Source organism: Hesperophylax consimilis, chromosome 10, assembly GCF_061612785.1.
Source record: "Hesperophylax consimilis isolate HC1 chromosome 10, BYU_Hcon_1.0, whole genome shotgun sequence".
In the NCBI taxonomy this organism is placed as follows: Eukaryota; Metazoa; Arthropoda; class Insecta; order Trichoptera; family Limnephilidae; genus Hesperophylax; species Hesperophylax consimilis.
In genome coordinates, this window is record NC_142845.1 from 13,484,568 (window position 1) to 13,556,656 (window position 72,089).

General features: G+C 34.6%; 1 protein-coding gene across 1 annotated transcript; it reads left to right on the forward strand.

The window, feature by feature from the left end:
• Window positions 1–8,020: 8,020 nt before the first annotated feature.
• LOC149420328 (protein hairy-like) lies at window positions 8,021–40,148 on the forward strand. The gene is made up of 3 exons (XM_089636087.1): window positions 8,021–8,340; window positions 29,489–29,584; window positions 37,623–40,148. Exons 1-3 carry the CDS (start codon window positions 8,269–8,271, stop codon window positions 38,187–38,189), a joined length of 735 nt encoding a protein of 244 aa, XP_089492213.1. The 5' UTR covers window positions 8,021–8,268; the 3' UTR covers window positions 38,190–40,148.
• Window positions 40,149–72,089: the final 31,941 nt, after the last annotated feature.

Consider the following 72,089-nt stretch of genomic DNA (forward strand, 5'->3'; position numbering starts at 1 on the left):
GATGGGTAAACATCTTTGCACACGCGCCGCACAGTGGGCTGAAAATCGCCTTTCATAGACATAGAGACTTGAATTTTCAAGGGTATTTTTTTTGGCTAGAAATGGATTCTGCTGATCATTAATATGCTATAAAATTTCGTATGAAGCAATTGCGTGTACAAATTAAGGAGTCATCATTTTTTTAAGAAAAATTTGTATGGCACTGACATTAAAAATGAGGCTATCTCTAGAATCATAAGGTTGGATATTATATCCTTACACACAGATATACTACTATTTATTTTTTTATTTTTTGACATACTTCGTATTGTGGCACAACTTTTATGTAAAGCACTTAAGAATTAAAATGAATCATCAACATTAAAAAGTGTTTTTTTCAACTTTGAGGATTTAAAAAAAAAATCGCAAGTTGCGCCACAATACGAAGTATGTTAAAAAAATACAAATAAATAGTAGTATATCTGTGTGTAAGGATATAATGGTCAACCCTATGATTCCAGAGATAGCCTCATTATTAATGTCAGTGCCATACAAATTTTTCTTAAAAAAATGAAACCTCCTTCATTTGTACACGCAATTGCTTCATACGAAATTTTATAGGATAGTAATAATCAGCAGAATCCATTTCTAGCCAAAAAAATACCCTTGAAAATTCAAGTCTCTATGTCTATGAAAGGCGATTTTCAGCCCACTGTGCGCCGCTCCTCTCAAAAAATTTGTGCTAGAATGAATATGCAACGGAAATTTAACTTTATATTATATTGCAAGGTGTCAATTATCTAACAATTAAACCTGCTAATTTCGGTAGTCGTAGCATCGGTGCGTGAGTGATTTGAAATTGTATTCCTGCGTGGGTAATGCGTAAAATTATTCAATTTCAAAGAACTTTTATCTTTCATTGGAAAGTTTAAAAGGACATTACATTTACATGATTTATACTTGGTTGCTATTTTATCATACATAACTATTGATAGTATTGCGCTCATGAGATATCATTGTAATTTGTCAAAAGGTAATTATGTTTAAAATAAAATTTACAATACAACTAAAATAGCAACTACATATAAATCATGTAATGTTCAGTGTTATATATGTGGTGTCCAGTGTTATATCTGTTTTTGTAAGGTGATGAGATTCACAAATCCTAAAATTATAATATCCCATGATTTTTCACGCGTCTGCTTTAGTAAATATGATAAAATAAATTAACAAAATAACTTATGTATGTACTAAGAAAATTATTTAATTTAAATTAATCTTTTCAGCTGTGATTAATATATTTTTACCAGAAATGCACATCCATGTGACTTAATCTTCTATTCCAATTTAACCCTAAATGCATGACTTATTAGATTAAAAAAAATCATCTATGGCCCGGTATATCAATTAGTCCGTATCCTTTTTGACTTTTTGATAGAGCTCCGGGCCAAAAAGGCCCCTTTCTCTTTCATCATGGTTTTAAAATAATGGTTGTTGAAAATTTTGTTTATTTGGTTGTTTGTGAAAATTTATTTATAGGGACATGGCTGCAATATGGGGAGGTTAAACTTTACGAAGGATTTGTTTAGATTTTTAATACGTGGTACCTACGTACGTTTTATTTGTACCGGGCGAGGCAATTTATGGTCGCGTTTTCATGGGTGGGAATACCCACATAAAATGTTTCCGCGAGACTTAAGGAGAAGCTTAATGCTAAATCACTATTTTGATTAATCTTTATAACGAATTGGTGTATATTATGAATCCTAAAAAAATATGCTTTAGATAAATTGAAGGTTGAACTATCGCTTCGCGTGAGTAGAATACAAATAGTAAAATAAATTACTCAATAAAAAATATAAATGTAAACTACTAAAAAAACATTTTTTCAATAGAAATGTATGAACGCGTAGAGGAAACAATTTAAAAAAATACAGTATTATAGCTAAGATCATTTTTGACAGTTTCATTTGATTAACTTTTTTGCATTCTTATAAAATTATTTACAAAATAAATGAAAACCAATTTTTGGCTCGAAATCGTTTCTAGACTGCGCTTGTCAAGTGATTGTAATGCCTATTACCTATAATATAAGGTATACCAAGAATTTACACATTTTTGGCTTGTAGCTTCCTCTTAAGGCGATGCACTACGTTGTATAATATTTTGAATCGAGCCGCTATCAATAATACACCTTACGTAGATGGCGATAAGGCTTAAATTTCCGCTTAACACAATCCACCTTTTCTGATTTATGCAAGAAAATAGCATGGCCAAAAAGTGCCTTTTATTTTATTTTATGGATGTTCAGGCACAAATATTTAAATGTTTTTCGATTATTTTCTAAATAAATTTATTTGTTTTATTATACAATAAAACCATAACCGAAAATGGGTTCGTATGTAGGAGATTTTGAACATTAAACAGTTTTTTTTTGTTGTTTGTACGTCTTACATTAAACAGTTTTTATAAGCCTTATACATTATTTTTTTCTGGGCTTATAAAAAGACTTATCTAAAAATTACTCGATTATTTTATAGGCCAGGATGTATTCTACTCGCAGTATTTAATTAAAGCATCTGAAACATTTCTAGGCGACCAAATTTTCAAAACAAAAACACATGATTTTGCATTATTACGTATTGCATCGCCTTAAGATGTGATTAAGGGTTAATAAGGGGATTTCAGAGTCTTTGTGGAGTTGGGATACCTTTAACCATTTGGGGGCAGCCGCCAGCCAGGGCTATGCGTATGGCTTTATTCTGAAATGTATGAAGTTTCGTCAGTCCCTATCGATTGTCAGATTGAAAAGAATAAAATAAATCCGTTATGTTCGACATTCTTTCGCTTAAGTTGTACAAATTTAAGCGAGCTAAATCGCCCGCTTAAGCCTTGGTAAGCCAAATAATAGTTCGCATTTTAGACACTGAGGCATTAGCAGTAACTCATGTCAAATATGACGTTTACATAGTAATTACGTACTCCAATCTCACCGAAACAGTATAGAAAATCAAGTACATTCCTCTAATAAAATCATAGACAAAACTTGTAATGCGCTAGGCTCCACATTCCAACCAAGCCTAGCTTTAAATTAACCGATATACCGGGCCTATATGTGGGCCCAGGTGACAGGAGAAATTATTTGAAATATCTCAAAAACGTTCATCTTCCATTTTTCATAAAAATCGTTATAAAATGTATGCATTCATCTATTATTTATATTGTTTTGTTTTCAAAATCAGAGAGAATTTGAACGGTAGTTGGCACACAAAAAATAAAACCAAAAAAGTTTCGAAAATTGTGTCATGTGTGATTTTCGGCTAATTGCGGAAAAAGTTATAAAATTATTTACGAAATACAGGGTTTTCCAATGAGAAGTGTTATTTCGGTAGATGTTACTTTTGAACTTTATTTTTTTTGACATTTGACAAGTAGAAACCACGCCATTAATAAAAATGAAACGATACACGCTTCAACAACGCATTAAAATTCACTTGAGTGAATCAAATGCAAATCATCTTGAGTGATGAGGCCCATTTCCACCTCGGTGGCTTCGTCAACAAGCAAAATTGTCGCATCGGGGCTCGGAAAACCCAAGAGTAATTGTTGAAAAGCCTCTCTATCCTTAACGTGTGACTGTTTGGTGAGGTTTATGGTCCGGCGGAGTCATTGGACCTTACTTTTTCTGTGAAAATGTAAAATGAGGCTGGAGCAACAGTTACGGTGAATGTATTACGCCATCGAGAGATGATTAATGATTTTTTATGGCCGAAATTGGATAATATTGATCTGGACAATGTTTACATTCAACAAGACGGCGCTACGTGCCACACAAGCAACGAAACCATTGATCTTTTACGATTGAATATCAAAATAACACCTCTTATTGGACAACCCATTAAAACAACATTTAAAAAAAAGTATTTTCGTAATCGTGGTGTTTTTTAATTAGTAAAAATGACTAATTAGTTTTTAAATGAAATGAAATTTGTAATTTTGTTTTTACCACTAATTTAATTTCATTTTTATAGTAAACCGGTTTCGCTTAACCCAAGCTTTTTAAGGCTAAAAGTAAAATTCACAAATATACATCGAGTGACCATATATGTATAAATATGGTAGAGTGATGTCAAACCACAAAAGAAGAAAAAAAACTTCCTTCTTATAACCTTATTAGGAACGTTTATTACATTTCCTTGGATGGTGCGGACTAACCCAATTATATCAAATTATCCCCATTCGTTTAATATAAAGGCAATTAAAAATGTCATCATATTATTAAACCACAAAATAAAAACATTATTTTCAACAAGTTATTTTAAATTTATGATATCCTTGAATTTAAAATAACATTATTTATTTTTCTTTACACCAAAGACACTTACGCGAGTAATTTATTTTAATGTTAAAAATATATTGTTAAAAGGAACCTATTTGTTACGATTCGAGTAATTAGATTTGTTTAATGATATGCCTAGACCTACAAGTTCATACGCCGCCGAATGAGAAGCACTCATTGGGCGGTTCGTGAGATAGAAAAAGACAGATTATTTTTAAACCATACTACCTGTTACTGGGGTTTAGGGGTGAAATTTATTCCCAAAACAACAAATTTAAAAACATCGATGTCGGCTTTAAAAGTATAAGCCGATTTGATGTGCTTTAGTTTTTGTTTTTATTGAATATCCTGGAATATTTTTGTAAGATTTTTTATTTTATTTTATATTATAGAAAAATGATATGATCATGACATGATTTACAGAGATGAAACAATATACAGGAATAAGATACTTCATGTTGAGTACCTATGATATGTTTGCTAAGTGGTATGTTTATTCCTTAATTACAAGATGACGTGTGTAGTATACAGGCGTGTGTGTAATGTATGTGTGAGTGTTTGTGTGTGTGTGTGTGTGTGTGTGTGTGTGTGAGAGGGTGTGTGTGTGTGTGTGAGGGTGAGGGTGTGTGTGTGTGTGTGTGTGTCTGTATACAGTTTAAATTATTGACATGATGCCACGTTTGAATTTGGACAGTGAATCCGAAAAAATGTCAATGTTAGAGTTTAGACGAATATTATTTAGAGTATGAAGAGCTCGGTTAATTGGTGAATTAGATGCTGCATTTGTTTTGTAATTAAGCGTGTGGAATAGCACTGTATGTCGTGTACGTCTCAAAGGTAAGTTAAAGGTATGTTAGAGATATCAAAACGGAAGATGGGATGGTCCGATGCTCTGTAGGGAACCCACTTGCAAAGCCCGCCTGTAAACTGTACACCCTAAAGTTTATGTTTAGACTTACGGAATGCAATACGTCGTTGGTGTGAAAGCACTATTAAACAAAACATGATTATTACTTCAATGGTAAAAAACAGAGATGAAACAGTAAAAACTCTTCAAGTATTTATCAAAAAACTCTGCTACGTGCCACACAAGCAACGAAACCATTGATCTTTTACGATTGAATATCAGAATAACAACTCTTATTGGAAAACCCTGTATTAAAAAAAACGTTTGGTTATATTATTTAACATGTTATAACGTGTTAAATAACAGAACGAAATATGTTTTCATACCTAAAGGTATGAAGAAACCTATGCATATGCAAAAAATCATAGCGTTTCTTTAAATGCTACTTTTTGTTCTATTTTAAATAAGCCATGATTTATTAAATATTTTTGCTTAGGTCTATTGATTATAATCGTATTTTTAATATTGGCGCGCTCCCTCTAACAATCGTATTTACATATAACCTTTTCAAACCATCTTCTTCTTCCCTTTGAACTTACTATGGAGTCTTAAGAACTTAACGATAAAACGTTTGATTTAGTTTGACATCAGAAAATTTACTTTTTGTTCAAAGTTTACTGCCCATTTAATTTGAAATGTTAATACTTTTTTTTAAATGCTTCACATCGATTTTACGTGAAAAAAAACTCTTCGGTGTTTTGTAACACCCTAAAATAAAATCCGTATCATTATTATATACTACCTGTATCGTCCTTCGTGCAACAGGTTGGTGAGAGAGGGAAGATACTAATTTACATTGGTTGGAGTGAAAGGACACCAAAACGTGGCCGATATATTCTGACACGCTTCATTGGAACTGATCGCCGAATATCAACATGTTTTATTTAACAACAAACTTTTTTTTAAAATAATTCTTTAAAAATATCAGAAAATTGATGAACAAAAAAACATACCCAAACGTGTTTCGTTTTGGTCGTTGTTCGGTTTTATTCGTAAAACCGAATTGACGAAAACCGATGGAAAGATCATGCGCAGAAAAGTTATGAAGTCGCAGCACAGCCATCGTGGGACTTTTCTGCGCAAGATCTTACGGTTTGTGTCGATTCCTTACCTTTCCCTTACCCTTACCGACCCATGGAACGATGGGATAAGTAGCTGTTACACTCGTGCGCATGGCGGTTGTGTTTAGTTCATTTGTTATTGAGATACCTTCTGACTACTAGTCATTTTGTCGAGTTCAATAGTTTTTGTGGTTTTAATAGTTTTGTCCAACTTGCACCAAAAATATATGTAATTCAACTGTCATCAGGTATTTATTCAGTTTTGTATTATACTAGCGCAGACCCGCGAACAATCTTAATTGTGCGTTGTAGGATTTATGAAGCTCAAAATAATTTATTTATGAAAGTATTTATTTGCCTCAGGATCATTGCTTTTCAAAGAAATTTCTTTTCGAATGTCAGTAAACTTGAAAAGTTACGACATCTTTTAATCATCAAAAATTTAAACAAAAGAAATACACTTTCAAATGAAGAAATTATTAATTAAAAAAAATAATTTTGCTATTTTAACTGTCGCTTGTCTGATATGATTTATGGGCACTTATCGGTTCCAATTTTTAAAATTAAAAATTCATTGAACTTGAATAATTTAACGCATTACGCAGGAATAAATCACGCATGCACCCATGCACCGACAACCGACATTAGTGTATTTAATTATGTACCTATTGTCGAATTGGATACCGTAATATTTTTGCTATATTTTCGTCCTTGCCAAAGCCGACTGACCGTTAGGAAGAAGCATACAAAAAACAAGGCTATGTTTAATAATACGTAGTATGTAAATAACTGTTACCGTTTTTTAAGGGCACCATAGAGTAATAGTCCCATAAAACAACTTCATTACAATAAGGAACAAGGAACTGCTCTGGATCGGTAAAATACACATCGTAAAATGGAACAAAAAGTACGGCCCAGCCTTTGGTAAAAAATGTTATAATTTGGTCTACCGTTATTACAGTATTGTGAATTTGGAGCAAAATCTAGAATTATTATTACCGTACCTACGTATGTACGAGATACGAAACAAGCAGTTTGTGTCAGGACAGAGTTGTATGGCGTTTCATCATGATATACTTACACCTGCGAGCCGAGCCTCGAATTATTTCGGCTCGCAAATCTATACGCAGCATTAGACCACAGAAGAGCACCAATATAGATAAACAAACGTGATTACTGATTACTATCGTTTCGCCGAAAACGATTCAAATATATGTTTATTTCTACAGAGGAACACTGGTAAACTTAGGTTAGGACACAGTAAATTTAGGTTTACAAATAATCTTTTAAAAATGAATAATAGGTTTTGGTAAGAAAATATTTATTTTAAAATATCTATAATCAGTTGAGCAGCCAATTGTGGTCAGCAATTAGAACAAGATTAATCAGCAAATAATGTCGACCTAACATAACCTAACCATGTATTGAGCCTGTTATTTATATATGTGATGTCCAAATGATTTGTAGATCATTAATTCTCGAATTTTATCACGATTTGACTACACGGAAAACAATGATTAACCACCGTCCCACGTTTTCAATTTCGCTGACAGTCTATAGAATGAAGGGAGCACGCACGGTGACGTAGATCTACCAACAGGTTGCCGCGAGATAGACTTATGTCCGGAAGCGTGAGAAAGAGCGGGACAGCGATGACGACGTGCCTCCATCCCCTCCACGCGTACGCCACGCGCGCTTTGACGGGGAAACTGAAAATCAGTCGTCTGTCACGCGTCGAAGCGAGTGGATGTGTTATACTACGTTCTCCGTAAATGACTAAATTAGATCGCGAATTCAAATTTAAAACTACGTGAATTGTTTTTATCGCATTATTGATTTTTAAAAGATATTGTCGTTATTATTGTGGACTATAATAATAATTTAAAACTATTGGAAGGATTTAAGTAGTGACATTTTGGATTGATCGTGTGGTTGGATTTTGGTGCTTTTTGTTTTGGATTGAAGTGATTTTGAAAAATAAAATGGTGACAGGAGTGGGAGCTGCAGGTCAGACCATGGATGCACAGAGGTCAGCAGCTAACGATGCTAGAAGAGTAAGTTCAGTTTTAAATAATAAATAAAAAATCACAACGTAGGTAGGTACCTAATTAATTTTATATTAATAATATATATATTAATTTTGTGTCCAATCCACTCGGATGGGTTGTGTTTTTTTAAAACATCGCGTTTAGTCCCTGTTAAGAAAAACAACCACCATAGTATAATAAATCAATACAAAATATATATTTCCTGTTCAATAACAATAATATGATTACCGTTTTAGAGTCATCGAATTTTTTGTGAAGATTCCAATTCTTATATTTTTTATTTACGTATCTACCGGCTTTTAATGTTCGATAAAAAAGCCCTTTTCTAAAAAATTGTACTTTCTGATTTATTCATATATTTATTCAGTTAATTATTCTATTAATTAAACGGTAAACAATTTACAAAAAATGTATAGCTTATTTTTTTTTACCAACGTCTTGTGATTCTTTCTCAAAGACTCAAACAAAAAAATAACAATAATTTTCAGATTTACTGATATTTCATCCCTAGCTTCTCTAGATTTTTTAAAACCTCATTTTACAAAGTGCCTTTCTTATTTTTAAAGCGTGTGCAAAATGCAACAATCAAATTCACATGTCAAATTCAACACATTCATTAAAAACTAGCTAAAATTTCAACATTCGAAGAATAAATTTTTTTGGTGCTATTTGGAATGTTGGAAAACTAAACGAATTATTATTTTCGACTTTGACTTCGATTTTGATAAGGTGAATCAGTTAATTGGCGGAAATTTCCAAAATGCATTTTGTAATCTCTGTCTACTTTCCATTGAAGAATATCGTCAGTAATAACTCTAGAAGGAAAATTTCAGGCACTCCCATCTGATTCTCATTAGAAATCCGTTAACGAATCGCTAATGGACGGCTAGTGGCAGCTACCACAGTAAGAATGGATAATGCTAATTGTTTAACGAATGCCATATCAATAGAAACTGACGAGGTATTTAGTATTGCTTGCGGAGTTTCCAGAAATATGATGTGATTTATTGTAATTGAGCTGTGTGTGAAACGTTCATGTTACACGTTCCATGAAACGCAAACTGAAACGATTTTTCTAAACTTATTATAACTATTTAGACGGTTCTTCTAAGGTTGGCGCACACTAAAGACTCTAAATACGACAGTTGCATCAAAATTCATACCGGTATAATGTAGGTGCGCACACGAGCGACGCGACACTAATGAGATTTTTAAAAAAATTATTTGAATTTTGGAATTTTTCCAACTGTCACCGCAACTAAATGTAGGCTCATTTGTATATCAACTTATAAGTAGGTACTTTGGTAGAACATCAATTTATTTCAAATCATATTTTGAAACTTGTATTTTATTAAGCGTGGCGCCACACTCCAAAATACTACTTTAAGGTTTTGTCAAGTAATAGTTTATTAGTGCGTTGGTACTGTTGGTAGTATATCACCGCACTAACATAAATGAAGTGTACATACTTTTATATTTTCTATGGTATTGTCTCGTTTTACGTATTTGCATGCTGAATCTTATTTTTGGTATTGTGCATTTATGACATAATTTGTTTTTGAATTCCCAAATGTTTGATTTATGGATTTAACTATGTTTTTGCCTTTAGATGTTTAAAAGCTCTATAGGTACCTACTCTAAACGGTAACGGTGTTTTTGCGTTCTAATTAGAAATATAGTAGATTTTCGTAAAAATAAGAACCAACCAATAAGAATACCAACATAATTTTGGAATTTGAATTCGAACCTAAAAAATGATCTCTAAATTATTCAGTACCTACCTAAGTACTAATCAATCTAAGAAAAGCTGCATGTTTTGTTCTGGGTGTCGAACAAGTTCGTAATAATTAGGTACCTATTTGTATAAATAAATAGTGCCGGGTGGCTCTGCAGTTGCGGCATCAGTGCGGTGTGTCGCGTGCCGCCCGCGCGCCGGAAGGGCAGCGCGGCAAAAAACCGCACGCGCCAACTTTCCGCGCGCTGGGCGGCTGCCACGGATAGATTTGCTCCCAACTCTATTCTCTACACTGGCCACACTGGACGGATAATGCCTAGAATATCTCCCTCGGGCGTCCGTCCTAGACTTCTTATATCTTTCAAATTTGCGTACTTTTTTCGTTCATTCGCTTTACATGTCCAAACCATCTGAACGTCCCTTAATTAATCTCACTCTTTTCAATCCCAATTATGCTTATATCAGTCTCACATTCTTTGGATTACCACATCTCCCACGAACATACATGGTTTCATTAATTTCATTAATTTAACATATATATCCAGCTAACAATAAAACCACCCTAATATAATAGAACTTCCTTCTTCTTCTGGCGTTAGTAAGATTAAATTATTAATATTAATTTTAGTTGTAAGCTGCCAAATATTTAAATACTCGTATATATGTCGTTAAGATAGTAGTTATAGGCCTTAGTCGTAAGTCACTAGATATAAGTCTTAGAGATAAGTCAGTAGTTCTAGTATTAACTATTTCAAAAATATACATGGTGTCCGGAAACTCGTAGTACAAGCCGGAAACTGGAGAGTGTATACCACACGGGGAACCCAAATAAACATAAAGTTTTTGATTTAAGCATTTTTATAAAAAAAAAAAAAAACTAAAAAATATATTTTTCGGCTATTTCAGGGTTCAAATTTTTTCGTCACTATTTGTTTTACTTTTAAATTTTTAAATAGTTTTAATTAGTTGGGTACTTTGATCTTCAGTAATAATTTATAAGAATTTGATAAAAAAAAAATCAACTTCTGACTCGATTTACTCGAAAACGAAAGCTCAAATCAAAAAAAATTATTCTACAAAATCGACTCCAAATGTGATGTAGATTCACCAGTTTCCCGCTTGTATTACGAGTTTCCGGACACCATGTATTTGTACAGCGCCCTTGAGGTGATTTCTCACGAAAACGGCGCTATTTAAATTAGCCAAATATTATTATTATACGCCTCAGGTATTACATTTCTTCAGCATTCCTCTGCCTGTTCCATGCGTCACTGCCGCACATCAGGGTAGGTACCAGTACTCCCTTGTGAACTGCTAGCTTCGCTTATTTGTAAAGTTTTTTGTTAGCATCAACCGCATACAATCCTCCATCAATGGAGTTACTTGCATTTATGCCCAAAGCCATACATGAAATTGACTATCTCAAGAATGCTTTTTATATATGAACATTTTTAAACTAAGGGAAAATTGTGCTTACTTCGGACACGCGGACACTCTCACAACTGTTTCTATCGGTTTATCTGTACAGTGTGGCCACTTCACTGGGCGGCAGTCATCGGTAAGTTGGCACGCGCCCGCCCACGCTTTGCGATACAATTTCCAATAATTCACCTTCGCCGTTTACATCTTCATGCTAGGCATTGTGTGGGACGTTCTACTGCAACAAACAACATTGCTGTATATATTGATCCGTTTCAGAGATTTTTTTCTATTATAACATTAATTCCATTATTTTTAGGTTTTTTAAGAATTTTTCCGAATTGTTCTTTCATCACAATAAGTTTTGCGGAATCTTCATTAGAAATATATCGATAGTTTTCTCTTTTAATAGATTATTTTTAATTAATCTCTAAATATTGGGGTTTTCCAATAAGAGGTGTTATTTTGATATTCAATCGTAAAAGATCAATGGTTTCGTTGCTTGTGTGGCACGTAGCGCCGTTTTGTTGAAAGTAAACGTTGTCCATATCAATACCATCCAATTCCGGCCATAAAAAATCATTAATCATCTCTCGATAGCCCAATCCATTCACCGTAACTGTTGCTCCAGCCTCATTTTCGAAAAAGTAAGGTCCAATGCCTCCGCCGGACCATAAACCGCACCTAACAGTCCCATAGAGAGGCTTTCCAACAATAATTTTTGGAAAATATGATTTAAGATTTTCACGGCCAAAAGTATTTTTGTTATTTGTTTTTGGGGTATTATGCCGTGTTGCGCTAACTCCTTCTTTAGCCAACGTTTCGGACAGCATTGCAGTGTCCATCATCAGGGCAGATGTCTTATTTGAGGTTGTGTTAAAATGTGAGCTTAAGTAAGAGGTTGTGATACCGTGTTGCCAGCTCCAACCCTCTGAGCTAACATTAACGTATCATTTTTTTTTTATTTAAAGTGGTTTTCTTCGTTTAGCTCTGGTGTATCCGTCAATTACCGGATACCAAGAACTATTAAGCTTAGCTCCATCGTCTCTATTAATGTTTACGGGATTTTTATGAATTTCAATGGCCTCCGTAATCAGCCGTGCTCTATAAGTTTTCGGTCTCCCCAGGATTTCAGGAACAAATCCAAAGTAATGCCCGGTGTCAATCAAATGCTCGGCAATTGCCGATTTGTCAGGGTGGCCGAGTTTACAAGCTCTGAAGTGTTCCGAAATTCTTTTGGAGATAGTCCGCTCTGTCTGGCCTACATAGACCTTGTCACATCCGGAACAGCTGAGTTTATACACTCCATCTGTTTCCAGAGGAAACTTAGTCTTTGCAGACCTCAGTAAGTCCTGTATCTTTGTTGTTGTTCCGAAGACAGTCTTGATATTTTCCTTTCTCAAAAGCTTGGCAATTTTGTCTGTCACATTGTGCACATAAGGCAGGAAGGCACAGCCTTTCGACTCTTGTTCAACTCTGTCTTCGTTTGGTGCAGATTTGGCTCTTATGATTTGCCTTGTCTGACTTGCTGGGTAGCCGTTACGCTCCAGTGCATCGGTCAGCTTCGTAAGTTCCGCTCCGATTTTATGTTCTTCGCATATTCTGGTCGCTCGGGTCACCAATGTATGGATAAGTCCTCTCTTCTGCGCTGGGTGGTGGTGCGAATCAGCGTGTAAGTACCGATTCGTATGGGTTGGTTTCCTATATACAGTATGCCCTAGGCTACCATCGTGTTTCCGCATCACCTCCACATCTAGAAAGGGCAGGATTTTATCTTCGTTTTCCAGTTCCATTGTGAATTTAATTTTGCTGTGGAGAGAATTAAGATGGTCCAGGAATTCGTTTAGTTTCTCCGTTCCATGAGGCCAAATGGCGAAGACATCGTCGACGTAGCGCCACCATACTTTAGGGACAGCCGAAGCTGTGTCGAGTGCCACTTCTTCAAACTTCTCCATAAAAAAGTTGGCTAGTACTGGCGATAACGGACTGCCCATCGCAACTCCCTCCAATTGCTCAAATAGTTCACCCTGAAATGCAAAGTATCCCGTTTTGAGGCAGTGTTCAAAAAGTTTGCAAATGTCTTCCTCATATATCTCCCTGAGCATTGTCATGGAGTCTTCTAGAGGCACATTTGTGAAAAGTGACACGACGTCAAAGCTGACCAGAATATCTCCTTCCTCAGTCTTAACTTTCTTGAGCTTACTTATCAGATCTGTTGAATCCTTAATCCACGATTCAGTTTTACCAGTTTGCATCTGCAGTAATCTTGAGAGGTATTGGGAAAGTTTGTATGTAGGAGCGCCAATAGCGCTGACAATCAGTCTCATTGGGATTTCCTTTTTATGTATTTTTGGGAGACCATACAGGGCAGGAGTTCTAGAGGCTTTTACAAAAAGCTTAGACCAATCCTCTTTCCTGATGCTAGAAGCTTTCACTAGTTCCCTTGTCTTTATGTCAATCTTGTTGGTGGGGTTGTTTTTAATCTTCTTATAGGTGCCTGAATCGCACAAGAGGTCTTCCATCTTCTTTGTGTAGTCTGCCGTATTAATCACGACAGTGGCATTTCCTTTATCGGCTGGCAGAACCAAGATTTCCTCATTGGCGCGTAATTCTTTTAGGGCCATAAACTCTCCTTTCGTGATATTGGGGCGGGGTATTTCAGCCCTTTTCAAAATATGGCAAGTCTCTTGCCGGATGTCCTCTGCTTGCACCTCTGACATTTTGTGTACTTTCATCATTGTATGTAGTGCAGTCTCTACACCACATACGATAGATTCCACAGGTATCTTTTTGGGGGCCACTGCAAAATTCCGAAAAAAGACCGAAAACTTATAGAGCACGGCTGATTACGGAGGCCATTGAAATTCATAAAAATCCCGTAAACATTAATAGAGACGATGGAGCTAAGCTTAATAGTTCTTGGTATCCGGTAATTGACGGATACACCAGAGCTAAACGAAGAAAACCACTTTAAATAAAAAAAAAATGATACGTTAATGTTAGCTCAGAGGGTTGGAGCTGGCAACACGGTATCACAACCTCTTACTTAAGCTCACATTTTAACACAACCTCAAATAAGACATCTGCCCTGATGATGGACACTGCAATGCTGTCCGAAACGTTGGCTAAAGAAGGAGTTAGCGCAACACGGCATAATACCCCAAAAACAAATAACAAAAATAATTTTTGGATTTTCCGAGCCCCAGATGCGACAATTTTGCTTGTTGACGAAGCCATCGAGGTGGAAATGGGCCTCATCACTCAAGATGATTTGCATTTGATTCACTCAAGTGAATTTTAATAATTTCAATGCGTTGTTGAAGCGTGTATCGTTCCATTTTTATTAATGGCGTAGTTTCTACTTGTCAAATGTCAAAAAATGACAGCTTCAAAAATAACATCTACCGAAATAGCGGGCTATTCAAAATAACACCTCTTATTGGAAAACCCTATAGTATAAAATAAAGCCGCTATTCTGTCTGTTTGTGCGCTTAGTTTTCACTATCATTTAGAGAATTTCTTCCAGAAGGTTTAACCATATAATACATATAAAATTCAAAACCTCAAAACTTTACTTCATCACAACCCCGAGTAACGCCGGGTATGCATTAGCTAGTATAATAAATAATTCTGATAATTTTCAAGCCAATCGCAAATTGTTTAGGTAAATCATTAAATGTAGACCCTACCCTTCTATAATTTTCGAAGCACACTTTGCGATTTTTTAAATCGACGGAATTTCAAATAATTACTCTTTCAACACGGAAAATTACGGAGATGTTAAAAAATAACGTAAATAGCCTAAAAAGTGTACAAGGGAAATATGTTACAAATTGATAGAAATTCGGAATGCGTGGTCTTAAAAACGTGTTTTATGTCTTCCTCTAGTAAATCCAATGCCCTTAGGAACACTGGTTGATGACAACGATAACTAGTTATAACTAATAACAACCATAATATACGTTATTACCTACCGCTTCATTGTAGTGGGAAGTCATGCTCCGAGTTCATTAAATAAAAATACATAAAAACATCATGCTCGTCGACACGAGTTCCTTGGTAATAAATATGTAATAAATCACTCTTGAGATAGTGTTTAATTGCTCGATTATTGATTCGCCTCTGACCGTGCCGTGGTACGTGATACCTTATCTGTTCTGTGTGATCTAATCGGACTAGCCGTGATCAGCCAGTTCTGTTCTGTCGATTATAGATTCAAGGGTCGATAGGGAAATACCAACGAATTATTATGTGTACAAAGTGTTTATAACTTATAAAGTTGCGTAATAATTAGACACAACCGTACACACGTAGTTAACTTTGCAGGCTGAATTTCGAAGGACTATACTATACTATAACCGGCTCATAACCGGGGTTTCAAAATATTCTCACATTTCAGAACACCTTCATAACCTTCACTGGCTCAAGTGCCCTGAAAGAATCCAGTACAAATTGTGCTGGATGGTGTTTAAATCCATCAATGAAATGGCCCCAACCTACATCTCTGACCTATGCGTCCCGGAAAACACTGGTCTGAGGCAGTCAACTCTGAGATCAGCAACATCATCAGCTGTAGGCAGACTGATGAAACCAAAGCGTAAGCCAAATACTAAGTTTGGTGATCGCGCTTTCGGAGTATTTGGGCCGAAGGCTTGGAATAAACTCCCTCCAGAACTAAGATCCATAACAAGTCCAACAGAATTTAGGTCTAAACTAAAAACTTACCTTTTTAAGCTGTCATACCCTTAAAATAAATATACCATTCCTGAGAGAAGTCCAGTTATATCCAATTATGTCATAAATCCTGTATCTAAATTTCGCTAATAAACAATTAGTTAATGTTAATTAAGTGTTAATCTCAAGTGACCTACCAGGTAAGTATTGTACTGTATATTATCTCCATATATAGTTAGTAATAACATAGTAGAAGTGTATAATATACTTGTACAGCGCCCTTGAGGTGATTTTGCACAAAAACGGCGCTTTAAAAATAATCCAAATATTATTATTTTTTATTCTTATTATTATACGCCATTTGACAAGCCCGTCAAAAGTATTATCGTGATTAATTTTTGGGTTATTATGTCACGTTGCGCTTCCTTCTTTAGATAACATTTCGGACAGCGTTGTAGTGTCCATTATCATGATATTAATATTAATTGGGACGACGAGACTAAGCTTAGTAGTTATTGGTATTCTGTACTGGACAGTTACACCAAAACTAAATGGCGAAAACCACATTAATTTAACTCATTAATATACCTTCTGAAATACCGGCCCTTGCACACTTCACCACAATCTACACTCTACACGTCTGCCCTGTTAATTGATACTGCGATGTTTTTAGTAATTTATTATTAGGCTAGGAATCAAAATATTTTAAATTGTTTTTTTTTCTTTTTTTATCATAAAGCGAATGAAATTCCATGAAAATTTTCATTTTCAGAAAGTTTATTATTTTGATTGGTTGCTGTATTTCAATTCAATATTAAGTCCGAATTAATATTAACCAAGCATGCTAACAGTTTTATTGAAATACAAATCAATTACAAAACAAAAATCAATTATATTTCGAGAATATAATGTGTATTTAATTGGCTCATGGATTCATTTTATGCACACCAATATCTACCCCACCGGCCACCATGTTATTATTGTTATCTAATCGATCTGTTATTATTGAAAATCAGTGCTTATAGAAGTTAATTACAGAATCAACAGGTTTGCAGGTACAGAAATAAGGTCTCATTAAAATAACAAGCGTTAAGTCACGCCTAGATAAGTTCGGGATACTGTTAATAATTAGGGATTAGCTCAAAGTTTACCTGATCTAATCGGCATAGTAATTATTTTGACAGCGCTAGAGTTTGGTTGAAATGGGACGATAAAATCAAACGTTCCTTCACACGTTTGTTTTGTATGGGTACGTGTCGCACTAATTCTGCGCAAGTGTTCGATCAGTAGTTTTGATAATGATCTTGTCTGGTTCTGATATTAGGATGAGTAACGAATGTTGATAAAATTTGATGTAATCATAATATTTCTTTAATTAATCATTTGCAGAACACCATTCACGATTCCCGGAAATTTATTTTAGTTTTTAGTGGCTAGATCAGTTTGTGTTTGTGCGCTTTGTTCGCACTTACGCAACGGATTTTTATAGGGTTTTCACTAACATTTAGAGGGTTTTTTCAGAAAGGTTTAATATATGAATAATACACACATATTGTATTTATAGAAATAAGAGAAAAGTCAAGCAACAACGGGTACACGTCAGCCAGTAACGATGAAAGCAAGATAAAATCAAATATTGTCGGGGTTTTGACTGGAAATACCTAGGCATTTTTTTTGGGAACTGTATTGCCAGGTACTCCCGACCTTCGTCCTCCCACTTACCGTCCTTCCTAACTTCCCCCAGCCTCACGAGATTTAAAACGGATATGATAAACTTGGCTAGAAATGGCTTTAGCCATGTTTAATAGGTTCTGTCCAAATTTCATCTTACACATTTTCTTCCATTAGCTTCACAACATTCCCAGCAATGTCGGTGTCCCATGATCTTACTGGTTTCGGGCAATAGAGGCTCTTGCGCTGTACTCATATAAAAAAAAGTTACTATGAACTTCCCTTTGTCAACCACTACTGTTATCCAAGCAATCAATCGATGTTATTTTCAATATTCCGTTCCTAATTGGTGTTCTGACGTGCTTTGCGCAGGTCGCATGTTCGCAAATGTGACCACCATTATTTACAAGCATTGTTTTCCGCCGCGCGGACGTCATGCCATGATGCCTCCGCGCGCATCATCACCCGTGTAATAATGTAATGTAAAAATTATAAAGCCATTCTCAAGGCTCTCCGCGCGCCCGGTGTAAACACTCCGCGCCACGTGCGGGCCACGCATGTGACAGCGCGACAGAAGCCCAAGGTAAGCAATCAGATAAGTGCCTGCCTTGTGCCAGACGTGAGGTAATTCACGTGCATTGTTTTATACCACGACGGGAGAGAGAGCACACCTCTTATTATGGATTCTAAAGATCAATTTTATCTTTAATAATAATAATAATAATTAGATGATTTGTATTGCGCCGTTTTTGTACAAAATCACCTCAAGGGCACTGTACAAATTTAAAACACATTTCTACAATGATCTATTATTACTAACTATATATGGAGATAATATACAGTACAATACTTACCTGGTAGGTCACTTGAGATTAACACTTTATTAACATTAACTAATTGTTTATTAGCGAAATTTAGATACAGGATTTAGGACATAATTGAAAAATTGGATATAACTGGACATTCTCTCAGGAATGGTATATTTAACAAGGGTATGGCAGCTTAAAAAAGTTAGTTTTTAGTTTAGACCTGAATTCTGTTGGACTTGTTATGGATCTTAGTTTCGGAGGGAGTTTATTCCAAGCCTTCGGCCCAGATACTCCAAAACCGCGATCACCAAACTTAGTATTTGGCTTGCGCTTAGGTTCCATCAGTCTGCCTACAGCTGCTTTGTTGTAAATCAACACTCCAAAAATGTACTTGCTGAGAATACTTGTGATTATGATCTGATAAGAAACTAATAAGAGTAAAATATCCTTTTTTTAAATAATATTAACCCTCACCAAATGTCGGATTGTTTTTTTTGTGAAAAAAACCTGATTTGAAACTTCAAGTGAGATTAGAGGCTCAAACAATTTTGAATCAGATGACGTCACAAAAGTTGTTTATTTTTCCAATTGCTTCGCAATAGCACTGCGAACGGGGTAGAATGATGTCAGGGGCGTTTTGAGCTTAACCAGAGCGTTCAGGTGTTGTTTGCTGTTTTCTAATCATTTAAAAAAATTAATTTACTAGTTGGTATAACTTATATTTGTTTGTGTATCTCAGAATGGACGTCTGTCATCTCTATATCTCTATGTCATATTTTTGGCACCAGGAGAGTTGACTGTGACATCAGTCGTCGTACATTAACCACCGAAGAGCGCACGTTGAAATAACCGTTGAACCGTTGAAATGACCATGCGCAGAAAGGTAAAGTTAACTAAATCACGCGACGTTAAAATTGAGTGAGGTGGTAAATGATCGTGAAGTGTCTAAACAGTGTAGTAAAATGTCATATTTTCGAAATAAGCTCGAACTTTTGTTTACCCTATTTTGGATTTTTTTACGCAGCCAGCAATTTGCGAGCCATTGTAAAAAGGACTAGTAGTTCGTGTGTATGGTGATTACAATTCGAGTTACATGTATGGTGTCGAATTCGTTTACTGACAAATCACTGAAAGTGTGACGATCACGCCACGTTCCGCTTTCGCGCATTTGGTTTGTTCCCCTTTGCCTGATTGGCTCGTGTATTGATTTGAATGCATATCAATATACGAGCATATAATAATATACATAATGTATACAAAGGAAGAAGAAGATCATAAATTAACGATACCAGTACTATTATAAAATGCGTGTAGCAAACGCTTATTCTTATGGTAATTAATTAAATGTACAATTTGTTAATTCTGTTTGATTTATCACCTTTTAATTGGAATAGGTTCAATTGTCGCACTCAGTTACACGAGGTGGAACAAAAAGCAATGCTTTTGACACCTGCCTGACATTAATTATCTTTGTTCAACTTTCCTGCGCATATTCAGTGAAGTCATAATTATTTATCGTTATTTGCATTCTCGTAAATAGACCGACACGTTTAAATAGTAATAATTTACTTAGATATTATTATTAACAATTCACGGAGAATGACTTAATAACAGCCTTCTTACGTCAAATTTTTGCCGATTCTTGGCGGCTTTCATACACCCAATGTGTTATTGCTTTACATTAACTCCACACTGGGAGGCCTGAGAAAGGAAGGAGAGAAAGTTATATGAGGGGTGAATAAGAATCAGGGGATCAGTGTTTCCAGGAATGGCGATAGTATGTATCCAGCCTCTCCCCGATCCAGCCTGCCACGCAATTGGTGGGCAGACCTGGATAAACCTCACCACATCCTTGCTAAATCACCAAACCACTGGCGAATCAATTGGGATGACCTATGGATGAGGTGTTGGTTATCCAATTAATGGTTCTCGGAGCGGCGATACCCATACTGACCCCTAAAATTGATCTTTCGATTCTGAGGTCATCTCTTTTCCTTCGTTTTTCCGACCAATGAGTATTAGGTATTCAACATTGGGGTGTTTTAGGGAGTTACACGTTCGTCATTCACCGATGTTTTCAACATAAGTTATGCTTAGTAAAAAGCTCTGTACCTACCACCTATAAAACTGTTACGTTTTAAGTTATTTTGAAGGATTTGAGAGCAATATTATGAAGAATACAAGCAATACAGTAAATACAATTGAAAATATAACCGCATATTTTTGCGTGGCTGTATCGACAAGATAATGATCACATTGTGCATGCCCTTTATAACCTAACCATCATTTCGAGGAAGTGTTAAAGATGTCAAAGTTTGAGGATTCGAAATGAGATGTATCTTCGGATGCTGAGTTTCCCGGGCGTCTCACAGAGCACAGAGCACTGGACCGCCGCCAGGTAGTGGCAGCCAATACGCTTAATCTATCGCAGACTCCGGCCCAACTTTTCAAAATAGTTTCTCCCAGACGGACTGGATTTTGACCGTTTCTAATTCCGTGTGGCTCGGGTTCATTCTGAAGATCAATATTTCATTCGCAGCACCTAGCTAACGCAATAAAACAATTGTCAATATACACAATGCTTGTTATTGCTAATGTCTTTCTCGGGCGTCACCGACTTCTATCATATCGACTACTTATCTCATTCAAGCGTCCCCGACTTATTCTACCATTCAAACCTCTAAACATTTCTGGCACTAATAAGAACAAACTTTGAAATTCGATCATCAATCCTGTAATTATAATATAGGTAGCGAGATTTTTCACGGGTCTGCGCTAGTACAATATTAATATTCAGGAATTTGGAGTGAAAAGTGAAATGACACAAAGCTGCGCTATATAAACGCTATGTTTTTTTTTTTTTTTTTTTTTTTTTTTTAAACTTCCGATTTAGTTGTCCGGGTTAAGTCTTCCCCAAAGGAAAAACTTAACCCTTCCACTCACTTTTCCACAAATGATCAGCTAGTCAATCAACACTATGTAAGTGCATTATATAAGTAAAATAAATACAAAACAATACAAGAACAACAACACGTCAAATCACCAGATATCAAATGGGAAAAAAAAATTCACCGTCTCCAGATATTTTCATATCAGAGGGTTCGGCTCGGTAGAACTTCTAACAGGGCCTATAAATCCTACTGATCCCTCAACATAAATATTTAAAAAATCTTTTGTTATCTTTTTGTTTATTTATTATTATTATTATTATTATTATTATTATTTGTAGTAAGCGTGCGAATGAATAACATGAAAAGGTGCATTTTTGCAGTTTGGCTTTGTGAATACCTCTATGATCTACATCAACATCGGTGATTTGTTTTTTTTTCTAACTCACATTTTTAAACTCACTACAATTATTACAATTGTATCTGTACCATAAATGATGTGCATTGTTGTGGAGTGTGAGTTAAGCTTTATAATAAATTGTTGTGGATTGTGTACACAAGCATTTATGTTGTTATTTTTCGTAAATAACTCACTGAGAGAATCTTGTATCAACCTTTCTGGGTATGACAACCAAATGATAGAATCAACTCGCTATCAGTGTAGTGATTACCTGATTTATAGTTCCGAATGCTTTAAATTTGATTGAGTATAATAATAATGGTTGATTCACATGTTTATAGCATGTTAGTATGTAACAGACACCTGTTTATTTTTATTATCTCGAGTTGTGTAACTGTCGTCAAAAAACTTCCAAGCATTAAGCATGCTGTAAAATAAAACAGGTCTAGTCTATCGCTTATCTGATAACTTTAATCCTAACCTCAGTAGGTTATTAGTAGTAGGTAAGTTAAGGCGAAGCTTAAAATGCCATCACTATTTTGATTAATCTTTATAACGAATTGGTGTACATTATAAAATACAAAAATATGCTTTAGATAAATTGAAGGTTTTCCTATCGCTTCGCTTGAGTAGAATACAAATAAAAAAATAAATTATTCAATAAAAAATATAAATGCAAACTACTAAAAAAATATGTTTTCAATAGAAATGTATACACGCATAAAGGAAACAACTTAAAAAAATACAGTATTATAGCCAAGATTATCTGTGACAGTTTCACTTGATTAACTTTTTTGCTTTCTTATAAAATTATTTACAAACTAAATTAAAAACCAGTTTTTTGCTTGAATTTTAACGTTTCTAGACTCATTTTGTCAAGCGATTTTAATGCCTATTATCTACGATATAAGGTATACCAAGAATATACACATTTTTGGCTTGTAGCTTCCACCTAAGGGAATTTTCTATCAGTATAGATAATCTTCTCTTCCTCTACAACATGAATAAGAAAAAATAGTTGTCCTCATACAAACTAAATTCTTTTAAAAAAGGCATTCAAATAGAATATTGCATCGGTGATTCAATCCAATATTTCATTTGTTTTGGCCTACTGTGTGGAGCTAATGTAAAAAAGTTTTTTATTTGAGACTTGTGTAAAGAATTTATAGGCAAAAAACAACATAACATAGACGTCTGAAGTTTTTACTGCATTTTGAATATAAAAATGATTGTTTTGTATTGGTGTTGAGCGTTGAATGACGCTAGTTTTATATTGGGGTTGAGCGTTGAATGACGCTAGTTTTGTATTGGTGTTGAGCGTTGAATGACGCTATTTTTATGAACTGTGAATAATATGCCAACACAGAGATACTATAGAAACTAATGAAAAGTGAACATTGCGTCCATTACTCCATTGTCTTCTGCTTCTGTGATTAGCTTAGCCGTGAGCCAGGCACGTGTAGGTGCTAATTTACTGAAGAACAAAGACCAGAGCTGAACTGCAAGGATACCTATTTGCAATGCCTTCATATTTCGTGTTGAAACTGCCATACTAATTGGACAATGAAGTGCTAACTTTCGTAAAAAGATGGCCGCCGATATTATCAAAATGTATTTTCTTGTACATATGGTAGATGTTTATTAGTTTTATCTAATTCTTGTCCAACTTACAATCAATGTATGATTTCGAATAAGATACCGATAAATCCTTAGCCTCCTGTCCTAATCCTATATTCCTCTTCCTTTAAGCTTATAATAATAAATATTATTTGGATGTTTTGTATATCGCCGTTTGTGTGCGAAATCACCTCAAAGGCACTTCTTATTAGTTTGGCAATATAAAACCATCATGTCCAACCAAAATTAGTATTATAAACTTATGAATTAATTTTATTTAACCTCCTGTGTATGTATTCATATTTGTATTATAAAAGCTGTTTGTTTTTCCAAATACATAACTTTCTACAGGGTTTTCCAATAAGAGGTGTTATTTTGAATAGCCCGCTATTTCGGTAGATGTTACTTTTGTAGCTGTCATTTTTTGACATTTGACAAGTAGAAACCTCGCCATTGATAAAAATGGAACGATACACGCTTCAAAAACGCATTTAAATTATTAAAATTCAACGTTTACTTTCAACAAGACGGCGCTACGTGCCATACAAGCAACGAAACCATTGATCTTCTACGATTGAATATCAAAATAATACCTACCTCTTATTACCCTGTACTTCTGCCGCTAGAGGCGCTGTCGTATGCTATGCATTATCAAAGTCCAAAGAAGGTTTCGGTGACAGCGACCAAGTAAGATTTGATAAAACAAAAGGGTTTAATTTCAAGCGTTCACGTAAGAAATTACTTGCGTTAGTTATTATAGTCCATCTTTAGAGCGGAATCATTATATTTCCTCACTTCTAACCATAATAACTCACCAGCAACGTTTTGCAATCAAATACCTGTTTCGGCTAGTAATGATAATTATGATTGCCTCGTCCAAACGCGCCAGATATCGGCTCACACGACAGCAGATGGGTACGTTATTTTATTCCTTTCGCTCAACTCTTAACCCCGTAAATTCCTCACTGATTTAGTTAGGTGCCTCAACGGAGATAAATGCAGAAGATACAAGGTACAATATCTCAGCCCGCTGATGGACCGATGCGTAGGTACTGCATAGCATCTTCACGCGTTACAAATTGGCCAAGACGAGGCCGCGGCGAGTTCCCAATTACCTTCGCTCACTTCTGCGATCCGCTCCTGGCCTTTGGCTAACACTAATTGTGGCCGCACGACCGACTGTTCTTAACTCACAACTGCTAGCGTAGTCGTATGAGGATAATCATAGCCAAGTCACGTTGTCTGACACGTGAACTGTGCACAAGTACATGGTGTACGCTTTGAACAGTGTCGGTGTCTGGTATCTGGTGATATGGCCTATTCTTTACCTGTCCGAATAATAACAGTAATCACGTTGTTATTATGTACACGGGGAACCGATTTTACAACAGGAAGTGGCAGATTAATTTTATGCTCGTGCTAAAGATGAGCAGTCCTATTTGTCAGATAAACCTTGTTTGAAGATTTGATCATTGGAGGGGACATACCCTTTCCCAACGGTTGTGTGAGGAAACTGATTGACTGACTGAGATTTGATCAGCAGAACAAATGTTTCAAAGATGGCTTCGAAATCTTATCTTGCACTCGAGCGATGGAGATTTCCAAGCGTTCGATTTTCGATTCAGCCATTCCAAATATTAATAACGAAACGAAACAATTTAACGGTTTATCCCAAATTTTTAGTTTTCTTAAAAAATAATCGTTAAATTTATAATCTATTTTAATTTATAAACAAATCACCTACCTAAATTTGAGTAGCTACCGCTCGAGTGATTAGGAAAATGATACGACGGTGTTAAGCTACTATTTACTGTCATGAAGCTCCTTTCCTTGAAAAGAGCTTCATGACAGTAAAGTATCCCCTTTATTTCCCCATTGAATGAGTTATGCATAGTTTAGTGACCATATTTTAAAAGCCACTTACTGCCCAACCTCCCTTCTTCAGCAACGTTAAGTTCCTATAATATCTGCTATGTTTTAGTTCTAATATCTTTGGACAGTTAAAGATATTGTGCGGTATAACAAAAAAGGTAAAATTGTAAAGTTTAATGATTTGATAGAAAATTTGGAATAACAGAATTGGCCTGACCACCGTTTGATGGTCTGTGACTGCAATCCGCCACAGTTTTGTAAGATGCCTTTAGCCGTGGATGCCTTTTGCTGTGTGCTGTGAGTTGCGCAATGGAGTTCCCACGGCGCGCAGTCAGGCGAGTCCTATGGCAACACCAACACCTTTTACCATCACACCAATACCAACTACGATTATGCCAACTACCAACGCAGTCTGCAATACCCACACGTAGCCTATCTGCTTTCAGCAGTTGAACAATAGTACACCTGAGTTAAATAAATAATTGGTTCTTATTGATGAGGATAATGCGATATAATCACGACTTGCGCCATTCATACAGGGTTAGAAAACAGAATGCCTTTATCTTTATAGGCATACTGCTGAGAGCTCCATTGTAACGTCTCTTTCTGATGCATGCGTCGCGTTGTTTGTGAGAAAGAGGGAGAGATACAACAGAGTTTGAAAGACTAATAATATTTCAAGGTTAAAAAACATTACGCGACCTACCTATCGAATCATAACATTCTATGAAATGTGCGTTGGTACCTCTAATATCTACAAGCTAATATGTTTTGTGGATCGATGTTAATGTTCCTATTGTTCTCCTTCAGATCTGATAATAAATAAAATCTTTGGAATTTTCTCTTCAGATATAATTACTGTTTACTTTAATATCTCTTTTATACTAAAACTAACCGACGCGTACCCGGCTTTGCTTGGGGACTTATGAATGATTTGGAGTATAGTTTTGAGGTTGTGATGATCTCATAAGGTTTAGTCAGCGTTAGGAATATAAGTACCCGAAAATGCTGTTTTTACGTCTTTATTACAAAACATCAGCTTTTCTATACTTTCTATAAAAAAAATATGATTTATTTTTATTTATATAAACCTTCCGAAAGAAATTATATAAATGATACTGAAAACACTATCCGTTGATAGATACCGAGTTTGTTTTATACTATTAGAGATAAAGTCGCTATCCGCGTCTGTCTGTTTATGCGTTTAGTTCTTCTAAACTGCACAACGGATTTTGATAAGGATTATTACTATCATTTAGAGAATTTCTTCCGTAAGGTTTGTATATTTAAAATGTATATTATTTTTATAGATAGTAGAAAAAAGTCGCTGAGTACACGTCAGCTAGTCTTTAAAAAACTGATCTTATTGTCATACTAATAAAATCCAAAGCGCTGTGACTGATTTGAAAACTGATATTATAATATCAAGGCATAAATGGTGTCTGGAATCTTTATTTCCACATTATTGCATACTATCCGCATATTATGGCATAATTTATGAGACGCTAATAAAATTTACAATGACTAGAAGTTAGTGTTCGAGCTGACAATGTATGCTTCTTTATAGTCTTATGAATATGACTACTGCATCCTGTAGAATCAGCGGATTCGGCTTGCATTGTGCGCCGTTTGTCGCACGTCCTCTGCGTCGGTACGATGAAATAACAACATCACGTAATTCACGTAGCAAAAGGACAGAATCCGCATTTGCGATTCACTCCATAGTCCATGACGACTTTGACAAGAACAATGAGCTGATGAGTAATCACCGTGGCCGACATTCGAAGCGATACGCGATGTGATGGCTTCCCACGGCCGAGGCGCGTCCGGTAACTCCCGCCGGCCTCTGTTACCCTGGCTGTGTTCTGCTGGCCTGGTAGATTGTATAACATTGTTTAGTCGAATCGAATTTCTGCGCAGTTCCCAGGAAAAAGGACAACACGGCGGTGATTTTTCGCATTCAAAGCGTACATACCTATTACAGATATCGACTCTTCATTGTAAAAAAAGGTCTAATGACATTTCAACATGACTAAGAGTTCATTTTAAAGTTTTAAAATCTCTGCAAACAGATTTAAAATACTACTCCTGATGATTTTCTGTGTTTTTATTGCAAGGGTTGATTTTTTAAGAGACTTAAAACAACGGTAAACATTTAGCTGGGACTCTGGCATTGAATGTAAACAAATTACAGCTTGTCAATTTTTAATAATAAAAAGCTATACCTACAAACGTGCATTTTTTGGAGGGCATGTCCGTTTTTCAAACGACAAAGCAACTTTGCGCGTGCCGTTGACGTGATACTTCACAAAATCAAAAAATATTTAATCATTAGACAAATATTAGTCTAGTATATTAGAGATAAATAATTTGAGCAATACAACACAAATACAGTATAACATTAGTATTTCTGTTTCAGTTAGTAGTATCCAAAAAAGAACGTTTTAATTTTCGCATTTAATACCAAAATCAAAATTAGGAAATCATTAAATATGGCAGACGTCAGTTTTTTGTTATTATGTGCGTAATACTAACAACAAATTTATGAATGTATTTTTATTTATTTTGAAGATTCGTTCGTAAAGCAGAAGCTCGTTAGTAAGAATCACCATGGCCACAGGCAAGAACCTGAGAGGCAATTAGGCCGATTGGCTACCAACATCGTGACATCACTATACAGTAATTTATTCTCAAACATAATAAACGGTTTAAAATTTTTACGTTTATATTGGTACCTACCAGCCGCTATTTTAACAAGGGACATTTTGACGAATAACACCTCTTATTTTATTACACAAACTTTGCAATCACTATTACTAATTATTGTCAATATTATTGCACATCGCAGAGCCCAAAGTTAAGTTTCAATTAAAACTATTTACTGCCATCTTTTGACATATTTGAAAACTTAAAAAATGGCCGCTCGGAGAGCTTGACTTTTTGTCCTTTGCGGATGTCCTTTCGGTCTCGCATTAATGTCCCATAAATATGTTTTGCAACTGTTTAGGACACACACATTTATTGCCCTTCTATTACACCAAAAAAACAAGAAAATAGCTTTCTATTGTTTCGGTTTAAGTATGAGAATTAGTTTTCGTTTAGTAGATAACTTTATGTTGGCTGTGCGTCATAAATAGTTATCTACGAACGTTTCTACGTGCCCCATAAAAATACTCCTTATGCTATCGTGTATTTTGAATTTGAAAACCAACTTTAATATATTTATTTGTCAGATATTGCGATTTTGAATTATTGCCACTGGAGCATCGGGAAGGATACCAATAGAATATTTTATCTGTAGCGTGTCTCAATGTTTTATTGCGGTCGGGTTTTTGAGTCGTGAAGAACGACTTTATGATAAATGGTTCGTGATCCAATGCCGATTTTGTGTCAATGATTTGTGTCATTGTTGCTGCTTTCCACTGTTTGATGTTTGTCTTCATTAATCACTCATTTGGACAATGTTAAAGATTATCAGAACGAATCCAAACTAAATTGTACTAAGACGATGTAATATACATTTTAAATTCGAAAAGATTTATGGATTCTTGATTGTGGTCCAAAATTCAGCATTGATTCGGAAGTTGAGCCATAAAAAACAAACATTTCATTTCACGTAATACCAGGCAACCAGGAAATCGAAGAGTAACCGTGGTACAATTATTATTAAGTGTGACCGATGCAATCGCTTGATATCACCACAACTACCTTCTCTATCAATTAGTAATTAGGTACCGTTAAATTTCACGGATATCCATCTTCCGCTTGTTCTAAACTATCTGCCAGATTGTTTAGTTCAAATGAAAAAATCATAGAATTTATGTAATATAAAGATGGAAAACAAATTAACCGAGTTCACTGTTGAGTAGATGCAAATTGCGGTGTTTATCGATTCGATAAATGGCAAGAGGCAGCGAAGTAGAAAAAATGTTGTGTAATCAATTGAAAAGATTTTGTTCCCGTAAAAAATATAAGGACCCTCTATTTTTCCTTTTCTTCACAAGCCTCCTGATTATTATGAAATTTTCAAATGTTAATTATTAATTTGAATATTTTCTTTTATTTGCAGAGTAACAAACCAATTATGGAGAAGAGGCGAAGAGCCAGAATTAATAACTGCCTCAACGAATTAAAAACACTGATTCTGGAAGCTATGAAAAAAGACGTAAGTATTTTTATTATTTTTTTTTATTCCTAAAATAATTTTTATAATATCCCTTATTACATTCTTCCTTTATGTGATATTTTTACTGCATTATGAACAAATCAATTAAGGCGATGCCATACGTAGTAATGCAAAATCATGTGTTTTTGGTTTTAAAATTTGGTCGCCTAGAAATGTTTTAGATGCTTTAATTAAATACTGCGAGTAGAATACATCTTCACCTTTGAAATAATCGAGTATTTTTTAGATACGTCTTTTTATAAGCCCAGAAAAAAATAATGTATAGGCCTATGAAAACTGCTTTAATGTTCAAAATCTCCTACTTACGAACCCATTTTCGGTTGCGATTTTATTGTATAATGTGGCAAGTTAAGTTATTTATAAAATGATCGGAAAAAATTTAATATTTATGCCTGAACATCCACAAAATAAAATAAAAGGCACTTTTTGGCCATGTTTTTTTCTTGCATAAATCAAAACAGGCGGATGGTGTTAAGCGGGAATTTAAACCTTATCGCCATCTACGTAAGGGTTGTTATTGATAGCGGCTCAATTTAAAATATTACACGACGTAGTGCATCGCCTTAACGCGAAATATCTAATAGACGATAGTGACAAAATTCATAATTATTCACTTCCCTAAATGTCTAAAAAGGGAGAATTCCCATATTTTGCCGATGAAGCAAAATTTACAAGATAAATGATGCCCCTTGTCTTTAATTTACCTGCCAACCGATTCGGACAAGAATAATTTGGGAAAGACCATAATTCAAATTTAATGTTATTATTTGAAAATTGTTATCGACCATTTGGAAAAAAGAAACAAAGACTTGAAAAATGGACGGTAATACACTTTCGGGTTTAGTGGGCGGTGCACCGGTGCTATAGGGTGACTAGAAAATAAAATTATTTAATTTTATCACAATAGAATGTTTAATTTAAAAAATTGTTTGCTTGTTTTAATTTCTCGAGAAACTAATTGTTTACATCGAATCGGCTTCATCCGGGTTGTATCAATCTTTGTTGAAAAATCGACAAACGTGACACAAACAATATGGCGTCTTGCAAATTTGTTGACGAATTGTTAATGTTCCCAAAGACTTCAGCCCTTATTAGATCCAGGGTGGCAGGAATGAGGGAAAGGATAAGAAGCTCTGGAAATATCCTCACTATGGAAGCCCGCCTCACTCCATCCTCCAGCATTGACGCACACTGGAGAAAAATACTAGCGCTTAATATAGTCACGGCTCCCTAAAGGCTTCAACTTTTTATTATTCTATTTATTTTATCATTTTATTCTATTTTATTTTCAATTTATTCTGTTTTCTTTTCTTTGTTTTTCTGTTCTATCTTTTTGTTTTTGTGTTTATATATTTATTGTATCTATATGGAATGTGTGGGACTGCACTAACCTCCCTACATACCGGAATAAACACTTTTATTATTGTTATTATTACTTCAGCTCAAAATGGAAATAAAATTACAAGGTGGAACAAGGTTTCATTTGAACTGAAAAACTGTACAAGTTTCATGACCCTATATTCTATATTCTATTTTCTATTATACATTCTATAGCAGTATTTTCTCATTTAGACAAGATGATTAACTGTTTTATAGATAAAGTCAGGTACTGTAGAAGTTTATGTAGGGATGGTTAAGTTGTGTAAGCCATGTGAATTTTGAGTTGTGTTGCAGTGTAATAGAATTAACCGTTAGCAATAATAAATATTATATTTATTAAGTCTCTTTCTGAGCAGTCTGTGCGGCGGTAGAGCGTTTTGCCTAACGAGCCGCGCTGTAATTCCATCTCGCGCTGAAATCTGATCAGCCAGTCTCTTTCGGCTTTCGTTTATCTCAAATAAAACACCGTAAAAGGGACCAACTGAGCGAACACTGCAAACATGCAACAACCAGCCAACCAATTCACCCAACCGACAACCTTTTGGCCGCGACCGTTTTTCTATCCCACCGACTCCGAATAGCCTTTTTTTTGTTTGGCAAAAAATGTTGCTTCTACGAATTTTGTATTTGTTTCCGTATTATTTTTCTATATTTCGTTGATACTTCTTGACGCACAACACGCAAGAGTTCTTCAACTATGCACACATGTATGTATATTTAACACATGCATATTATTTATAATTTTAATAGTTCCATAGTAGAAATAACATTTCTATAAATAGCTTTGGAAAATACCAATCAAATATCAATAAAAAATATTATCTTTTTAATGATAAACTATTGTTTATAAGACAAGGTTTCTTATGCATAGCACAAAAGGTAACAAATTATTATAAGAAATAATTAGTCGCCTGAAATATCCATACAAATTGAAAATATTTTGAAAAATAAAGTTGGTTGTTTATAGGTGAAAAAATAAACAATTGATTGAAGTGTTGGAAATCAGCCGACGTAGCTCAGTGGTTCAGAGCACCTGACCGGCCAAGGTGCGGGTTCAATTCCCGTCGGCAGCATTTATGTTTACTCGGTAGATATTTTCAATTTGTATGGATATTTCAGGCGACAAATTATTTCTTATAATAATTTGTTACCTTTTGTGCTATGCATAAGAAACCTTGTCTTATAAACAATAGTTTATCATTAAAATTTTTATTTTTTTTATTGATATTTGATTGGTATTTTCAATAAAAAAATTGCTTCATAATTTATTATTGCAATCAACGTTATTGTATGCGCTAATGGCCTAATATGTTTTTCTTAAAGGTATTTACAATCTGCTCTTTTATAAATGGTGCTAATTTAATTATTTTAGGAAGCAGAACTTTATGCAAATGATTATTTTAATTTTAATAAAAAGACAAATAACTTAGTTTACATCAATTTATTTGTACACGATCAACACGTTTCGTGAACAATGCTCACTTCTTCAGGATCAAACGTATACTAAACTTAAAAATTAAATATTATTAAGATTATTTTAAATATTAAAATGAGTTATTTGTTTGCTCCCGTATATACATACGCAATATGAATATATCGCACCTCCGGTGCTAAACTGTCACTTATGCAAATAATGTAATTTTTCAGGAGAAGCGTTTGAAAATTCGACATCCTATTATGATGTATAGTTCTTCTTGTCTAAAAAATGAACTGGTAATTATTTAAACTACAACTTTAAACTTCATATCAAAGTAAAAGCAAACGTCTCACAACTTTGTAATAAAAAAATATAAACATTTTAAATTTACAACCCTCCCAGAAGTGACGTTATGGCACTAGAAAACAATTTATCAGGCAATTGTGTCATAACAATCAAAACACGATATCATACTTTTATAAAGTTTTATTAATTAAAAAATCAAAGCAGTTTAACAAATTTTCTTAATTCTACATATAGAACTTTACTATTAATCAGACTTTTTAATCTCAGTCTTCTTACCATTTTACGAACGGTTTTCAGCGACGTTTCATATTAAATCAGTCATTGGTCACGTATTGTACCTATTTAAATACTATAATTACGGAATAATTTCTTTTACTTATTATTATTATTTTAATTAGCACTAATTTTGTACTAATTAAGTACTCTTAAAAAATCAAAAACCTTTAATTTATTGTTACATTCCCAAGAAAATCAGGGAGTCTTTAACACTGCGGTTTCAATAAACTTGTTTTCCTTGCAAGTGGAAATGCGACTTTATAGAATGTTAGAAGTACAAAAAATGAAATGAGATCATTGTAGAAACTTTCATAGTATCTTGGTATGATATTTGCCTCCACTAATTACAATAAATCACGCTTTTTGCGTTCTCTAATTGGTATTTTTGAAGTATATGCTTGCTTGAAGGGAATTTCATCTATTCTTTGGGCGTTGCCTCTACTTCCGCGTAAATTTTTTCCTCTTGGTTGAATTGTAGCTTTTGCTTCCTCCCAATTTTCAGTTTTGTAAGTTGTTCGATATTGGTAATTTTCACAATTCTTTGTGAATTTAATGCATTTAATATCACCAGTTTTGATTACATCTCCGTTTAAATTTTTTGCTATATTGAACTTCATGTTTTCCTCAAGTGACTTCAAATCAAAGAAATCATCGTAATTCATTTCTTTTACCACAAATGGTTTACCAGTCTTCTTCGCCCCACGAATCAGTGACATGTATTGGTCGGGTACATTAATAGATCCAGCATTTTTTGCTCCTGTTACAGCTTTTTCAATAACCGAATGCGCTACGTCGCCTTCGTTTTGCGTATGACCTCGAATCAAAAAGTTATGTTGAATGGAATTAATGTCAAACTTACTGACTGCATAATAGTACATCGCAAACACAACCCTGTTCTTTTGTTGGCCACAGCAATTGTCCGAGTAAATAATTATATCGCAGCCATGACTTTCAAGTGCAATCTGCTCCGGGTATACACACACGATCCTATTTTTATGGCTCCTCTATTGCCCAAGCCTTCGTGCCAAAAATAACAGGTTGTTTCTTTCTTTTTTGAATTAGACATTGTTAAATTATAACAATTTAGTCTCGATTTGTAGTAAAAAGAGCTTGATTTGCCAACAGGACAGGGTAACACTGCTTGTAAGTCATAGATGAAAACAATTGTGTTGGTGTCAGGTTCATGACACTTTTTCATATCCCTGTCTTTTTCAAGTCTACTTAAAATTTTTTCTTCCTGATGTAACTTGAACATGTCATGTAACATTGTCACAATTGTTAATCGAACGAAAACTTTATACCATAAAACATAAGGATTGGGGAAACAATGTCACTACGTACACAAGTATCTTTATTATTTCAAGAAAAAAATGTCACAACAAACTTTAGTGTTGTTATTGCTCCAAAATCATAAAAATGAATTGTCACAATTACCTTTGTGGTGTTGTAGCTCCAGGAGACTGCTACTCGTGCGGGGTGCCGCGCGCAACTAACCAATCAAACGTTGTTTCTCCCAGTGGAGGTTAGATTTGCATCAAAACCATAACGACATAACTGCCCTCACGTGGAAATTATACGCACTATATAAGCGACGATGACACACCAAGTAAAGAGGTACATTAGTTATTTTTTCTCATACTCAGATCAATTTTGACAAAACTTGCATAAGTGACAGTTTAGCACCGGAGGTGCGATATAGTTTTGTACTCGATTCTTTCAAGAAAGGCATACAAATACAATATTGTACTTGTGATTCAATCCAATATTTGATTTTTATGCCTTTCTTGGAAGAATTGAGTTTATGATAAACGGACCCACTGTGCACTGTGTGGGTAATATTTACAATACATTAGTTTTTTACTATCTTGTAAACTAAAACTGTGATGCCTTTTCGAGACGAAACTCATTAAAATGTTAAATTTCAATTCTTAGTTATGAATTGCAATATAGGTAGGTACTTATTTGAAATTTTATGTCGTTAGTTAATTTCCTCTATTCGGAAAATATGTTCTATAAATAAACACACTTATCTGGATAGTTATAAATAAAGAACTGGTACTAATTGGAAGTCATTAGATACAATAAATAAACTGTTATCGATTTTGCAAATTACGCAAATTCTATAATTATTAACAACTTATCAATATTTACTGATCTTCCGATAACCACTGAAATTATGAATTAATTGATCAATTAATGTCACAGTTAGAATATGACTCATAATATGAAACAAATAACTAATCAAATTTGATATAAATAATAAATATTTTGTCTACTTAGAAATTGAACGCCCTCATATTTTCTATGCAAAGGTATAATATTTTATATCTTGGAGGGATGCTATGTAACTATTCCTCCAAGCGTATTATCGATTGTCGGTTTTTCACGTAGAGTCAAAAAGGTCCATTGCTACCCTATTGCTTGTATAGGACTGTCTCTCTCTCCCGTGGAAATCGACCATTCTCACTAAATACAGAATTAAGAAGACAAGACGAACTTATTCGTTTTTGGGGAAGATCAAATTTGTCGGTTTTTTATTTTATTCATAATTTTTATACACCATAATGCCTACCTTAATCCAAAGAATTATCTGTTTGTATAAATTAGTAAAAACACTCATGTTAACTCTGACGTTATGAAATTTGCACAACTTTTGCCATCATTATTTTCTCGATCGGCGCAATTATTTTCAGCTCGTAAAGTCATATTTCTCAAGAGTTATTTAGCTTTGAAATATATATATCAACCTGTCTTAAAATGCGACAAAACGTCATATTTTTCTGTTTGTATTGACATAAAAAATCGTTCGGTGAAAAATATTTTCGAATTGCAAATAGTCGTGCGTAAAAGTGTATGCCTGTAATATTAAACATCACCCTTCTAGGAAAAAAATGATTTTGTGAACTATACATTTTTTTTTAACCTAATTTATCTTTCTAAAATAGGTCACCATTTTACCATATCAAGTTGTTCCTTTATCCACCGATGAAAATTGACCCTGATACCGAATACTTCGCCTTGTCCCGTGTCGACCTGTCAACGGCCATCTGCCATTTTGGCGAAATGATAATAAATATTGTGAAAATAACTCGATATTCAATATGGCTTTGTCAGGCGGTCTCCAAGCGTCACTTGAGACTTAAGAGGTCACGCGACAGCAACAAGGTCGGGTTTCGAGTCGATGTCAGGTCGCCAGTCGTCACTTTCCAAACCCAGACGAAACAGACTTCAAATAGGTCACTGTCGTAAGGTCTACAAGTCGACCATAATTTCTATAACAATCACCTAAAGGTCTAGAAGTTAAACCATAATTCGTTTGAATTACATTTTCAGTTGAGCTTTTTACTTGCCGAAAGCGCCGTTTTCATGAGAAAATCACTACAAGGGCGCTTTACGAAATTTACATATATGTATAACCTATACCCTATAACTTAAACTTAGGTATAACTAATAACTCCTTACAGATAAGATTTATCAGGCCTACAACTAGTGGTTAGCAACTATGACTTATAACTAATGATTTAAAACTTAAAAATACAAAAAAAAAATAAAACAAAATAAAACAAAATAACTCAAAATACAATCTTGTTATAATATGACTTACATTTATAATATGGCTTAAAACTGGAGACCTACGACTAACATACTTATTTAATTAAAAATTGTGTAGTTTCATGATTACTGTCCGTGCTGTCAGTGGTAAGATATATCGATATATACATCCGCGTCATTCACTAGCAATCTTATAATAAATAAACAAATAAAAAAATAAATAAATAAACAATAAATAAAAATCAAGTAACGCATTTACATGTGAAATAAATCTCTTCAAAACAAAATGATTTTTTATTGTTAAATTCAGATTTATCAATCAAAAAACTGCAATGCATTACTGTAAAAGTGTGAACACTTGTAATAAGTGCTCCCCAGCTGTTTCATTGATTGATAACTGCGGCAGATTGGTCAATGAATTCCAAGTGCAGGTAAAAACCATTCACAGGTTCAAAATGCACCAATTTATCGTGCTTTGTACCGACCACAGCCCGTCTCCGGGGGTAGATCTAATTAGTCTCTCGATTCGGCAAGTTTGTTCAAGTCCTCAGAGGTCTATTGGGATAATGAATTCTTCCGGTCAGGTCCGTGGTGTTGGATTCCAGAGGTCTCCAATTAGGGGGACGTTGCGACTTGTTGCTGCGGTTTCCGCCCAACACGAAATGTAGCTTTGACCGAAGCCGACGTGCAACCACAGACAAATTGCAAATTCGAGTGTATGGTCAAAAGGAAAAAAAAGGAAATGTTTCGTGTTCAATAACATGTATAATTTTGATGTTGCGTCATAAAGATGTACTGCTCTGAATATGAAATTTGTACTTTTAATTGATTTTCATGTCGTGATTCGAATCTATAGATATCTATCTATAAACAAACCAAATATCACTTCACCTCAAACATTTATCGCAACAGAATCCCTTCGCTTTTGGGGTTATTGTGTGATTTATCTACTGTAAGGTCACAATGTGTATAATTCTTCTACTCTTCGGATTTGTGGCATCGATCCTATGTCATAAATCAGTTTCATAAGTTTTCGTTTCACGATCAAGGAATATGACATTAATGTTGGTGTTTTCCTTGTTACAGCCGGCCCGTCATTCCAAACTGGAGAAGGCAGATATTCTGGAGATGACAGTGCGCCATCTAGAGTCCCTCCAGCGCCAGCGAGCTGCTGCAGATCCGGCTGTACTCAACAAGTTCCGCGCGGGATTCACCCAGTGCGCCGGAGAGGTCGGCAGGTTCCCTGGACTGGATCCTGCCGTGAGGAGAAGGCTGCTACAACACCTGGCTTCTTGTCTGGCTTCACCACCTCAACAACCCCAGCAACAACAAAACACGACACAAGCCAACTTTTACCTAGCTACAGGAGGGGGACTCCAACTACTACCAACAAGACTACCAAATGGAGACATTGCGCTTGTTCTTCCTAATCAAGCTCCTGCAAACAATAACGTTTCTCCTTTACCAACACTCATCCCTATCCCAGCAAGAACAGCTTCCGCTGCATCAGCATCTTCAACGGCTTCTTCTTCCTCCTCAATATCTTCAGAGCTAGCTCCTGATAGTCCTGACGTCCCACTAGCTCTTGTGACCAGAAGGAAATCCTGCGATGAACCAATGGAAGAAGACAAACCTTGTTGGAGACCATGGTGATTTGCTGCAGGAGTATCAACTAACTTATTTAGCTTTAGGAACGATCGCCTCGTGATACTGTACGTGACTTCCGCTGATCTACACTATTGTTTTCCTTGTCCCCGGAAGCGGACGTTAACTTTATATATACGAGAAATGTAATTAATATTCACACGTGAGACAAAATCTATTATTTAATCCAGCACGTAGTAGCGTAACTCTAAGCTATTGCGCGTTAAGCTGGGGAAATCCTTATGAATTTATATTAGTATAATTTCCATTCTGTCGATATGCAATCATCAGATATTCGAATTAATTAACTTAATGTTGTTTTCGAACCGATGCACACTTTGTGAATCGTGTTGTGTTTAAATTAAAGCTTTTTTCGTCTGAACTGCATTCTTCAAATACAGACTCATCATTTATTTAATAACCCACTATATTATTCTTGTTGGTAACCCACACTAGGACATTGGCCGGTACATAATTAATTGTAATTTGTAAATAATGTTATTTTATAAAAACGTGATGAAAAGAGCAAAATGCTTTGTCTAGTTCCTTTAATATATATATTTAAGTTAAGTTTATGAAGCAATGAAACATAGGCCAGTTGTGAAAAGCTTTGTAAAAACCATATCGATAAACAGTGACTTTTAAATAAAACATGTCGTGTAGATTTGATGCAATAATTATTACCTTTGATTACGCCCTTAAATTATACGAAAGCATTGTCTGTTATATACCTATTTGATTTGTATAAAATATTACGTACATTAAGAACTGTTTGCAGCCACTTAACAAACATGATATTATTATAAACAGTCTTCCATTTTTTTGTGTTATACATTTTAAGAACAAAAACTCTCCATTCGATACACAGACTTATTTTTAAAAGTGGTTCGTATAGCACCTATTAGATACACTTAAATAAATATTGCTGATTCACTCATATTAATTATTTACAGAGGCATATACCGCCGCCCGTAAATTGTTCATACAGGTAGATGGTAAAACACTTGAAAGACTTGCTACCAAATTGGACCTTTCATACAAACTTATGAGCTCTTCCCCAGACGTCATAATAAAGGTTGTGATACGAATATTGATTTACCATTTAAACGCCCCTCGTTCCAAGAATTTTAATTAACCTTTTCAACAAGTATTCGAAACTTTCTATAGATTCGGTTTTCATTAATATAACCGAGTTGTTCCACTTGAAATCCTTTAAATAACCATTTATTGAATGCCAATTAGATAACATGTCTTTTGTTTTGATAAATTGGTCTCATTTTAACGAAGAATATGCCTTTATTTGTGTCCTATGTGTAAATTGAGTTTTTGCGAAATGATTTATAATAGTTTTACAAAAAAAAAAATTTTAACCCTTGCCAGACGAGTGTCTCGCACTGCGAGACAAGCCAATTTCTTTAGAAATGTTAAACGTCCGCACTCTGCGACACAATGTTTGCCCTGTTAATGTATGTTTTTTCTGAAAGATTAGTATTTTATCCATCAAAAGTCATCTAACAGGGTAATAAAACTTCTAAGTATAGTTAAACAAATATATAAATACGCAATAAAACAAGTGCAATGAATTTTGGGGTTAATGAAAAATCAAATCTATGATGTATGTTACTGACTTTTAATTGTATTTAAATGAGAGATGAAACTTAAATATTAATTTATTGTATCCAGCATAATTGCATTTTAACAACAAAATAAATATGTCTTCCATTCTATTTAATGATTTCATAATAAGCAATTCGCATATTCTATAAAAAAAGAGAAATGAAACGTTATTGTTAAAGCTTTGTACTGACTTTAAATTATCGTGTGATGATTCAATGATATTTTCAATTTATGATAATTATTGAAAGCCATGTTAAAGACCCTAATTATTAAATATTATTTAAATTTCTACCTTTATTTTATAAGACAGTGCATTATGTAAATAATATAACAGATTAACTATTTTAAAAATGTATATTGCTAAATTAATATAAGAAAAATTATGGAAAATTTGTATAAATCTGAAACTGAGTACATACATTTATTTTCTATAAATAAAGAATTTATTACTGCTCAAATGATCCGTTTTATTTTTCCCCGCTTTGCAACAGAATAAAGAAGAACACAATAAATTCCATATAGACATGTTTCGTGATTGAAATATTTGGCCGATCGGGCCTTTAATTTCCAATACAAAACTGTGTTTCACTACGATTACGAAATTCGAATGGGATGGAGAACTTCGATGTCAGGCAAGTGCAAGTGAGACAGTGCATACTAAATAGGCTAGAACTAAAAGGTACTAAGTCAGTGGCAACATCTGTTTCCATTCAAATTTGTATGGAAGGCACTTATAGTTTTCTTGTTTATTCTATGATTCTAAGTAAGTCAACAGTTCATTTTAACACCAGATTAATGGTAGTAAACCTGTTACAACTACAAAGTACAAGTCTAAGTGCTAGTCCAATTACAAGTTTAAGTACAAATCAAAGTACGAGTCCTTCAACGGTGTTCATTTTAACACCAGATTAATGGTAGTAAATCAGGTATAAGTACAAGTCTAAGTCCAAGTCTAAGTGCTAGTCTATTTACAAGTTTAAGTACAAATCAAAGTACTAGTCCAAGTACGAGTAAGGAACGTTGAAGGAACGGTGTTCCTTTTTACACCAAATTAATGGTAGTAAATCACGTATAAGTACAAGTCAAAGTACATGTCTAAGTAAAAGTCTAAGTACAAGTCTAAATGCTAGTCTAATTACAAGTCAAAATACTAGTCCAAGTACGAGAGTGCCTACAATCTTATCTGTGCAGTTGGAGATTTCGCTGTAGATTTTTTTGCTACATATCTAACCCAACGTACTTCCAGCATACCATACCGGCGACCTAGAGATGATTTTTCACAAAAATGGCGCTATACAAATCATCCAAATATTATTATTATTTCATCCATAGATTAACCTACCTACCAATAAAAAGGCTATGAAATTTGAATGTTGTTATTTCATTCAATGGTTCTTTTTAGTCACATGCTCTTGAAAAGTAAGAAAACGTATGAATCATACGCCATGTAATGTGTCGATGAGTAAATACCTACTACCTAGAATTATGTTCATAAATAATATAAACACAGGGAGATATGGCATGGATACGGATACGTGCCAAAAGTCGCAGAGCTATGACTATCAAAGCGGCAGAGCCAATAAAAGTTGTACGTTTGGTGTTGATAAAAGCAACAGATGTGTGTAGATTTGATAGTAAAAGAAATTGGCGACGCTTCATACTACAAATGGCTCATGTCCCAACTCCCTTGTTTCTATTATCTATGCGTCCAAAAGAATCTTACGTACAATATTACAGTGGCTACCCTGCTCTACCAGATTCTTAACACCTTTTTTGGAATAGATTTTTTGATATTTTTTTAAATATTGATAAAACACACTTCGATTATTTTCTTGGGAGTTAAATGGATGTTTAAAAGCCCCATACCTCATTTGAAATGTCAGCAGAAAATTATTTATTCTTTTACATTATTCGCGAACAAGAGGCCCTAAGGAAAATAATTGCAGTGTGAAGGGTCTTTTTAGGAAAGGTAGGATAGCAAGTTCTGGAAGGAAAAAGGTAAGAGAGGAGGTCTGGAATCTGCGGGTTACGTGTCTAGGAGTGACGGACTTATGAATCCATCCCTCCCACTGCAGAGTCCTGCTGGAGCGGTCAAAAGGTCTACCTCAACCTGTGTCTCCCGATTCGGCCTGCCATGCAGTTAGTAGGCAGACACATCTCCCCGTAAGCCCGGCGCCTTTGCTGCTAAACATAACGAACCAATTGGGGTGACCTATGGCAGAGCTGTTGGTTATCCAGTAAATGGTTCCCGGGCGGCGGTACCCATACCCGCCTCCCAAATTTTATTTATAAATTTGAATCCGGAAAGCTGTGGTATTTTCACTCCTTTTTACTTATAAGCTTCGCTACGGTTAATGTGATGTCAGCATATTATTTTATGGGTCAAAACCATGGTATTATCTTTATATAAAAAAATATAGTTTAATGTAGAAAATAATGGTTTGTGTATTTCGGCACGTAAAATCAAACACAACCAACAACATAAACAATAGCATCTATTTTATCTTAATTAATCACAAAATGTTTTAATTTTACTAAATATTGACTTATCAAAAACATTATGAAAAAATTGATTTATATGCTTAGTTAGTATGTTGAAAGAATTTCAAACTTTTTTTCACTTATTTTATATTTTGACCGTTACCGGTTTCAGCTTATTACAGCCATCTTCAGACTGGTGCATTTTTTCCTTAAACTATGGTTGATACCTATATACTACATTTTGGGGAGGGGGTTCACAGAAATGGTGTGCAATAATTTAATTTTTATTTATTTATTTGAATACGGCACAATAGGTCCAACTGCTCCCGACCATCCGGAGCCAGTGAGACTATGACATCCCCAATTGGGGTATATTGTGAGGCTGAAGGTAGTGGGGAAGGAAAGGAGATAGGAAAAAGAAAGGTGGGGAAGAAATCTGTCTATTCAGATCTGGTCACCAAACACGTCTAAAGTTCGAATACTGAATGGTGGTCTTACACCAGGGCGATGCTGAGAGTATCGTCCACTCCGAAACGTGCCGCAAGTAAACAATATATTATTTTAATTTATGTAAACAAATTAATCAAACAAAATTTACATGCGCACACTGGGATTTGACCGCTCGACCACGGAAGCCGTTATCATGCCATTTTATGGACTTTCCCATCTTTGTTGTTTTGTTTTGTTTCGCAGCTGAGTACCTACCCAATTATTTGGTTATTACCAGCAGGTATACCTGGTATTACCTGGTTTTACAGATTAATTTACTATTTGTTTTGGGCATACCTTATTTGGATCGTTTTCACCCATTTACAGTTGTCTGGCAGGTGTCTATTGCTTAGTCTTCAAATAAGGTAAATAGACGATGAATAGATCGTTTCAACCCAGCGTTCCGGTGAAAGCAAAAATAAATAATAAATTAATTTGGTCCTAAAAAACCATAGATATGCCAATATATAGACAGTACGATTCTCATTCGGAGCCTACTTATTATACTATACACCAATGAAAAACTCTGAAAGTTTATTCCATAGACTTTCAGAGTTTTTCATTGGTAGATATAATTAGGCAATCATATGACGTCACAATATTTCTGTTCCAATTTTCGAACTGAGTTATACCCCTCTGGGCTCCCGCCCTTAGCCTTTCGCTTCCAGTGGTTTTGGAAAGCTCAAAGCAGATGGCGTTGGTGTAGTCGGCGGTCATTTGAATGATATGACAGCCATGTTATACGGTTTTAAAGATAATTTTTTTAGAATTCATTACAAAATAATTAAAAAATAGAAATGCAAAAGTAAAAAAAAAGGAAGACTTTATTTGTTTATAAACTCAACCAATTTAGAAGAAGATGAGAAATGTTGAAAAGTGAGGTTAAGTGATGTACTAATGTTTAGTATTTATATAGCTATTGAAATATCGATTTGCTCAAATTAGATAACGATTATAACAGATTCACTGTGTTGGGTATTATCGGCCTTGGCTTCTTGGTGCCTTGGCGGCAAATTGCTCCTGCACGGGGCCGGCCCTGCACATAGTCTGAATGTTTATCCAAATACGAGAATTTTGTATCGGTTGTAACGTGTGGGTTACTACCCAATCGTCACAAAACTGCACATCTCTACTGATGTTATCTCTACTCCAGACGGAACGTTCAAATCAGCCTCATTCAAAAAGGTACTTTAAAGGCAGCGTATCGAAAATTGGAACAGAAATATTGTGACGTCATATGATTGCCTAACTATATCCACCAATGAAAAACTCGGAATGTCTATGAAATAATTTTTTATAGTTTTTCATTGGCGTAAAGTATAATAAGTAGGCTACGAATGAGAATTGTACTGTCTATATATTGGTTTATCTATGGTTTTTTAGACCAATTTGTTTCTTACAAAAAGCCCGAAGATATCGATCTAGTGAGTGGTTTATTTATGTTCAAAGGCGAGCGGAGAAAGTAGCGCGGTGGCCTACAGCGGTTTATGGGAGCAGTTCACGGACTGGAGACTGGACGTTATACTGGGATAACATGAAACAAAATACCTTCTTCTCTTTGTTTCATATCTGTTTGAGAGCTGGGTATAGCTTCCATAATTAAAAGAACCGTGTCGTTTAAACACAAGAGAAGAGGACCTGACTATTCATTTCGGAGACAACCTGAATCCAACAGAACAAGGTTGAACTCTACCATCGCAGTACGACCTCTATAAATTGCGAACATTAATATAAATTCTTCTGTAATGACTTCCACTCTCTCTCTCTTGCCTCTATTCTCGCGAATATTTTAGATACATTCTTGTACTCCAATAAAATTAAATTTGCATATTGTATTCTTTGAGAACAAGTGAGTTTATTCGTGAATTTACATCCTATAACCCCTTTGAACAAGATTATCATGCTCGACATTTTACACATCATAATTACTCGAGACACGGTTTATATTTGTGTATTTACAAGGTACAATCCACTTGTTTCTTAACTGTTTTGGAAACCTAATAATACAACATTGAGGCATTTTAATTATAATAATTTATAAACTTTCGTAGAAAACTCTAGTCGCCTTGGAATAAACGAGGATTGGCTGCTGCCATGATCGCCAACTACACCAGCGCCAACGGCTGATTCGAGCGTTTCATTTTACCTGCCGTTTTCTGGACTTCACCTCATCTGTCCTGCCTCTAATTGTAATATATAATATGGGTGTAAGAGCACACCCATAGATCGCATTAGATTAGTCTGTTAGGTTACCCATACATGGCATCATTGTAGAGACCGAGTGTATGATAAGTAAGGTGGGAACCTTTATATTATTCCAACTGCCTGCTGAGTAAGATATCAGAGTCTGTTGTCAATCATCACATTGCAGTTAAAAGTGTTGTTGTTGGGACGGAGTTTTCTTTAGTAGAAGAGTTTGTGAGAAAACCCGGAGATACAACAGTAATTATTTCGTCTTATCGAATAGTAATCTTTTCACGTGTCTAGTCCATCGCAGTCTTTGGGACATGCAGAATCTTACGGTGGTTTCATGCCCAATCAGATTGTCGAGTTCAATGTTCATATTTGATATGATGCATTTTCTTGCGCCACACAAATAAACAGTAGTCAACGTACAAAATCATGCTTTATGAATTGCGCCGAAAAACACAATAATAATAATATTATTATCCTACACGCGGGTAAATAGAGTGCTAAGTCCGACTGAAGCGCGCACAGTCATATAAATCAAAGTCTGATATTGAGATTCTGCGATTGATTGATCGAGATTAATGTTATTTTTCGACAACGATTCTGATAGATACCAAATATCTTTTTTTATCATATATGTAATAAAGAAAATTCCAACTATCTACTGGAGTAGAATGTTATATGTTATAAGCTATAAGTAATATATAAATAATACCTACCTGCATACCCTCCAAAAAAGAATACATTATTTTATAATCAAAAATACTAATTTGGTTTGTGTGTCAAGTCTGGAAATCTGATTCAATGAACTCTAGAACTCGGATTTGCTTAGAATTTGCTTTAAGTGTGAAATTAAGTTGTTTCAAAATTGGTAACTGATTTTTTTTTTTTTTTTTTTTTTTTTTATATTTACTCCACACAGGAGGCCCTGAAGAAAATAATTTCCCTCAGGGCCTATGTCATCTTTGGGGATGCTGTGTGGAGGGTCTTTTTGTGGAGAGGAAGGAGTGAACATGGGTCTTGAAGAGTCCCATGTTGTAGGAGGGAGGAAACACAGAGGCCGGCAGTTCGTTCCACAGCCGAGCTGTTGAACTTTGCTGATTTGCTGATTGTATAGATACCGATCAATTTGGGAGGCGGGTATGGGTACCGCCGCCCCGAGCACCATTTATTGGATAATCAAACCCTGTGCCATAGGTCACCCCGAGTGGTTCGCTACGTTGGTGTCTTAGCAGGGGTGCCCGGGTTCATCGGGTGAGGTGTGTTCAGGATGCGCCTACCCACCAGCTGCGTGGCGTGCCAGATCGGGAGAGGCTGGTTTTGGGAGACCCTTTGACCTCTCCAACTGGTCTCTAAGACGTTTCCACTACGGTAACAACACGGTCATGGCCTTCGGTGTCCAGTCATCTTGAAAACGTTTAGTATGACCTGTCGATTAATAGTAGACTTTGGAACCTACGTAATCTTACTTAATGGCTTCATGCACAATAAATTTTAGAGTTCATGATTAATTTTTTGTTCCGTTGGTTTCATTTGCAAGCGTAGGTTCAAAAACAATTCCAAGAACATTTGCAAAGTCTATATTTTCTTCACTTATGACCGCTGCTTTATTTCGTTGTTAATACATCGGCAGTGTGCTTCTTTAATTCCAGTAAATAATAATAATAATAATATTTGGATGATTTTTATAGCGCCGTTTTTGTGCAAAATCACCTCAAGGGCGATGTACTTATATATAATACATATCTTCAATGATCTATGTTATTACTAACTATATAGAATGGAGATAATATACAGTACAATACGTACCTGGTAGATCACTTGAGATTAACACTTAATTAACATTAACTCATTGTTCATTAGCGAAATTTAGATTCAGATTTAGGACATAATTGAAAAATTGGATAAAATTGAACTTTCTCTCAGGAATGGTATATTTAATTTAAGGGTATGACAGCTTAAAGGGGTAAATTTTTATTTTAGACCTGAATTCTGTTGGACTTGGTATGGATCTTAGTTCTGGAGGGAGTTTATTCCAAGCCTTCGGCCCAGATACTCTGAAAACGCGATCACCAAACTTAGTATTTGGCTTGCGCTTAGGTTCCATCAGTCATTATGTTATTACTTATTACCAATAGTTTGAAATCAATACCCACATAAAACACACGGCGAAAAATTACTGATTAAAAATATGTTTTATTTTAAACTTAATATCATGTAATTTATTTAGATGTATGCTTTTATAAGACAGAGTATTGCACTCATCGCTCTGTTCAGCTGAAATAAACAAACATGAGTATTATTACTATTATCATGGAACCAAAATCTTATCCCAAAAATATTGATTGGTAGTTTTGCAGGGCAGCCAAGGATATAACTAATATATTTTTATAATTTAATATAAAATCTATTGTAAGTATTGTACTTCGTATTTATGGCGTGGCAACCGTTTCGCCTGATTCGACCAGCTTTTAAATCGATTTGATGTAATGCATAGTGTGTATGTAGCCACTCATAATACAAAGTGACAGTCGATCAAAATGTCAATCATTTAATCAATCCATCTATGTCAATCACGAATGGTCCCAAAACGCAGCTATTTCAATTGTTAAAACGTACGTTATATTTTGAAGAATCTTCCATTAAAATCATTAACAGCTAATTTATTAGAAATCTCTTTATTATTATTCGTAATCCGATTAAAACGGGGATTTCCGGCCCTTAAAGAATGAATTGATAAGGTCTCCTAGTAAACTTTTAGTAACATACGATGTCGGAACACGTCGTGTTCATAAAAATCATAATAAATACGCATTTCGTCATTGTATATTATGAAGACAAATTCAAGTGCATGAAAACGTGTTCCTATATGTTAGGAATTTACTAAAAGTTGCAATCCCGTTTTGAACAGGATTACCAATAATTTGAAGAGAGTTTTTAATAAATTAGCAATACTCATCTTAAAGGAACACTTGAACATATCAATTTTGGACATAATTGGAAAATTGGACACAATTGGACTTTTCTGTATATATTTTAATAATGTGTACTTATACATTTGATAAGATTGTTAGGAATCGAGAACAATTAGTGTACTTATATTATGATAGTTATCATATTTATATAAACTCAATAATATGACATACTCATTATAAATTTTTAATTTTAGCGCTAATTATAATATATTTACCTCAAACCATAGATATTTTGCTATTACAATCACACCAGCAGTTTTCCAGAGCGTTTACTGTAAGCTAAAGACAACAAATTGAAACACAAATGCAAATATCATGCAGTTTAGATGCTAGATCTTCTGCCATTTGCAGAGTTGTTAGTGTTTGGCATTAATTAAGCTACCCAAAGGAAACACGATACCATCCCACGATTTTTTCTGCACGTGTTTGGCAACAAGTGCAAGAGATGTCACATAATTTCTCAGGCGCATCAGGTAGCAGGACAAGCACGTGTGGGACTGGTGGCTTGTAGACTGTTTTTTCACTATCTTTTTTTGTTTATATGTTTGGGATTTTGGGCTTACAGCGGAGCGTGTTAAAGTGTCGCCGATATTAACCACTTTGGATGTTGAAAAAATGTTTCGGGTCTAATTCCTAGCAAATCAGAGATTTTCATGTGTAACCGATGCGAATAAAAAGAGGTCACAAAATTCAAAACTTACCATACTAAATTTGTAAGTTGTGGAATATGTATAGACACAGCAATTGAAATGTATAAATGTATTGTAATTTATCTTTAAATACTGACTTAAACTTGATGTCACGCGGAAAAACAGTTGAAAATTAAAACAAGCTTCCCGTTCTGGAAAATGTAATAAATGAAGTGGTAACTTTGAAGTATCTTTTTGATTATTAGGTATTACACCTGGGTACCTACATACCCCCTTTTCATTCTTGCATATATCATGGGTCTCAATTCTATAATATAAAGGTATTCAAAATTCACTGTTTTTCACGATTCTATCATGAAACTTCAAGAGATTCACAATGTTCTAATAAAAAATCATATTGAAGTTTTTCAAACTGCATTTCCGTTAATCGTTTGTCACCCCATGTATACACCCTTGTTTTCAATGTTTTTATGAGGTTTAGATAATCAAGCATCCAAACTTATTTAACTGCCAAACTCAATTCTCAACATAACCTAAATTTTGAATTCCGTTTCCATTCTCCGTATTTTAAATGCATGGATCCAAAAATCCATGGACAGAGCATTAGTGTGATTTTTTATGATTGGCATTGAAACCAAATCTAGGGTGAGGTGAAATTTGATTGGCAGCCATCTTGTATGACAAACTTTTGAAATGATTTGTTTACAAAGTGATGCATAGTAAAAAATACTTTTATAATATATTGACGCCCCGGTCAGATCTATCCTTCAGATCGTAGTAGTAATGCGAAATCATGTGTTTTTGGATTGAAAATTTGGTCGCCTAGAAATGTTTCAGATGCCTTAATTAAATACTGCGAGTAGAAGACATCTTGGCCTTTTTAATAATCGAGTATTTTTTAGATAAGTCTTTTTATAAGCCCAGAAAAAAATAATGTATAAGGCATACGAAAACTGCTTTAAAGTTAAAAATTTCCTACTTACGAAACCATAATCGGTTATAATTTTATTGTATAATGTGGCAAATTAAGTTATTTATAAAATGATCGAAAACAAAAAAAAATTATGCCTGAACATTCACAAAATAAAATAAAAGGCACTTTTTGGCCATGTTTTTTTCTTGCATAAATCAAAACAGGCGGATAGTGTTAAGCGGGAATTTAAACCTTATCGCCATCTACGTAAGGGGTGTTATTGATAACGGCTCGATTTAAAATATTACACGACGTAGTGTATCGCCTTAATTAGGTTTTAGCATTTATCATACATCTTCCCCTTCACCCCGCGGCTTCAAATAATTCTAGAATAACTCCTTAGGGATTTTTAGGGAAACCAACTGAGAAGGGTGAACGCCAAAGACAATAATAATAATAACTACTCCGTCGTTGTAAAACGTCTATCCCTATTTATTTAATTTGTAAAGGGTTTTCGTGTAGAAACACCCACAGCATTGTATTGGGAGGTCTGTCTCTGCCTCGATGGTCTGTAAATATTGTTCCAGTGCAGGCGCGTGTAATTCTTACCAATGCAGATAAATATTTGTCTTGCAAATACCTCTGTCCTTGTTTGATATTCTGGCCAGCCGCCGCGTCTGTTTGCCGCCCACATACAAGCATAGTATGCACGAGTAAGCTGAACAAACTGCAGGTCCAAAGATGACAAATGCAAATCGCGTGGCAGTACAATAAAAATGGTGACTCATCATCAATAATTAAGAATTGATCATCATCTTACATTGAAGAAAATAATAAACAAACTAACCAATCCTACAATAACCTAGGCTTATCTTAAGAGGAAACTACAAGCCAAAAATTATTTATTATTTATTTATTAACGCCCTATTGGGCTTTTACATAGTAAGTTGACAGTATATGTATATAAGTGTAACATGTACATGGATAAAATAGCTAAATATAATTTACTCATAAGGTAATTAGAAAATAATATGGTAAAGTAAATCAAAGTATGAAGACTTGACCTTTTTTAAAGCTAATAAATACTACAAGTTAATACTTAGCAAAAAGGTCTAAAATTAGTTGCCTTTTGAAACTCTCAAAGTTATTAACACCAAATATGTCGATAAGTTTACAATATTTGTTTGCAAGGTGATGAATTCTTGGAATTGGTGAGTACAAAGAGTAGTTAGTATTGAGGTTATTGTTACATTTAAAAGTGTCTATGCTTCGAGTTTGTCTGGCAGGTACATTCATATAAATTAATTCCAATAATTCAGGGCTGTCAATGAGAGATTTGATAATTTTGAATAAAAATAATATATCAGTTAGAACTCTTCTATCCGATAGTTTGAGAAGTCTGGTTTCGGTACGTAAGTTATTATAATTTATAAATTCGATGGGAATATTCATTTTAAAATTGATGTACCGAAGAAATTTATTTTGTACCTTTTCTAAGGCTTGAAAATGGACTTTGTAGAACGGTGACCACACTGTTGAATTATATTCTATTTTACTTCGTACTAATGAGCAATATAAATGTTTTAAAGTTAACACATTTTTAAACTTTGCCCCCATTCTCAAAATAAATCCGAGCATTCTCATTGCATCGCTAGTAGTTTCATCGATGTGTAAGTTAAACTGTAGACTTTCGTGGAATAAGATACCGAGATCTAGAATCTGTGAAACTCGAAGAAGATTAGCGCCATTAATGAAATAAGAAAAATGAAGAGGATTTTTACCTTTGTAAAAACTAATAATCTGGCATTTACTAATATTTAGTTGCAAATCATTTTCTGAACACCAAGCAAATAGTTTATTCAGATTCGACTGCAAAATAGCGCGATCATTATCATCTTTAATTATTCTGTAGATCTTCAAATCATCAGCAAATAACAGAACTTTGACTTTGCTAAAAATATTTACTATGTCATTGATGAACAAACAAAATAATATTGGGCCCAGATGAGATCCCTGCGGTACTCCACTTGATGCCGCAAATTTGTAAGAAGTGAATGAATCAACCTTTACCGCTAAGTACCTTCCCAACAGATAACTCTTAAACCATTCAAACATGCTCCCTCTCACTCCCAACAATTTTAATTTACGTATTAAGATTCTGTGGTTTACTTTATCAAATGCTTTACTGAAGTCAGTATATATGGAGTCAGTTTGATATGATGTGATAAAGCCATTAACGATATCATTAGTGTATAATATTAAATTGGAAAGCGTTGATCTTCCTTTTATAAATCCATGTTGAATTGGTGAGATTACTCCTTTAAATTGAGATATCAACTTGTCTAGTACTAGGCTTTCGAAAAGTTTGGGTAAAGTAGACATTATGCATATTGGCCTATAATTTGTTACTTCGCTCTTATTTCCTTTTTTGAAAATAGGCGTCAAATGACTAAACTTCCAAAGGTCAGGAAACACACCTGATGAGAGTGACTTCATAAATAACTTATGTATGGGATGTGACAATGAATGCATACAATTAACTAGGAATCTAGGTGGAACTTTATCGGGTCCTGAGGATTTGCGGGAATCGAGACTCTTCAGCTTAGACATAACGTCCTCTATAGTTACTGTACAGTCAGATATATCAAGGTTTTCAACCAAATTAGAACAAGAGTACTTACTGTCTACACTATTACTAACATATACACCACCAAAAAACTCAGCAAACAGATTAACAGTTTCCTGTAAATTTTGTGATTGTTTACAATCGAATGACATAGTACTAGGTATATAAGTTCCATTTTCTTTTTGGGATTTAATATATTTCCAAAAGAAATTTGAGTCCTCTATGAGAGAGCTTTCGACAACACTCATGTAACTGTTATAACATTTAGTAGAGAGCTTATTACATTCTGCCCTCATTTTTTGAAAGGCAGTATAATCGATAGCCAGGCGACTTTGTTTGAACCTCTTGTGCGATATTTTTTTGACGTAAATTAAGTCAATCAGTTCTTTTGAGAACCATTTCGGAAATTCAGTTTCCCTATAAACTGTCAAAGGTACAAAATTTTTGATTGCAGAATTAACAATGGAGTAAAATTTTACAAGCTGTACATTAATATCAGCATCAGTATCTAAAAATGACCAGTCCACTCTGTTTAAGAAAGTTAGAAATTTGAACATAGTCTGCTTTTTTGAAATTGCGAGTTTCTTCTATCTTTTTTACAGTGGGAATTGGTTTAAGATTAGACATACATATTTCTAGTGGCGGATGGTAAACATCGACGGGCAAAAGTATTTCTGTACTTCTCACAACATATATATCAGACACATTAGACAAGACCAAGTCCAATGTACGGCCACCTATATTATGAACACAATTACACTGAGTTAGTCCCAAGAACAGGGCCATATCTCTAACTTCACGAATTTTAACATTGGAACAATAATTGTCAGTACTTATATTACACCAGTCGTAATGTGGCAGGTAATTTTGTATGAGGGTATTGGGCGCAAATTGATTCAACCTCTTCACAGTGATTGCTGTAGCATTGAACGTCAGAATTTGGAGGTAGGTACGCACATCCCACTATTATTTTTCCGCCAGAAGTGTTCACTTTGACAAAAGTTTGCTCGATGCTTGGGTTCTTCGTGGATATTTTTGAGGAACTGAGATTTTTTGAGATAGCAATGGCTACACCACCCCCTCGTGTTTTGGCACTTGTTTTAGAATTTCTGTCCGTGCGGTATATATTAAAATTAGGGAAGCCTAATTCAGCAGATTTAATTCCAGAGTCAAGCCATGTTTCGGACAAAAAGAAAATATCACTGCTGATGGTTGCTGCCGATGCTACCAAAATGGGAAGTTTGGTGCGGATCCCTCTCACATTTTGATAATAGCACTTTATTATTTGCTGTCGTAGTTTTTTGGTACACAGTTTATAATTTTTGGGACTATGTATATTATATATTCTTGGTATACCTTATATCATAGGTAATAGGCATTAAAATCGCTTGACAAACGGAGTCTAGAAACGTTCGATTTCAAGCAAAAAACTGGTTTTTACTTATTTTAAAAATAATTTTATAAGAAAGCAAAAAAGTAAATCAAGTGAAACTGTCACAGATAATCTTAGCTATAATACTGTATTTTTTAAAAGTTTTTTTCCTTTAGGCGTTCATATATTTCTATTGAAAAAATATTTTTTGTAGTAGTTTGCATTTATATTTTTTATTGAGTAATTTATTTTTTATTTGTATTTTACTCAAGCGAAGCGCTAGGAAAACCTTCAATTTATCTAAAGCATATTTTTGGTTTTTATAATGTACACCAATTCGTTATGAAGATTAATCAAAATAGTGATTTGGCATTAAGCTTCGTCTCAAGCCTAATCTCAATTTGGAAACCATTAATTGTATATATTTTTTTTTTTTTTTTTTTATAGTGTATACCTCACAAGAGTCCCAACTGCTCCCGTCTGGAGCCAGTGAGACTATGGCATCCCCAATTGGGGGATGTTGTGAGGCTGAAGGTAAGTGGGGAAGGGAAAGAGGAAGGTGGGGAAGTACCTGGCTATTCAGATCTAGTCACTAAACACGGCTAAAGCCATTTGGAGCAACGTTTCAATTCTGAATGGTGGTCTTACACCAGGGCGATACTGGTAGTATCTTCCACTCTGGAACGTGCCGCAAATATACTATATATTATTTTAAATAATTTATTGTGAAATAACACAAATTAATCAAATAAAATTTATTTGCGCACGCCGGGTTCGAACCCGCGACCTTCGGAATGGCAGTCCAATGCTTTACCACTGGACTATGCCGGCCGTCAAAATAATATATGGTGGTATGTTATATGTTGGTGTATAACCAACTCATGGGTCACCCGAAGTGGTTCGCTACGTTTGGTAACTTAGCAGGGGTGCCCGGGTTCATGGGGGTGAGGATTGTTTAGGTCTTGGCGGCGGATGCGTCTCACCCACATACTGTGTGGTGGGCCGGATTTGGAGAGACTGGTTGAGGGAGATTTTTTAACGTCTCCAGCAGGACTCTCTTGACCCATCACCATGCACCCCAGTGGGAGGGATGAATTCAAACGCCCGTCACTCCTGGACATACTGCCCACCAGATTCCTACCCATCGCTCTTACCTTCTTCCTTCCCCGATCTTCCTCTACTTCTTCTACTTCCTTTCATTAAAAAAACCTTCCACAGAGCATTCCCAAAGATGACATAGGCCCTAAGAGAAATTATTTGTGTCGAGCTAATGTACAAAAGCCGAGATCACGCCTGATCTATTCCCAGTTAAGACAGGCTTTTCTATGGAATAAAAATCCATAGTTCAACATTCTCGTATAATAAATATATCAGGGTATCGATTCTCCAATCCAGGCCGCTCGCAATCGCCGTCGAAAGTACATACATTGGTCGACGTTTTTATTCTTGAGTCTTGTTAAGGCGATGCACTACGTCGTGTAATATTTTAAATTGAGCCGCTATCAATAACAACCCTTACGTAGATGGCGATAAGGTTTAAATTCCCGCTTAACACCATCCGCTTGTTTTGATTTATGCAAGAAAAAAACATGGCCAAAAAGTGCCTTTTATTTTATTTTGTGGATGTTCAGGCATAAATATTTTTTTTTTCGATCATTTTATAAATAACTTAATTTTCCACATTATACAATAAAATCATAACCGAAAATGGGTTCGTAAGTAGGAGATTTTGAACTTTAAAGCAGTTTTCATGGGCCTTTACATTATTTTTTTCTGGGCTTATAAAAATACTTATATAAAAAATACTCGATTATTTCAAAGGCCAAGATATATTCTACTCGCAGTATTTAATTAAAGTATCTGAAACATTTCTAGGGGACCAAATTTTCAAACCAAAAACACATGATTTTGCATTACCTACTACGTAGTACGTATGGCATCGCCTTAAAGTTACACCGGCCAAAGTCATTCCGCTCGAACAACGAGTGGGTCGAACCACTCCCTATTCGAGTGGAATGACTTCGTCGAGAATCGATACCCAGGTGGAACATCAGTATAACATAACCTATTATTTTATCATTTTCTGTTTTGTAACTGTTTTGATGTACCTGGTTACCTGAAAAATAAGTTTTTAATTCAAGATACCTACTATGTCATTTCACAAACCTCATCATGCAAAAGTATTCTGTTTTTTATTTTTTATAAACATTCGATTTTCTACTTTCTATAGCAAAAGGTGAAAGGATGAATTACAAATAATATTTATTTTTTCATATATTTATATTGTACGTTGTTACGGGCTTTTATAAACATGTGACAACATAATAATTTTGTGGAATTTGTTACAGAAATTATAAAATAGAACGAATGCAAAATAATAATAAAAACTAAAATTAATATAATTATTTATATAAAAATAACTAAATGAGTAAAACCTCAAATTGTAATATTTAATTATTTAAGACAATATTAGCGATTCGATATAACGGTGCCCCGGCAAGGCAAGAATCATGGGTTCGAATCCTAGATGTGACCGTATTTTTTTCTGATTTTTCCGTTTCAAATTTTCGTTTAGGAATCGCCAATATTATCTTCAATAATTTGATATTAATTTATTTATGATAGCATTTTTGTAAATAGATTTCGTTCAGTTGAACACATCTACCATTACTGAGAAGTATTGCCAACTGCATGCAATTTAGGTAGAAGCGAGTATCTAAAGGACTCAGTTCTGATATTATCTGAGTATTTCTAGTTAGTGATTAGGTGATTGGGCTAAGTAAATCAGGGCCGTCTATAATACCATTAACAGTTTTTAAAATATTAAAAATTCACATATAATCTGTTATCAGTGACAACTGGCCTGTGCCTGTGAACAGATTGATGAAAGGATAATATTGAAGCGTGAAGAAATTACGCATATCTATGTTGGTACCTAAATACATTGTTTGCAACTACAGGATGCACCAGCATTTCCTGAGGGTATTTGGAGTAAATAAAAATGTAGATATTATTTTGCTGCCCGGTGAAAGTGTTTCAAATAAAACAAGCAGCATAGAGCATCACGCGGTACGCACTTCGTCTCTTTTCAGGCGCACCGTACAGATGAGACGGGGCGCAAATCACGTGATACGTTGCGACGTGTGGTAGTGTGATAAGTGTATTTTTAATTATAGGGCAACAAAATCTAAATTTTGTTTCAACACAATGACAATTTTACACACATTTAAAAAGTGATTATATTTTCCCTTGGTCCTAGGTATGTCATATTTTGGGATGTCTCGGAGGGTCGTTTTTAAGGACAGGAAGAAGAAGAAATTCTGGGAAGGTAAAGGGTATTAGGGGTGGGAAGGAATCTAGGGATCAGCGTCTCCAGGGGTGACGGTAGTCCTCCCACTGCGGCGCAAGGCGATGGGTCTAAAGACCAGTTGGAGAGGTCGTATGGCCTGCCCAAACCAGCCTCTCCCGATCTGGCACCCTACGCAGCTGGTGGGCAGGCACATGCTGAACACACCCGGGCACTCCTACTAAATTACCAAACGTAGCCAACCATTTGGGGTGACCTATGCTAGATTTGTTGGCTATCTAAAAAATGGTTCCCGTGGCGGCTGTACCTACCCAAACCCGCTTCCCAAATTGATTGATTGATTAATAAATTCATTGAATAGAAAATTTATTGATTTATGAATAAATTCATTAACCCTTAAATGCATATTGTTGCAAAACTGCAACATACCGTTCAAACCACCTTTAACTCTTTGGTGTATACTTAATGCATGCCGTTTTAGAATTATCAAGTTCACGGTAATAGATTTTATCGAGTGGCATCACCTTTTTTTCTTTCGCGAATGTCAAATGTCACTTTTTCTTTAACAAAGTGAAGACTCTCGAAAATTGGTTGGAGGTTAGAATTACAATTTTGTTTTGTTGTTATTATTTTGATTTTCTTAGGTAAGTAGATACAATAATATAATACTTATATGTAATAACTCGTATTTTTTTTCGGTACACTTATTAGTTTTGAGAAATTGTTTTAGGTTTTTTTATTTTTTTTAAAGTAAATTGCTCATATTAATTTCTATTAAATGTGTTGTAAATCTTGTTCAATTGTTTTTTTTAATCAAATATCATTAAAAAATTACAAAAATATTTTTTTCTTTATTTTTACTTGCATATGCATGTACATGTCTACAAAAATATATTTTTTCCAGAAAAATAAATAAATCATGCATAAAGGCGATGAAATAAACTAAACTTTAAACCAAACTTCACTATCACTTTTTAAAGATGTCTTGAATTTTCATGTTGATGAGTTATCCGATCACTATTTTTACTCCAAATATACTCAATAACCGCTGGTTAAAATAGTACGATGCCAATAAAGTATGTAACTTAAAACAAATGACTCGTAGCTTGATAAAACAGGCTAAGGACAGAGGTGTGAAATCGTCGGATCACGACAATAGAAAGAATTGTATTTTTTTTTGCTGGATTTTATTTAGGTATTGGAGCCAGGAAGGAGTCTGAAAGGGTCGAGAGGATGCACTAGGTGGGATGAATGGCTGGGAGGAGACTGGAGAGACTAAGGTAGACTAGGATGAGGTGATTTTGCACAGCGGTGCTGCCAAGGTCTGTTATCTATGTGAGGATGTTGTGTCGGCGCTCTTTATTGGCAGCAGACACATGTCAGCGTTATATTAGCGGCGGACACATGCCTGAACGGATGACGAGCCTCGTGCCGGCACAGTTGGTGGACGGGGCAGTCTTTCTCGCTGCAGCAGCTGGTACAGTTCCTTCGCTACCTAGGATTCTTGCAGCAGAGTCTCCATCTTCTGTCTTCGTCGAGCGTCACAGCGGTGCTGCCAAGGTTTGTTGTCTATGTGAGGATGTTGTGTCAGCGCTCTTTATTGGCAGCAGACACACGTCAGCGCTATATTGGCGGCAGACACATGCATGAACGGATGACGAACCTCGTGCTGGCACAGTTGGTCTAAATAACAAATGTAGATCCTAGGAAATAAATTGTACAGCGCCCTTGAGGTGATTTTTCACATAAACGGCGCTCTACAAATTATCCAATTATTATTATTATTATTATTATTAAGGCACTTGTGACATTAAAATATATTCTGTAGTCCAAAAGATTGCTGAAGAAATGTATGCTGCTCCTTAAGATGAGTCAAGATTCAAGATTGAGATTTTTCCATCTAAAAAATGCAATTTACAATATCTATTTCAATTTACGAAATCTTAGATGAGAAGATAATAAGGAAAAATACTCATCGTTCTTTGACCTTCTTTCTGAAAGTGATGTTTCATTAAAAACTAAAGAAGATTGATATTGTTTTTAATGTAGAATTATCGGTTTTGGTTTGCGATAACATGTTGCCAACAGGGTACAGCGTTTGGTGAACGAAGCAATCTCCATCAATAAATCTGCTGCCAGATTTTTGGTAGGAATCAATAATGAAGTAGAGTCGTGCAGCTGATAATTAAAAATTTCATCTCTAAGAAGAAAAAAAAAACGGCTAAAAAGAGAACATTAATCTTATTTTCCCAAATAAATTAGACGTTGATTAGAGATACTAGCAGACGCGTCAATCTTACATGTTAATTTTGATCTTTAATGGTAAGCACTATAAGCAGACCTTTAAAGATCTTTGCTATCAATAATATAATAATACGTTTAAAAATAAACCTTTTTACGGATTCTAACACGATTCTAGGCCAACTTCCATGACAATATCGAAGATCCCGGTAATTAAAATTATAGATTTATTAATTTTCTTTATTAAAAGACATTCTTGAAAATCCATCAAACTTGAGAATCATAACACCTAAACCTGACAAATGGGTGTCTATACATGGTGTCCGGAAACCAGTGATAAAATCGGGAAAGGGGAAAATATACATCAGATTTTGGATCGATTTTAGACTAATTAGAATCCGAATCTCATTCCCGTGCATAGATAGTTTCCACAAGCGTCTCTGACCCTGCTATAATTCAATTTACACTCTAAACACTCCTGGAACTAATAAGAACAAACTTTGAAATTTTCTGCGAAATTGGTGTCTGGTTACAAACAAAGAAACATTCATTTATAGATATAAAAAAATAACATGGGATTCTTCGAATATCATTTTAAAAATCCCTTTCTACGTGAGCGCGTCCCATTTAAAGCACGCTTCTCGCTTAAAGGTCAAGAGATTATCAGTCATCAGAGTGTTTTCGAGCATAGACATCCGGTTATGTCTATCTGCGGGGTATTTCGATAGGGTCCTATTCACCGTATCAGACGGGTGGTGACCCGCGGAGGCCGGAGATTCCTGCTGACGTCAATGGCGGCAATCGTGCCCTGTCTGACCCGGAGGGGCGCGGGGCAGGAGGTCACTTATTGGCCGATGTACCTTTGGCCGTGATCACGCGTGCCACGCTACTGTAAGAAAGAGATTAGAAAACAAAATCAACACGTAAAAAACTATTTTTTTTTACTACGACATTAAACTATTTTTATTAATACGTTATTAGGATGTAAAAATACTTTTTGTTTTTCTTTTGGTTTGTGTAAGGATTGCATTTTCCCCAGGGACCGGCTCCTGCTGTGAACTTTTAAATGTCTTTTAAAATATTTTTTGTTTAGTTTTAACTGAGGATTTAACCTTCCCAGTTACTAGAGTCAACCGCGCTTACAACTGAGCCACATCTCGATTGGATTTGACCGACATTTATTTCGTATATTAACTGTTGTTATATCATCGGATTTGAGAGAAATGAGTATATGTTCGCTTGGGTGTACGTGATTGCCACCCAAAGTTGACATAATGCATTGTCATTGACACCAAGTCTATTTACTGAGTTTCAGCTCAATCAGATGTTGGGTAGTGGGTCAATTTTCACTTCCAAGATTCCACTTCATTCACACGTTCGTTGAAGAAAACGAAAGTGAAATTCATTAGATGTATTTTTTTAAATAGTCATTTTGGTGTGGGTAGTACCGAATTAAACAAAGCTGCTGACTGTAGGCCGAACGCAACATCAGATGAGAGTAGAGATGGCAGGAGTTCCACTAAAGAACACCAAAGAGTTTGTCTACCTCGGGAGCAAAATAACATGGGACGGTCGGTCTAAGAGCGAGGTCGACAGCCGTATACATCAGGCTAGGCTTGCATTCAATAAAAGGTCGAAAATAATAGAATCGAATAATATAGACCTAAAACTGAGAATACTCCTCATCAAGACCTATGTATGGAGTATATTGATGTACGGCTGCGAAACATGGTGCCTATCCGAAAGAGATAAACGGAGACTAGAGGCTTTTGAGATGTGGTCCTATAGAAGACTGTTAGGAATTTCCTGGAGAGACCATATTACAAATGAGGAGGTTCTCCAAAGAATCGAAGGAGGAAGGCACCTGCTCAGGACCTTGTCCGAAAGGCGTGCAAGATGGATCGGCCATGTTATACGACAAGAAGGCCTCTTGCATGTCATAATGGAGGGTATGACCGAGGGGACCAACTCTAGGGGACGCCCACGCCGAGAGTACCTGGAGGACCTGCTGGTGGACGTGCGCTGCTCATCATATGCACAAGTCAAAAGAGCCGCACAAGACAGGGAAGAATGGAAGAGGAGAGTAGATGAAATTGCTGCAAACCAATCCCAGGATTGAAACCAGAGAGAGAGAGAGAGTGTACCGAACTTGGTATTAATTTGTTCTGGTAAGTATTATCACTAAATGATTCAGTATTTACGGACTTTAAATTGTTTTATTATGTTACTAGGAAACAGTAAGAGAACAGCACAAGAGTGCCAATTGCTTCAAACCGTGTGGAACCATTGAGACTATGGCGTCCCCAATTGGGGATTGTTGGGAGATGGGGAAGTGCCTGGCTATTCAGATCTGAACATCATATTCGATTCTGAATGGTGGTCTTTCAACAGGGCGATACTGAAGGTATCTACCACTGTACCGATCAGTCCGCTCCGGGCGCCGACTTGCCAAGGCGCCAAGGAAACCAAGAAAACAACGAGCTAGTAATACCTAACAAATCGCCCTTGAGGTTTATTCTAGCGCTAGGCGCCAATTGGCACAGGTCCGGCCCTGGTAGTAAAACCATGTTAAAAATGTGGAGATCCGGAAAGAATACAATGTTGTTTTTAGCGTAATGGACAATTAGATGGTTTGGGCATGTAGAGCGGATGGACGGAGAAAGGAGTGCAAAGAGAATATATGACGCGGATGTGAATGGTAGAAGAAGTCGACAACGTCCGAGGAAGACACGACAAGATCAAGCGAATCAAATACTTGAGTCACGAGCAGAGATGTGCAAAATGGGTACCCAAAACCATTTGAAATGCAAAATGGAAATAGGTCAAAACTTTTCCATTTGAAAATGCAAAATGCAAAATGGGTTTTTGAAAAGCATTTTAAATGCAAAATGCAAAATACCTATTTTCAAAATGCATTGAAAATGCAAAATGGTTTCTCAGGTCAAACAATTAAAATTATTATAGAATTTTTAAACAATTTTGTCATTTAATAATGGACATCAATGTAGAACAAACATATTACTTGATGGTAAATCCAAAAACACCACGACTACAGATTATGAAACCACAAAAAAATTGCGCGGGACCAATGTTTCCAACGTAAAAACATAGAAACTGCTATCTAACATTTAATATTACAGCGTCATGGCCCCATGTTCAGTACCTATTTGAATCAGTAGTTTTTGTAATGGTATCACTCAATTGCCAAGGCTCCTACCAGGGAGCAACTTGACAAATGTAAATTATCTCTCATAGCGAGGTTGAGGACAGACTGATATTTGGGGCTTATGAAAAAAAGATGAGTGGAGATAGTAGGAAGAATGTTGCAAAAAAGCATTTAAAATGTAAAATGCATTGAAAAAAGCATTAAAAATGCAAAATGCAAAATGGTTTTTAGAAAAGCATTTAAAATGCAAAATGGAAAATACCCATTTTGCATTTTGCATTTCCATTTGAAATGGATTTATTTGAAATAAAGCACATCTCTGGTCACGAGTCAGAATAACAAAAGACTATATATGATACGATGCATGAATGTGAATGAATCAAAGAATGTATTCCAAGACAGGGTTTGTGTGGCGGTCTATTCTCTCTGCATTCAAGATGATGTTAGTTAGTTTATTTTATTTTTATTTTGGTACAATATTTTACATTTCTTAGTACAATTTAGTAAGGTTGGCCTCCATTTTACAATACAAAAAATATTGATAATACATTTAAGGCGATGCACTACGTAGTAATGCAAAATCATGTGTTTTTGGTTTGAAAATTTGGTCGCCTAGAAATGTTTCAGATGCTTTAATTAAATACTGCGAGTAGAATACATCTTGGCCTTTGAAATAATCGAGTATTTTTTAGATAAGTCTTTTTATAAGCCCAGAAAAAAATAATGTAAAGGCCTATGAAAACTGCTTTAATGTTCAAAATCTCCTACTTTCGAACCCATTTACGGTTATAATTTTATTGTATAATGTGGAAAATTAAGTTATTTATAAAATGATCGAAAAAAAAACCCACAAAATAAAATAAAAGGCACTTTTTGGCCATGTTTTTTTCTTGCCTAAATCAAAACAGCTGCATTGTGTTAAGCGGGAATTTAAGCCTTATCGCCATCTACGTAAGGAGTGTTATTGATGGCGGCTCGATTCAAAATATAACACGACGTATGGCATCGCCTTAAAGAAAATATATATAATGTTGGTGAAGAAAAAAAAACATAAGATTAAGATAAATTTAAACTAAAAATATAGATTTAATATTAAAGTAAAATAAAATGAAATAATGAAAAAAATCGGTAGGTACATTTATATTAAATGTTGTCTGTTTGTGAGTGTGTGTTTTATATTGGTTTTGTGTGTTACGTGTGGGTTTTATTATTTTATGTTATCAAATTTTGCCTTTTTTGCGCTTTAATCCATTTTGAAATTATGTGTCTGAATTTATTTTTGTTTTCCTCAATTTTATTTTCAATTGTTACTCTGTTGAAAGCTTTTATAGCATGGTATTGATAGTGTCTTTGTCCAAAGTTTGTATTTACCGTCGGAGTTTTTATGTTTTTTTTGTACGCTTGTCTAACTGGTCTGTTAGTGATAGTTAGTTAGATTGTTTTGGTGTAGACTACCGGATTTATTAATTTAGGTACTTATTTACATAATATGTAAGTAAATAATGTTATCACAGAACGGCATATTAATTTATTGTTATTACCCGTAACAAATTAATAAAATTCTAAATTTATCTGGTAAATAAGTAATGTATGATGTTGAGAGTTATTGTGTCATAAATGTCAATATTTACAGTAAGTAATATTTGTTATTTTAAGATTTTAAAAAGATAAACGCGTTTTATTGTAGAAGAAGATAATACTAATAAACCTAAATGAAAAAATTAAACTGACAAATAAAAGATAACGGTCTCAACTGGTGTTTCATGTTCCATTTAGATTTATTATCTTCTTCTTCAATGATATATCACATTGATGGGTACAACTTTAAACAGTCAAAAGAAAAGTTATTCCAATAAAAATTGAATAAATATATTTACTTAAAACATTAGCGAGAGCTACTTGCTCTAATTTTTCTTTCTTGTTTTGGCGAAATTGGGTTACTTTTTATTGGAATGGGTTTATAATTTAGAAGATAGATATTCTTACAAATCTTGACTGCTTAATGTTGTACCCATCAATGTAAACAGTCAAGATTTGTAAGTAGGTACTTAAATATCTATCTTCTAAATTATAAACCCATTGCAATAAAAAGTAATTCAAAATCGCCAATTATAGATAAATAAGATAGATATTTAAGTACCTACTTACAAATCTTACGATTTCAGAGGAAATTTTTGTTTTATTTATTTATTTACATTATTCGCACATACGGGCTTTTACAAACATGTGATATACTTTAAATTATTATAATAATTAAGTTTTAATCTCAAATGACCTACCAGGCAAGAATAGTACTGTATATTATCTTCATATATAGTTAGTAGATCATTATAGAAGTGTATTATATATTTCTACAGCGCCCTTCAGGTGAATTTGTACAAAAATGGCGCTATATAAATTATTCAAATATTATTTTTATAATTTTGTTGAACAGTAATCACGAAGTAAAAATTGCCATTAACATTATATATATATTTTTTTTATAGTGAATACCTCACAAGAGTCCCAACTGCTCCCGTCTGGAGCCAGTGAGACTATGGCATCCCCAATTGGGGGATGTTGTGAGGCTGAAGGTAAGTGGGGAAGGGAAAGAGGAAGGTGGGGAAGTACCTGGCTATTCAGATCTAGTCACTAAACACGGGTGGTCTTACACCAGGGCGATACTGGTAGTATCTTCCACTCTGGAACGTGCCGCAAATATACTATATATTATTTTAATTAATTAATTGTGAAATAACACAAATTAATCAAATAAAATTTATTTGCGCACGCTGGGTTCGAACCCGCGACCTTCGGAATGGCAGTCCAATGCGTTACCACTGGACTATGCCGGCCGTCAAATATGGAACCCATTCAAAAGAATTGTATTATTCTTACATCAATTGTGATTATTAGTATTATTGAGGTATGTTTTATAGCCTTCTTGTAACTATATTCCGTGAAGTTAAACATTTCTGTGAAAGTAGTGTCAATTGCATGCAATCTAGGTACAAGTAGCAGTGAAAATTTTATCAATTTTTTTGTAGGATTCTTGACTCCCGTTAAAATTATAATTATTATTGAGGCATGTGATGATAACCTTTTTGTGACTATATTACGTGCAGTTGGGCACATCTACAATTTCTGTGAAAATATTGCCAACCGCATGCAATCTAGGTACAAGCGAATGTCTCAATGACTGATTATAATTAATAAACTAGCTGAATTGTACCCGGCGTTGCTAGGGTTATCCTTAGGAGATACATACATATACCACTGTGGACTTTTCTGTAGACCATAGACATATGAATATTAGTAGACCTGCCCTAAGTGATTAAAAGCGTATTATTCCCCACTCCCCATACCGGTTCCATTGGAGCCGGCTGTGCTCGCGTATGGCCTCAAGTGAAATTTGAAAACGTGACGTCATCATTCTTGTGCGAACTATGGTCGAGGCATCATCGGTTCATTTTACGAAATAACACGGCAAAATGTTGACTTGTGATATGAAAACTTGTAAAAATAGATGTGAAAAAGAGAATAAACCCAATTGTCGTATTACATTCCATAAGTAAGCATTATTTTACTTTATTTTAAGCTTATTCACACCGTATTATATGGATCAGTTTTAGAAACATATACTATCACATCACAATGTAGCGATTCTCAAGTGTGCTCATCGTTGTTTACTGGGGTAGGTAAATTATGAAACATTTGTAAAAGTGTCTTAACTAAATACTCTGAAATTAACTACGACTCTGCAAACAGAAGAAATTTACTTTGCCGAATTTGGACTTTAAATTAAACGACAAATTAGTTCATAACGTGGCGAGTAATTTGCGCTCCCATGTAAAAATGTCTATTAATTCAAAAGCAGATTTTACTTTTAAGAACTAAATGGTGATATTATAATGCGAGATGCCTATTTACTGTCAGATTGATTTATTGACGAATCACAGTCAGCTTAACCCCCTTCGTTCTTCAACAGTTGATTTTACCCCTCGCCATTATCTTCTCGTCTATTAATTCCTATGTCTGTGCTGTAGACCTTTTTAAGATATACAATTCCGTAGTACATTATTTTAACGTATCTCATAAGGTTTAGCCAGAGTTAGCAATGTAAACGTCCGAAAATATTTTTTTACGACTTGATTACAACACATCAACTTTTCTTTACTTTCTATAAATATAATATGCATGGATTACACAGGGTTTTCCAATAAGAGGTGTTATTTTGATATTCAATCGTAAAATATCAATGGTTTCGTTGCTTGTGTGGCACGTAGCGCCGTCTTGTGGAAATTAAACGTTATTCAGTCAATACCATCCAATTTCGGCCATAAGAAATCATTAATCATTTCTCTATAGCGCAATCCATTCACCGTAACTGTTGCTCCAGCCTCATTTTCGAAAAGTAAGGTCCAATGACTCCGCCGGACCATAAACCGCACTAAACAGTTACACGTTGAGGATAGAGAGGCTTTTAAACATTAACTCTTGGGTTTTCCGAGCCTCAGATGCGACAATTTTGGTTGTTGATGAAGCCACCGAGGTGGAAATGGGCCTTATCACTCAAGATGATTTGCATTTGATTCACTCAAGTGAATTTTAATAATTTCAATGCGTTGTTAAAGCGTGTATCGTTCCATTTTTTTAAATGGCGTAGTTTTTACTTGTCAAATATCAAAAAAATGACAGCTTCAAAAGTAACATCTACCGAAATAGCAGGCTATTCAAAATAACACCTTTTATTGGAGAACTCTGTATATACAAACCTTCCGAAAGAATTTCTCTAAATTATAGTGAAAACCCCACAGACATAGGAATTAATAGACGAGAAGATAATGGCGAGGGGTAAAATCAACTGTTGAAGAACGAAGGGGGTTAAGCTGACTGTGATTCGTCAATAAATCAATCTGACAGTAAATAGGCATCTCGCATTATAATATCACCATTTAGTTCTTAAAAGTAAAATCTGCTTTTGAATGAATAGACATTTTTACATGGGAGCGCAAATTACTCGCCACGTTATGAACTAATTTGCGAAGTCCAAATTCGGCAAAGTAAATTTCTTCTGTTTGCAGAGTCGTAGTTAGTTTCAGAGTATTTAGTTAAGACACTTTTACAAATGTTTCATAATTTACTTACCCCAGTAAACAACGATGAGCACACTTGAGAATCGCTACATTGTGATGTGATAGTATATGTTTCTAAAACTGATCCATATAATACGGTGTGAATAAGCTTAAAATAAAGTAAAATAATGCTTACTTATGGAATGTAATACGACAATTGGGTTTATTCTCTTTTTCACATCTATTTTTACAAGTTTTCATATCACAAGTCAACATTTTGCCGTGTTATTTCGTAAAATGAACCGATGATGCCTCGACCATAGTTCGCACAAGAATGATGACGTCACGTTTTCAAATTTCACTTGAGGCCATACGCGAGCACAGCCGGCTCCAATGGAACCGGTATGGGGAGTGGGGATAATACGCTTTTAATCACTTAGGGCAGGTCTACTAATATTCATATGTCTATGGAAAACCCTATCAAAATCCAAACTAAGCCCACAAAAAGACAGACGCGGATAGCGACTTTATTTAATACTATTTAGAAATAATCATCTTTCGATTAAATATAAATAATATTAAAAGAGAGAAAATTAGAAACATACAAACAACTTCTTATTATCTTTAACTTCAATTGTATTTTTACTTTAATTGAGGTCAAAGACTCTTTATGTTTGTTTATGGTCTGTTGTATTTACATAATAATTTGTTAAGTTTCATTTCATAGCATTAGTTCTTAATTTGCTATCAGCTCCATACATAGATTGTATTTACAACGTTTATTTGTACGCTTGGGACACAGACACTTTTACTACAGATGTCAACTATATAGACTTCTTAAAATTAACCCACTACGTCGTGTAATATTTTAAATCGAGTCGCTATCAATAACACCCTAACGTAGATGGCGATAAAGTTTAAATTCCCGCTTAACACCATCGGCCTGTTTTGATTTATGCAAGAAAAAAACATGGCCAAAAAGTGCCTTTCATTTTATTTTGTGGATGTTCAGGCATAAATATTTAATTTTTTCCGATCATTTTATAAATAACTTAATTTTCCACATTATAAAATAAAATTATAACCGAAAATGGGTTCGTAAGTAGGAGATTTTGACCTTTAAAGCAGTTTTCATAGGCCTTATACATTATTTTTTTCTGGGCTAATAAATAGACTTATCTAAAAAATACTCGATTTTTTCAAAGGCCAAGATGTATTATACTCGCAGTATTTAATTAAAGCATCTGAAACATTTTTAAGCGACCAAATTTTCAAACCAAAAACACATGATTTTGCATTACTACGTAGTGAATTGGGGTTCAAAATTATAATTTCACGTAAAAAAACTATATTTAAAACGATGCTTTAAATAAAAACAGATTAATTTTATTATAATAATTTACTCCCTTGTATTATTTGGTTAAATAATAAAAAACGATTTTAGTGATATTACTTTTTTTGCATGATATTATATCGTTTATTTCATAAATGGTAGGTATTTATTTGAAAAGATTCCGTTGGAAGTGTGTCAAATCGAACAAACCCTTCAGACACCCTAAAACACTCGGCTGTGCTTTGGTAAAACTCTTCAAGTCACATTTTTTGTGAATGTCACTTTTCAGTAAACTAGTTTTGAAATTGCAATATGGTTAAGTATTTTTTGCCAATTAAAGAATATTTCATATAGAATATTTATAATAATAATTTTATAATTTGTGTTTTAGCGTATTTATTTTGAAAAATGATATTTTTTATGAAATTTAGGTTTTTTTAATAGACATTTATAAGGCATTGACACATTGAATCACCAATACCAGGCCTGTTTTATGGTGACCAATACATTATACTTATTTTGAAAACAGGGTAAATAATACAAATTAAGAATTTAGGCCGTACTAATAAACGCATTTCAAACTCTACACAACTGATAACCAGCCCTTAATGAGGAAATGGATGTTTCTCAGCTGCACAAAATCTAAAACACGCTCATTTGTAAGGAGTTAGATTAGTAAATATAATCGTTAGGAATATATGTAACCTTTTAATTTCTTCATTAAAACGCCTCTGTCCAAATTTAAAGGTGTAGAATATAATCTAACTTTATTTGTTTTGATTTTTTTTTATTACAATGTTCAAAATAATTATTAGCATTTACGAAGAGAACGGGTGAATGTAATTATTATATAAAAAAAATAAGAAATCATGCTGAAAAGAAAATAGAATTGTAATATTTTTCATCAACATTTTTCAAAACATGTATGTCTCTGAGTAAGATCAAGAAAGGGACTCTTAGATGGTTTGGGCATGTCGAGCGAATGAGCGAATTAAGTAGTATAAGGAGACTATATTATGTGAATAAGAATCGCAGCAAAAGTCGGGAACGCCCGAGAAAGACATGGCACGATCAAGTGAATCAGATACTCGAGTCGGGCTATGTCAAGAGTCAGAATAATAGAAGAGTATGTATGAATGTGAATGAGGCAAGAAGTGTGTGCGAAGACAGAGTTGCTTGGCGGTCCGTTATCTCTGCTTACCTCTGCGGGTAAACGGCGTGATGGTTAGTTAATTAGTTAACATTTTGAAAAACAAATAATAACTTTCAAATAAACTTAATTGGTTTTACGAATCCGTAAAAAATCCTTATTATCCTCTCCTGTAAAGTTTTCATTTTCTTGCTTGAAGGGTTTTACCTAACCACAGTCGCTTGAAAGAATTCTATCAGAATAAAAATTGTATGTACAACTTTGAAAGACTTTTAGAAAATAATTTCCTTTCAGAGACTAGCCTCAACAAGCCACACGGAGAAAACTTACAGTTATAATATATTGATATTTTATCAAATTATTCATAATCCTGTTAAAAACGGAACTGCAGGCCCTAACCGAATTAATTGAAAGGTTTCATCTTAAACTTTTAGTAAAAAAGGAATGTACTCACACAACGTCGGAACACGTCAAATCATTAATATTTTCGCATTTCGTCTTTATATATTAACAAGGAAAAAGCAGGTGCATAACACGATACATTTGGAAAGTACTAACATTTTATTAGGAAACGGCATGTTGTCCCATTTTTAAGCCTAAGCATACCCAATTTCTACTAATTTATAACAAGTATCTCATTAATTCTTTAAGTTTTTAAGTTAAAAAAAAAAGATTTTTGAAAAAAATATCTATACATTTGTAATGCCGAAACGTTAATTATATGAAATGCCCTCAATTGAAAACAAAAAAAGGTAAAGTAAGCTCAGAAAATGATTTAAAACACGATTTGTTCTGTTATTTAATATATTATAGGCATGAAAAAATTCACAGTGTATCTTTTAATGCAACTAAAGCATTTTTCGAGAGATTTTTGCTCTATTTCAAACGAGTCGTGTTTTATTCAATATTTTCACCAATTTATCTTAAATATTATCGTTTTATAATATTAGCGCGCTCCCTCCAACATTCGTATTTATCTCTCCCTTTCAAACCATATTTGAACGCTTGCTACGGGGCCTTAACGGGATTTTAATAAATCAGCAAATACTCATTTTTCTCCGTGCATAGCCAAATGGTGTAGATGAGCAACCTTGCATAATTTTTTTTCCACATTTTTGCAAGTATTTCTTGAGCGGGACTGTGTTAAATATTAAATTTGCTATAAAAAATGCTATAACACAACCTATCAAAAAAATACTAATTTGTTATGAATTTAAAAAAATGTTTTTGAATAATTGGCATAATAACAAGACGTTACTCTGAGATAACAAATATAATAGTTTTGTTATTCCGGTCGATACGTTCCCGTTATACTCCAAAATAATGAAAATTGTTGCTGTGAATCATCGATACAATATTGTTATTTGTATGCCTTTCTTGAAAGAATTTGGTTTTTATACGTACAAAACTATTTATTCATATTCGTATTGTGTATGTACGGGGCAAACAAATAATTGATTTTGTAAAGCATAACTTATGAAAAATGTATTTAAAAATAATAATTAAATTAACGCTATCTATGGACGCGTAGATTACAACGTACGTTACGTTTACCTTTAACATGTTAAAATATTTGATACGAAGAATGTTAAAAATAAGCTAGAAAACAAAAATACATATAATAAAAAAGAAAAAGAAAAACCAAATTTTTGTTAATTAAGATAAATTGAAAGAAAAAATATTAAATATGGTTCCATGATAACTCAACACAGTGACAATTCACACACTTTTAAAAATTGATATAAAGTCATTAGAAAGGATGAAATTTTTTTTTTAGCCTAACCTAACCTACATAACCCAGTTAATAAAGTTTTTGTTTCATCACTTTCCATGACTTATGATTTCCATGATTATATAACTTTGATGATTTGTGATGAATTATCATCGTGATGATTTATCCGGTCACCATTTAAATGCTGTCCCTACCATTATGGATAATGAAGCCAAGCAGTTTTAATCCTTTCTATGTTACTGTATTGATGATATAAGACACCTGAGACGTATGTGTGGTAAAACCATGTTTGATCGTGTGAGAAATGTGGACATCCTCAAAGAGTCCAAGGCCGATGTAAACCTAATGAGTTAGATTAAGAGAGGGACGATTAGATGGTTTGGGCATGACGCTCTACAATGAACGAAGAAAGGAGTCTACGGAGAACATATGACGCAAATGCGAATAGTAGCAGAAGTCGGGGACGCTCGAGGAGTCAGGCCATGTCAAGAGTCAGAATAATAGAAGAGTATGTAAGAGAATGAGACAAGGAGTCCAAGATCGAGTTGTTTGGCGGTCCGTCATCCATCAATGGTTAGTTAGTTGTTCGTTACTGTATTGATGTGAGAAAGAA

Excerpts from the sequence above, each read along its gene's own strand:
- LOC149420328 (XM_089636087.1), top strand. The coding sequence starts at position 8,269 with ATGGTGACAGGAGTGGGAGCTGCAGGTCAGACCATGGATGCACAGAGG. Across the intron at positions 8,341-29,488 it reads CAGCTAACGATGCTAGAAGA|AGTAACAAACCAATTATGGA; the intron begins GTAAGTTCAGTT and ends TTTTATTTGCAG. Across the intron at positions 29,585-37,622 it reads TGGAAGCTATGAAAAAAGAC|CCGGCCCGTCATTCCAAACT; the intron begins GTAAGTATTTTT and ends TCCTTGTTACAG.